Genomic DNA, 72,089 nt, shown 5'->3' with positions numbered 1-72,089 from the left:
TAACCAAGATGACTGCCAAATAGGAGGAGCTTGAGGTCCTTTTTGAAGGTTGATAGGCACATGGTTAGATGGAGTGATGGAGGAAGAGAGTTCCAGATTCTAGTGGCGCTGCCAGAGAAGGACTGGTTCATCTATCATTCTCACCTGAAGGTAGGCGGTTCCAGTAGCAGGGATTAGGCATTTCTGGAACCCCTAATTGCTCCAGGGAAATTCAGTTTCTCTTTTAGATAGGATTGTGAGGAGGGTTGCAGCGCTCTGTGGGTAATGCAAGCGATTTTGAATTGGGCCATTGCTTCAATGGGGAACCTCTGGTGGGTTAGCAGGGCAGGAAAAATGTAGTCAAATTTCTTAAGACCTAGGATGAAGCATGCTGCAGCATGTAGTGTTGCTCTCAGTGGGCCCAGGTGAACTTTGGGAATGCCTGAGAGAAGGGCATTTCCAAAGTCTGGTCTAGAGAGAACAAGAGAATACATCACTTTTTTGAGGTCTTGTTCCGAAATCTATTGCCTGATGCCCCAAAACAGCCTAAGTTGGTGTTGTGCACTGTTGGCCATGGCTGCTATGTGTCAGTGACCATTGAGAAGATTATCAAGAGAGATGCCGATTGATCTAGCTCTTGTGACAATGGCAGGGCAGCCTTCGAAGGTGGGAAAGTTGACCATACATTCTTGAACTGGTATTTTTAGTTGGCTTGAGTTTTTTAAATGGTGGTTGGACATCCAGATTTGAACCTTTAAGAGTGTATTTGAAAGCAGGGCAACATCCTCCAGGGGTGAGATTTTCAAGTATATTTGGGTATTGTCGGCATTGAGATGGAAGAGAATCCCAGAACTTCTGAGAATCACATATAGAGGTTCTAGGTAGAGGTTGAAGAGGGTTTGGGGAGAGAATTGAACCTTGAGGGACACCTTGGTGAACACTGACTGGTCTTGAGAAAGAGTTGCCTATTTTCACAATTTGGGAACGGTTGGATAGGTAAGAGGAAAACCAGATGAGGACAGTGCCTCGACATCCCATGCATAGTTAAAAAATATGAAGGAGGTCATGATGGTTGACTGTCGAATGCAGTGGTTAGATCCAGGAGGCCAGGAGGCAGGAGTTGCCAGAGTCAAGGATTCTCAGGGAAATCTTTTTGGAGAATATGCAGTTTCTGTACTGTGACTCTGGCGAAAACATGATTGGAGAGTGTCTAGGAGATTATTTGTTTGGATGTGTGAGGCTAGCTGAGACACTATGCAGCTTTTGATGACTTTGCACAAAAATGGGAGTGTGGAGACTGGGCGGTAGTTGTTCAGGTTCTCTGGATCAAGAGGTAATTTTTTTAAGATCAGAGAGACTAGACTCATTTTTAGTTATTTAGGGAAGAGGCCCTGGTGGAGATAGGAATTGACCATGGTGGTCCCTATGGGGAGTAGGTGTGTGGCAAGAGATTTGCTGATAGAGCCTGGAAGGGAGTCCTGATGATGGTTTGAAGGCTTAACTTTAGAGGTAGTTCATTGTAGGTCCTGCTAGGAGATCGAAGAGAAAGATTACCATGATTGTAGTGCTGTGCATGGTAGAGACTCAACCGTTTCAAGGGAGTTGTTGAAAGGAAGCGAAATATGGATGTTTTGTCATCAGCTATTTGGTCACCTACGACTTCGTCGAGGCATAAGTCCAGTCCATTCACAAATTAAATCTGAGTAATATTTATATATTGCTGTTCAGGATATTAATCTTGATACTAATCTTGCGTTCATGTAATTGGAGTAAAAATCTCACTCTGTACAGTGTTTCTACTGCTAAATGACCCAAATGAAAGTCTGGGAGGAAAGGGGCGTTAGAGGGGAGGTGGTGGCAGCTGGTGTCTACAACATGTTGGGGGCTGATTCCAGGAACAAACTTCTTAGAAAGAGTTCTCAAAGGTATTGTGTTTGGGGTTTGTCGAGGAGATATGTATAAGGATCCAACTTCTTACAGATTGATCCCAATTGGGGTTGTGTTTGGGGTTAGTTGAGGAGAGATGTCTGAGCAATAGGTCGCCAAGAGTGTAGTAGTAAGCATAGACTGGTGTGCCTGTGTGACTTCAATTCCCCGCACTATGGTCACCACCTTGCGAGGTGAAGCTGAACATTTCACAGGATGCTCATTTTCATACCAGGACCCTGCTGTGCAACGAAGACAAAATCCAGATTGAATTTACAATCCTGACAAAGTGTGAATCAGATATAGAATTACAGTCTATCATTCCGGCTCAGAGACCCTCTCAGGCTCATCTTTTTCCATCTTCAGGCGATGCCAGAAAGTATTAACATCTAATGGATGGATCATGTTTCAAGTAGACGGTAACAAACCCAGGGATAGCTGCCTCCTTAGTAGTTTCCAGATGAAGGTTTTCAGCATGGGGAGTCATCTTTTGGTTTCTGATTTAGTGAAGGACTGATTCATATGTCTATCTCTTTCTTTTTTTTTTTTTTTTTGTTCTTGGGCATCGTCATGTGGGGGAGGAAAGGTGGACCTCTTTCCAGTGTAGTAGGCAGTAGATAAGTATATTTTTTCTCTTTTTGCAGTCAACAGATCAACAAAACAAATGAAAGCCTAGCCAGGATGCTATCCACTTTCAGAAAGGAAAAGGTAATAATGGGAGACGATCAGGCCAAGATGGAGAGGGGGTGGGGTTATGTGCAGATGCAGGCCAAACAACACTAAACCCACCTCAACAAGTGGCATCAAAGTTCAAAGATATAGAATGGCATCTCTGAGCTTAATAGGGTAACTAATGTTCAAAAACCCAAGTTTATGGGAGTACTAACCATGTGGGCCCTAGACAAAGAACAGACGGAAAGGACCCAACACACTGTCTGGGAGTTACCTCAGGTGATCAGGGGCTTACCTTAGCAAAGTCTGGGTCGGAACAATGTCACAACCAGTTTCGGGCGCATTTTGTCCATCATTAGGTGAAAGGCTGTTCATGAGATGCATATTCGTTGGGCCCTAAAATGATGGGATATCTGCACAAGAGGAACTAGGGGAGGGATTTTCCTTTATAGCCTCCCCAGGTGAGGCAATGTGCCTATCAAAGAAAAGCCAGAGTTGGAGGTTTTGACTAGTATGGATTTACTATCTGATGGAGCTAACAAATCTTAATGAAATATTCTGACAAGGAAGGAAGAATCAAAATAATAAAGAAAGATTGTAGGTAGATAATAAAAGCATGAATATTCGGGAGCGAGACCTCTGTTTGAATATAAGGTAAAGTGATGCCCATTTTTCAACAAAAATGAAACTGAAAAATGATATGTGGTACTTACTTATGCATTAGGAGACACAGACAGATGAAAAGATATAGATGGGAAATTGTAATAGACAGAATATCTGAATATAATTAGGGTGTGCGAAAATTCATGTAATTTGCTTTCCCATAATTTCATGAAACCTCAGCAAATTACGTGAAATTACACCTAATTACACAAAATGCCAATAAGTCAATATGCACTATATTTCAGTTCAAAATGCATCCTTCACCTCATTTTTTGGCATGGTGATGCATTCAAACAAAGCACTACAAACAACAGCCACTCGTGTTGTTTGTGTGCTTTCGCTGTAAATTATTCTAGTGAACGGAACATTTTGCTGTAAATTTTTTAAATGTCACATAATTTCCTGAAGTGGCATTATGGTGTAATTTCACGACTTTTGCTTAACAGCATAACAGAAATTCCCCAAATTACACAAATTATGCAGGTTTAATTTAAATTGTACCCCAGACTAATGATAATTCCTCCATTTTCTGGGTGCAATGTGTGATTGTGATATATCTACACAACGGAATGAAGGTAAAATAGAACTGAGAGGATGGAGAATTGGGAACACCAGTAGCCAGTTGTCTATCAAGTCGAATTATGATGGTCACTTACATGGGTCTATCTGCCGGGACTTTAGCGTATACTCTGGAATATCATCGCGCCCAAAGCGAGTAATCCGGCGGCCAATCATGTACTTTGGCCCTGGGCTGAAAGATGGTCCCAGCACTAAAAAAGAAAACAAGGTGACTGTGAACAAGTTTCCAAAGTGGCAGAACAGACATTTTCCTTCTGATTTTCATTTTACATTTTTATCTGCATATTACTTTCATCAAAAAGCTGTACATGGACAACAAAGGAAGGTCAGATCACAAATATCATTATCAGGTGAATGGAAGGGATAGAACAGTTGCAGATTATAGAGAAAGGTGATGGGAGAGCGTGGCCTGGCTGAAAGATTTCAGCGGTTTAGTGGAAGTTTCAGTGGAGTGTGGACATTCTGCTGTTCAAGAACTTGAACTTGAAGATGGAATGGAAGGTTAATGATAGAGCAGATAAGGAATTAGAGAGGCAAGAGTGAACTAAGTGATGGGGAGCTTAAAAATGGGGAAGGCTTCAACTAAATCCTTCCAAAATGAAATGTCTTACTACCAAAAGCTCAACTGCTTTTTGGAATCCGAATATTTGGTCCCTCTCTATAAGAGAAAGTCCTGCCTCTCAGAAGCAATATGAAGTCTTTGGGGTCTTGTGAGTACCAAAGTCTCTTTGGTTTCATAACTTACTGCGATGGCCAAAGCCTGTTTTTGTAAATCCACGTTCTGAGACAGGTTTCTGGCTACTTGAAACATACACTAAAAAGTATGATGTTAACCATCTTCTTATCTCAGCAAGTCAAATAACATTGTCGCATATCTTAGAAACAGGATATATTCATGTGTGACCATAAGTATTTCTCAAGCTCCCTACACTCCCCCCACTCCCCTGACTCACACACTCCTTAGAGAAGAACCATGCTACTCTTCCCAGTAATATATGTTTGATAAAACAAGGTGTAAGAAAGGGGACAGCAACAAGAAAGGTAAAGAAATCTATCTGTGTAGGGAAGCGGTCAGTGAGCAGGTCTGCATGTGTGTCAGTCTTTTCCATTGAGGGGGTGGGTTTCTCAGGCCACTAGGGAACGATGCCTGAGGCGGGGAATCTGGGTCCATCAAACAATCTACCAGTGCCTCCCAGGCCCTGGCTACATTCAATGAACCTCACCCTCGCCTAGTCTCTCTAAGCAGCACCTCATAACAAGCTTAATAGGCAATGGCCACGGGACTGGAGGATCCCTTTCTGAGTAACGTCCGCTACAGTGGTCATGACTTCTTCCCAGAAGGTCTCTATCTGTGGGCAGTCCTAGGACATATGAAAAAATTCAGCTTCAACCATCACACATTGCCGGTATGTTGCCACGGATGTGTTAAAATACTTATTCATTCTTCCCAGGGTAAGGTACACCCTCTGGAGAACATAGTAATTAATTAACCTAAAGCAGGCATTCCTTGACACCTTGGGCACCTGGTCTAGCAAAGCCACCCAGACCCCCTCGGGTATCAGAAACCCCTGGAACTTCTCTCATCAAGTTCATAATGTTTCCAATGGTTGCAGCATGTTGTGCCTGATCTTCCTATACAGCTTTGAAGGTGCCCGAGGACGTGACTACATATTGGCAGGACCTATGGTGTGGTGATTGTGACAAGCCTGCCCCCTCTACCTTATTCTGATCGCTGGAGTTACTGCTCTGTGCAGCAGGATGTGCCCCTTTGGTAAGACAAACTCTGTGCGAAAAACCTATAAGGGAAGCAGTTCCTCAGCACAAAACAGGTCTCCTGCATCTGTCGCTCCCGCGGCCACCCAATCGTTCAGGCCCGCCACTCCCCCCATGTAGTAACACCTGCAGCATACCTAAAAGCATGTCTGATGAGTACGGGACCGGTGTGTTTGAGTTCTCTGTAGGCACCTGTGCCAATACTGTCTGAGCACAAGGAATTCGGTAGTATGCCCTACAGGGGACAAACCAAACCTCAGACGCACACAAAATAGTTGCAGGAGCGCACTGATAGATTGCCCCAACTCGTGCCCCAGGGACAGCCTATGCGCCAAGCACTGACTAAGCCATTGAAGTTGCTCTGCCAGGTGATAGACCTCGAAATCAGGGATTGCTAGGCCACTGTCACCCACACAGCGCTGCAGTGTCATTAATGCAACTTGTCCACGGCCTTTACCCGATAGGAAGGCCACCATGAGCGAATCTATTTCTCAAAATATGGCCTGAGAAATCCATACAGGTTAGGTCACAAAGAAATATAATAATAGAGAGAGTGTCTCCATCTTAAGGAAGGCAATATTGCCTGATACTGACAGGGGAAGCTTCGCCCAAAAGTCAGTTGTTGCTCTAAGTGCACAGACTTCTCCTCCAACATTCCCATCCAGTAAGTCGGATAAGTCATAAAAAATCTTAACTCCTAGATAATACAGGCCCTGGGGTTCCCTTTGTAGTAGAGTGAGGCAGTGCTTAATTTGTGCTCGTTGTTTCCTGTGCGGAGCATCAGCACTTATTTTTGAGGGGCGTGCTTATTCTTCTGCCTCAAACATTTGCTGCGACAAAAGACACATATAGGAAAGACGGAGGAAGAGAAAAACGAAAAAGCATCACAATGCGAGAAAGCAGAAAGCTGCAGGAGTGAGCTGAAAGGGCAGGGAGTGGCTGTAATTGGATTAAAGAGGCCCGAGATGGCTTCTGGATTACGCTGTCTCAATATTCCATGTTCCCACTTTTAATTGCAGCAGCCGCATGTTTAAGAGCAGGGCTTCGGGCACCAGCACGTTTTTACTTACAAATGAAGCACTGGAGTGAGGCCCTCGGACGGGGCACTGTCTGCTAGTGTTGGAAAGAGCTTGGACTTCCGCAATTGACCTTCAGTCCTGATAGTGATCCAAAAACCTTCAATATCCACCAGGCCCCCAAAAGTTCTGTGGCCATGTCAAAGAGGAATAGCAGGAGGTCACCGGCATACAAGGCAATAAATTGTAGCTGTCCCGGACCATCAAACCCTGGTAGTAGTCCCCTGACCTGACACTGCTAGCTAGCGGCTCCATTGTTAATGCAAAGAGCAGCCCTGTCTAGTTCCCCTGCCCACCGTATAACTCTTGGAAATGGCATGGACAGTTTTAACTCTGGTCATCGGGTCCACATAAAGCAGGCGATTCCAGGCTATGAAGTCACGTCCCAACCCCATTCATTCCACCACCCCATACAGAAAGTCCTACTCCAACCTATCAAAGGCTTTCTCTATGTCCACCACAAAGATTTCCAGCTCCTTCGGTAGAGGTGTCCATTTCTAATAGGGTTAACAGTCTCTTGATGTTAATCGCATTGTTCCAGCTAAGGATAAAACCTGCCTGATTGGGGTGTACTAATCGGATCATATATGGGAGTAGTCTGGTGGCTAATATCCTACTGAGGATTTTGTAGTCGATGTTTAGCATCAACAGTGGCCTGTAAACTGTATAATCATAGGCTGGTCTTCCAAGCTTTAATAATGGTATCACCATTGCCTCAAAGGTGGAAGGCGGGTGGTGGTCCACTTCTCTGCAAGCAACGTGTTATATATGTCCACTGGCTTAGGAGTCAGTATATCTGCAGAGGTGGCATAAAACTGAACAGGGAATCCATCTGTACCAGGTGTTTTCTTCCAGGCCATGCCCTTCAGGGCCCCCCATATCTCCTGAGACATAATATCTCCTCCTAGTCCCTCAGCCTCCTCAAGGGCAAGAGTCTGGAGAATTAAATGGGTCAAAAATCTAGTAATCGCCTCTCGCATGTGTGTGGATGCACTGGCATAGAGGCCAGTGTAGTAGTCACTTAAGTGTTGGTTGATGTCCGCCTGTCTATATAGCCTGGTCCGTGGTCTGTCTCGATCTCTACTATTACTGAGCCCCTTTGGCCAGGGTTGGCCACCCAGATCAAAAGCGTGTTAGTTCAGTGGCACTCTCCATCAGTTCTGATCATATATTCCTTGTAATCATAACACCTGAGTTCCTCAACCTGCCCCACCAGTCTCTCCTTAGTGTCCAGCGGTATTTGCTGTAGGTCCAGTTGACCCAGCCTATGTATCTACACATCTCTTAGCTCTGCTTCCGTAGCCACCACTTCAGCTTCCAGCATGCGCCTAGCTCCCATCGTCTCCGAAATGCATTTTTGTCTGGGCACAGCCTTAAAGGCATCCCACTCCATCAGCGGGGAGGACGCAGAGCCAGTGTTAGCCTGGTACCCACCGATGAACATCTGGAGTGCAGGCAAAAGCATCCAACCACACGTCATGGAGACCATAAAAGAAAGAGTAGTCCCTGAGTAGGGGGTGCATACATTTGCCAAGTATCCACCAGCCTGCACGAACCCTGCCAGTTCGCCAACAGACGTGCCAACCTGATGACTGGGGAATCGCTCAATGGAGGGTGGGATCGGTCTAGAGCGTGATCTGCCACACAATTGAAGGTTCCCCCCATAATAACTGAGTGTACAAAGTGGGGGGCTAAACCCCTAGAAAAGTCCTCTAGGAATGCTCCTTGAACCACATTCAGGGCATAGATGTTAATTATGGCCACGTCTTATCCCCCCAAGGCGACCCGTTACCACCACAAATATTCCTGCTGGGTCAACCATGGCTCCAGTGTGTGGAAAGGGGACTCCCAGGCATAGCAATATGAGTACGCCCCTAACATATGCTGGGTATGTGGAGTAATAGGCCTGTCCGAGCCACCTCTTCTGTAATTCCTTCCCTTCTTTAGCTGTAAGGTGGGTTTATGTAATAGTGCAACGTGGATTCCCCTATCTGTTAAGGTATGAAAACACCTTATATCTCTTGGCCATCGTTTGTATCCCCCTAATGTTCCAGTATGTGAATTTATAGATTATAGTGGTTGCATCTAGAAACAAGCTGTGACATCCACTATCAGACACCTGCCCTATCTCCTGATCTCCCCATCCAGTACTGTGAAAACAAAGAAAGGATCCAAGCTCATATCCAAACAGAAAACACTCGGAGGTGTATCTATGTGTGCTAACAGATAAGAATTGCAGTATCTGGGAAGCCCTGTGTCCGGCTTCCCATCACCCAGAGGTGTAGAGGTATAAAATGGACTTATTTGGCCAAGAGGGAGTAGGGTGCTTTCACAACAATCAAATGAAAATCTGGAGGTCAGCAGCCCTGCAATAGAAAAAAGTTTTACAGTACTAACAACACAGCTGATCTAAATAAGTTCATCAGCAGTTTCAGGGGTCACTTTGGGCAGGTCTCTCCCAAAGTCTCAGATGCAGTGGATCTGCGATCAAAGTCCAAATCATGTGTGCCTCCACCTCCGACTGTGGACGGCCGGCTCATGCTGCAGCTGCTTATTGTAGCCACCATGTCCACTGCCCTTAGTCATTCCTGCTAAGCCTCTGCCCTGGAGACAATCACTCTGCTTCTACTCTTGGCTCTGCATTTCGACCTGACTCTGACAGCCCCCAGTCGGGGCGATCTCCAGGGTGAGTTAGGGTGTGGGCAGTCCACTTCCAGACCTCCTGTAGGGTCTGGAAGAATTGCACTCCAATCAAATTGCACTCCATTTGGGGTTGACACCCTTTGGCGGGGAATATTATAGCAAAAGTGATCCCCAGTTGGCGGAGGTGGAATTTCACCTCCAAAAATGTGGCATTCTGTTTTTGGACTTCCCTAGTGAAGTCTGGGAAGACCATGACCTTACTGTTCCCCACTTTGAGGTCCCCTTTCGATCGAACCTGGTTCAGAATATAGTGCCTCTTCATACAGTGCAACAGTCTCACGACCTCCAAGTGCATTGGCGCTCCAGGATGAGAGTGCCATGCTGGCACTCAATGTGTTTTTTCTAATGCATAAAAGGGATCCCCCTTTTATAGTCCATCTGGTGCCACTTCTGATAACTAGCAATCAAAATAACTCGGGATATGATCCCTTTTAACCTGTTCCGGCAGACTGATCACCCTGATGTTATTGTGACGTGATCTGTTTTCTGTGTCCTCTGCTCTTCTAGAGTCTGAATTCTGGTTTCCATGGCTGAGATTTTCTCCTTCATGGTCGTCAAAGCTGGGGGTACCTCTGCCAAATTCTGTTACTCTGTTGTGACATGATCCACCTATGATCGTCTTTCAAGATCCCCATGTCAGCCACCAAGGTGTCAATTTTTGTTTCGAGGACCTCCAAAGAGGCCACGATGGCTTGTAGGATGCCTTGAAGAGCGAGGTTCCCCAAGGATGTTGACTGGGAGGAACCTGCTTGATCATTCCGGGGGCTCAGTGTATTCCCCCTGGCTTGGTCTCTCAGTTTCGACTTCTTTCTTCAGAGTGGCTTTCACCATAGAATCTAGGTGACAAAAATAAGTAAGGCAGTAATTATGACTTTCCTTTAGTACAGATGTTCGAAGCCAGGTGTTCAGTAAATCAAAGGTGTGAAGGGAGAGTTATCCACTATATAAGATGCCCACCAGCCACCATATGGCCCATGAGACTCGCTGTGCTGGTGATCGCAGCAACATTCTCTGGCATTCTCTTGAGTGGTCCAAGTCCTGAAACAGACAGAACTGCCTTGTGGAGCCAGCCCTTAAGTGAGAAGCAGAGCCTAACAGTTTTTGGTATAGTCCAGATGTAATGCCAATGTTCAGAACAATCTTGATCGAGCCTCGGGTGCCATGGAGAGTGCATGTATGGGGTGGGAGCCTATTGTGCCCTATTATCGTCAGTGGGAGCTCAGGGCCCATTTAAGATGAAGGCCGGTAGCCTTCCCCTATGGAGGGTCAATGACATTAACTTCCTGCTACAGTTTCCAGGGGTCCCAATGCTGAAAATGGGTGCGCCTGCATAGGGCTCCACACACAAGGACGGCCGGGCGGTCTCTTGCTAGGTGTCACCACTCCCCTGCCGTGCACGTCCCACAGCGCCACAGTCACGTTAGTCTCAGCGCAGGGGAAGCCCTCGCTGTGAAATGTACTTAGCTTGCAGGCTGCTCTGTGAGTGGCGCTCAGTTTCTACTCCACTCCAGCACACGCCCTGCTGAGGGGGGGAATTTCCTACCCTGCGTTGGGGGACAACGTTGCACGTTAGCCTATTCCATCAGGTCATGGCAGTGCAGCACTGTATATGGACCTCGGTTTGGCAAGTGTTAGGCCCACTACGCCATCTCTTGTCTTCTCGGGGGGGGGTTGCTAACATCCCTCCAAAAGAACCTTCACACAGGCCCCCCTCTCAGAGTAACAGCGGTCCCCCTCACCTCTTTTTGGGCTCCAGTGTGGGTTGCCCCTTGTGCACCAATAGTGTCAGGTTCACCACAGTGGCGGTCTCCGCTGTTAGTAGCGATTCTTTCGAGGGTGTGGCAAGGGGGGCAGTTAAATTATTCTAGGTCCTCGCTGCAGGTCCCCGCTGCCCACTGCATTTCAGCAAAACGGCAGTGCAGGCAGGAGGCCGCCTGAGATGGGGCTGGGTCCCAGGGCTCTTCCTACCTAGGAACAGCAACTCGTTTGTTCCACTAACGGGCACCAGCTGAGAGCGCCTCTCACCTCTGTGGGATGCCAGCGCCACAGTCACTTCCACAGTGTCTCTGTCGTCATCGGGGCCAGTGCATTGGAATCACTCCAGGCCTCTGGGCTCGCCTCACAGCTTCCCGTTGTCGGTGCAGGTTTGGTTGGGCATGCAAACTTAATTTCTGGGTCGCCTGCCAGCCTTCGACATCTGTCATCTTGGGAGCGGTTCCTCGGGGCCGGTCACTCTCTTCACTTTAGGCACTTATTCAGACTGCCACCTAGCAAACTGTCCCGCCAGGTACAGCCAGGAGTCGGGGAGGAGGGGTGCATAGATGCCCCTCAGCCACAGCTCTGGATCACAATAGCATTAGATGGGGTTCACCAGGTAGGAGCTCTGATGTGTGCTTCCTACGCCATTGGTGCTTGGCCATGCCCCCATGATGATAACAGTCTTTGTCTATTCCCTGTCTATATTTTTGCAATTCCAAATATGCAGGACTTTCATAGAACTCAGTCTGCAGTAATTCAGATCTCCAAGATGGGGGTCAATTGACCTTTGACCCTGTCACCAGGCAGGTCGTTCCCCCCATCTGCCACGCAGCCCCCTGTGGGTTGAACCTCTGTTGCCGCTTTTGCCACCTGACTACTCGCTCCCTTTTTTCTGTACCCCTGCGCTTGGCTTCTGTGCCACTTCGTTTTTTCATTCTGTGCCCCTGTGTTTTGCTTTCTGTACCCCTGTGCTCTGTTGTCCCTTTCCCGCCGTCTTTTCCCGCCGTTTTTTCCCCGGGTTTTCCCCCCGGGTTTTTCCCTTGCTGCTGAGCCCCTGCTGCCCCACCCCCTTCACTCCCATTGGCCGCCCCGCTCCCACCTGCTCCTCCCTCCCTCTGCCCTCATATGGACGCCGCGAAGTGGGCGTGCGCAGCGGATGCGCGCAGCGGCGCGCCTGGACCGCACCCAGCACCAGAACCCCTGGAACCCGCACCCCCCGCAACGCCAGACTGCACTACGACGCAAGCACCCTTCACGCACTCAACCCCAGACGAGACCACCCCTGCTACCGGGCCACTCCAAAACGCACCTAGGGGCCTTTCACCTGCCGGAACTGCAGATTCACCAGCATCCAACCCTCCACACCACCAGCCAGAGAACCCAACCACCTCCGCTGCATCCTCCTCAACACCCGCTCCGCTCGCAAGCACGGAATCGAACTTTGGGACCTCCTAGACTCCACCGCCCCCGACGTCACCTTCCGGACGGAGACCTGGCTGAACGCCACCTCAGCACCAGACATCGCCATAGCCATCCCACAGGGCTACAAGATCTCCCGCGGAGACCGCACCAACGGAGTGGGAGGAGGAATCGCCATCATCCACAAAGACTCCATCAAAATCTCAACAAACACCGATGACACCCTCACCACCGCCGAGCACATGCACTTCCAGATCCACACTGACCCCAACACCACCCTCAGAGGAACTCTCATCTACAGACCTCCCGGACCCCGCCCACAGTTCAGTGACACCATCGCCGACCTCATCAGCACCCACGCCATCGCTTCCACGGACTACATCCTCCTTGGGGACCTGAACTTCCACCTCGAGAACAACAACGACGCCAACTCCACCGCCCTGATCGACTACCTCGCCAACCTCGGACTCAAACAGCTCGTAACGACACCCACTCACGCCGCTGGACACACGCTCGACCCCTTCTTCTCCGCAAGCCCCCATGTCTCCTTCAACCACACCACCGAACCACACTGGACCGACCACAGATGCGTCCACTTCACCTTCAGAAAACCCACCACACGCCACCGCACCCAACAGTTACCACGCCGCTGCTGGGGCAAGGTCACCGAGGACCAACTGACTACCGCCCTCGCCCTGAGACCACCCACCGACCCCACCGACCCAGACACCGCCACGACCAACCTCACACAGTGGATCAACGACTGCGCCAACACCCTCGCCCCTCTCAAGACCTTTATAACCAACTACACCAACAAGAAAGCCGCCTGGTTCACCGAGGACCTCCGGATCTCCAAGCACACCTGTCGGAAGCTGGAGAAGAAATGGCTCCACGACCGAACACCAGACAACCACACAGCCCTCAAGAGCGCCACCCGCAGACATCACCAACTCATCAGGACCACCAAGAAGACCGCCTTCAAGGACCGCCTAGACAATAACGCACACAACACCAAAGAGCTCTTCAGCATCGTGAAAGAACTCTCCAACCCCAGCTCCATCACCAACGACATCCTGCCATCTCAAGACTTGTGTGACTCCCTGGCCACCTTCTTCCACCGCAAGATCACCGACATCCACGACAGCTTCAACCCCGACCCCCCCGCACCCACCACTGAGTCCACCACCCCTGCGACTACCACTCGCACCAGTCACCTGACCGTCTGGTCCAGCGTCAGCGATGAAGACACCATCAAAACCATGAACTCCATCCACTCCGGATCCCCATCGGACCCCTGCCCTCACCACGTCTTCAACAAAGCCAGCGCAGCCATCGCGCCACACCTCCGGAAAACAATCAACTGTTCCTTCGAGACAGCAACCTTCCCAGAAAGCTGGAAGCACGCCGAGATCAACGCCCTTCTGAAGAAGCCAAGGCAAACCCCAAGGACCTCAAGAACTTCCGGCCCATCTCCCTGCTCCCTTTCCCGGCAAAAGTGACCGAGAAGATTGTCAACAAACAGCTGACCCGCTACCTCGAAGTCAACAACATCCTGGACCCTTCCCAATCCGGTTTTCGCAGTAACCACAGCACCGAGACCACCCTCATCGCCGCCACTGACGACATCCGGACCCTGATGGACAAAGGAGAAACAGCCGCCCTCATCCTCCTGGACCTATCAGCAGCCTTTGACAAGGTCTGCCACCACACCCTATCAGCATGCCTCCATGACGCCGGTATCCAAGAGAAGGCCCTGGCCTGGACCACATCCTTCCTCTCCGGCAGAACCCAGAGCGTCCGCCTCCCACCCTCACGCTCCAAAACTACCAAGATCATCTGCGGCGTCCCACAGGGATCCTTCTTCAGACGACACTGTTCAATATCTAGAAAAACAAGGCTCCAAAATTGGAGAGGGTCCAAAGTGCTATTCTCCTGTGTAAATGCCTAATTCCAAAGATAGGGGACTCGACCAGAGGACAGGGACCCAAACGTCCTCTAAAATAGAATATACACCATCAAAGAGAGGTAAAGCCCCACTCGAGGTTCTTTAAGTAATCCATTACTTACTTAAAGAACCTCGAGTGGGGCTTTACCTCTCTTTGACTGTTCAATGTCTACATGGCCCCCCTCGCCCACGTTGCACGACAACACAACCTCAACATCATCTCCTACGCCGACGACACCCAGCTGATCATATCCCTCACCGAAGATCCCCACACCGCCAAAGCTAACCTCCACCGAGGAATGAAGGCCGTAGCCGACTCAATGAAGGACAGCAGACTGAAGCTGAACTCAGACAAGACGGAGGTCCTCATTCTCGGACCCACCCCATCAGCCTGGGACGACTCTCAGTGGCCCACGTCACTAGGCACAGCCCCGGAACCCACGGACCACGCACGCAACCTGGGGGTCATCCTCGACTCCACTCTCTCCATGACCAGGCAAGTCAACGCCGTCTCCGCGTCCTGCTTCAACACCCTCCATATGCTCCGCAGGATCTTCAAATGGATCCCCCTCAACACGAGAAAAACCATTACCTAGGCCCTCATCACCAACAGACTCGACTACGGGAACGCCCTCTACTCAGGAATTACAAACAAGCTCTTGAGACGACTCCAACGCATCCAGAACGCCTCGGCCCGACTTATCCTCGATGTCCCCCGCCGCAGCCACATCACACTCCACCTGAGAGGCCTGCACTGGCTCCCCGTCAACAAAAGGATCACCTTCAAGCTCCTGATCCACGCACACAAAGCACTGCACAACACCGGACCCACCTACCTCAACAACCGACTCAGCTTCCACACCCCCACCCGAAGCCTCCGCTCAGCCAACCTCGCCCTCGCCTCAGTCCCCCGCACCTGAAAAACCACCGCCGGCGGCAGATCCTTCTCCTACCTCGCCGCCAAGACCTGGAACACTCTCCCCACCATCCTACGACAGACCCAGGACCTGCTGGCCTTCAGAAGACTCCTCAAGACCTGGCTCTTCGACCAGTAGCACCCCCCCTCCCCAGCACCTTGAGACCCTCGCGGGTATGTAGCACGCTTTACAAATGCAGTGATTGATTGATTGATTGAAATTCGGGCTCCTACCTCACTCATCCTTTTTTCTCAGCCGAGAAATTCTATAAATGTATTCTGAATTTACAGCTGCATTCTGCCTCACGTCCTTTAAGAGATCCAGAGTGGGAAATAGAAGGTTACACTGTGAAACTCCCTATTTTGGCAATGTGTTGTATTACAAGCCTCCTGATTTTCAGCTGAAAACATGCATGGATATTCGTGCTTAACAAATAACAGAATATAACACAATACAGTATAGTCATATAGAAACAGTACAGAAAATTCAGAAAGCGAATGGGTGGGATGGGAATGCACAAATGAGATGTCAAGTTTTGTATGTTTGGGGAAAGGTCTAAGAGAATGGCGCAAATGAGAATGTATTGTTGTGGGTTAAGTTCGACATACAGTAGTAATGTGGAGCAGTAATTGAGCATTGAAAGTGTTACTGTTTGGTGGAAGAAAAAGAGATAAACAGAAACATTTGTATACATTGTACAAGGTAATCTTGAAAGTACAAGCCCTGGATTGACTCTGTGAAGGAATTTAGGACCATGGGCCGGACATACATCCCTTTTTCCTTGTCACAAATGGCCTGTTTCGCGGTATTGGGCCGTTTGTGACCAAAAAAATCATTTTCCAAAAGATCATAATCTGTTTACATGATTGCAATATGGGTTTGCGACTCACTATCCGGAAGGGCATCCCTTCCTAATAGTGACTCCCGTAGTATGTATGATTGTTTTGTGACTGTGAATGCAGTCGCAAAACAATCGCAGTTACCACCTATTTCAAATTGGTGGTAACCCATTCACAAATAGGAAGGGGTCCTGTCCCCTTTGTGAATGAATGTGAAAACATTCTGTTTAAGAGCAGGCAGTGGCCTAATTTTTTACATTTTAAATGCAGCCCTTTTTCCTTTGAGGAAAACGGGCTGCATTTAAAAAATAAAAAAAAGATTGTTTAATTTAAAGGCAATCACAGACATGGTGGTCTGCTGATCCCAGCAGGCCACCATCCCTGTGATTTTTGCAATTCCCAGTGGGCTGCAAATTGCGACCTACCTCACTAATATTAATAAGGTAGTTCTATTTGCGACTCACTGGAAATCGCAAAAGAAATTCAATACATTTTGTACATTTGAAAATTGTGATTTCCTAATTGCAATTCGCATGGAATCGCAATTCCAAACGTTCGTACATGTGGCTCCATATGTCCAAATAATTTTTGCAGTCAGAAAAAGCCCACGGACCACTGTCTACTCCTAATAAATGTAACTTAAAGGTTTCATTTTATTTTTTGAAATGCATCCCATTTTCCTTAAAAAAAAGGCTGCATTAAAAAAAATAGATTGCTTTATTAAAAAGCAATCACAGACATGGTGGTCTGCTGACCCCAGGCAGATCATCATCCCTCTGATTGCTGCACTTCCTAATAGGTCACAAATTGAAACCTACCTCATTAATATTTATGAGGTAGGTCAAATTATGAACCAATTAGGAATCGCTATTTTAGAAATCATCCGTTTGTACATTGAGAATTGCGAATTCCCAATTGCGATTCTGTAAAAATCGTAATTAGGAAACCGCAAAACCTAAATTCTGTTCATATGGCCCTTAAAGCGATGCGTTAAAGATGGCACCTAGGTTATAGACAGATAAAGAGAAGGAAATGAATGCAGGAAAAAAGCATAAGTCACAAGAGAGGGGGGCGAGGTGAGAAGTGCAGAAAATCACATGATTTTAATGGAGCTAAGCGTAAGTGTGTGTGCCCATAAGGCTTTGATAGTGGAGAGGAATTTGAAGAGAATGTAACGCAAGGACTGAATACAGGGAAGAAAATAAATATTGATTTGAGAATTATTCAGATAAAACCCACAGAATACCTCAATATCATAAATTATAGAAGACAGCAGTGTGGAGAAGACTGAAAATAAAATAGGCCCAAGAAAAGAGCCCTGGTGTGAACTAGAAAACAGAAGAAACTGACGTGGTTAAAAAACAGGAAAGACTACAAGGGTGGTACGAATATACAGGTCAAGAGGGGAGCAGAAACACCAAGAGAAAGGGGAGCAGGAAGTGATCACAGTGAATGAGCATGAAAGATTGTCCAGAGTATTGAGCAGAAAGGCGATAGCTGGTAATTGACAGAATAAAGGTCAACATAGGGTGCATAGGCAGACCCCCCACAGGGCATCACGGCCTCATTTGCCAAATTCTGCAGCATGAAAAACAAGAACATTGCAGCCAAAAAATTCCCAATTTGCAGCATTTTTGTAACAAGTGCTGTCACAAAATTACTTTGGCTCAGTCAGCAAACCAGAACTGCGCATCAAACGTGAGCCAGGGGCAGGGGCGGCTCCTTCGTTATGGCGAAGAAGCGTTGCCCCACTGGTTGAGCCAGAAGCAGAAAAATAAAATAATAGTTTACTATCATTTTATTTTTCTGCTTCTGGCATAGCCAGCAATGCAGGGAGGGGCGGGGCTAGGCCACAGGAGGTGGTGGTACGGGGAAGTGCACCCAAGTGCACGGCCAAACACACATGCACACTCTCCAGCTTGGCTGTGTTTAACAGATGGGCTGGAGAAACTGCACAGACCCCAGGTTGTGTCTGAGTGGCAGGAGGCTAGTGGCTAGGTTTAGCATGAAAGCAGCACCAGCATTGCTGGGGAGCCTGTGCACGTGTCCCAGCAGTGAATGCTGGGACACTAGAAGAAGAGGAGCAAGGCGGCAGGGATGGAGGCTAGGTAAGTGCGTTTTTTCATTTTTTTTTTTAATATTGACCTCGTCTCCATCCCTCCCACCCCTCCCCTTGAGTTATGGAGCAGCTGGCTGGGGAACAATATGTCCGATACCAGAGAGAGCGCAGAATCCTGTTAAAAAAGTGTGCTGTGTCTGGCACCAACCAGACACATCGTTTCCCAGCGTGACATACAAGCTGCTGGTGGAAGCTGTTAATGTGCCCCTCCTACCCCTGTCCCATCTTAATCTAATGTGGTAGGAGGGTTACTTTAACAGCGCCCTGTGGCAGCATGTATTTGACAGTACTATTTGGACAGGTTTGTCGACCCGGAGAAAAGCTGCCTATCTGCAATGGCTAGTTTCCAGCAGTCTTTTTCTTCATTTGTGCAGGCCTGGCACAGCTTGCTTTGTGGTTCTTGGAGGCAAGCTTTGCCTACAGGAAGTTGATAGTGGCATTTGGAGGCAGGCTCTGCCTGCAGAAAGTTGATAATGGCATTGTAGAGCAAGACAGAATTAATGAAAACAGCTCTCTCCTGCCCAACCTCCTTTTATTGACCCAGTGTGGCAGGGTAGGTTAAATAAAGGGATGGTCAAATAATCTTCCAAGTTTTTTTTAAAGATTTTGTGAGAGCTTTTGTAAAAATTGCGGGATTTTTTACGAATGTGCCAATTTTGTGATTTATTTGCAATCACAAAATAGGAAAATCTTGGGGGGGGGGGTCTGCATAGGGTTAATAAACAGGGTAACAGAAGAGAGTTAAGGTTAAGATCTGAGCCGCAATATTTTTATTCTAGATTCTATAGACATTTCCTCAGAATTCCATATTAATTGTGCCATTCTTGCAGGTAGAAAAAGTTAAGTTTTACTTCCAAAAGCAGAAGTTGCTAAACATGCTTGGATTTATGGTGAGGTATTTACGAAACAGGTCTGAAATTATAGACTTGGAAGTCATTCAGAAACAAGCTACAGATCTTGGGGCCGAGTGAACTTTTCCAACTGACTCCGCCGCCCTCTGCCATCCTGTGGGTGTTGAGTGCTCTTATATTAATTTCTTTTGATGGGTTTCAATTGATAATTTAGACCACCCCTTAGGTGGATATTCTATGCTGGAAGGAATTCTTTCATTAGAAAAAGCACTGATACTTTGTTAATTGCGCATAAGGTGTTTTCTCACAAGTGCCTTGAAATGTCCATTACATGTAGAGAGCCATATCCTGACAAGAAGGGCATCATATTGTATATTAAGCTCACAAGGGCACAAGAGGTTTCTCAAGATGTCCATCAATTACAGAAAAGCATTCCGTCATGGGAAGCACTACCTTCATGCAAGAAGACCTCCCCAACACCTCAAGCTCATTATTTAATGCTAGGATCTAGTCCTTTAAATAAATGGTTTGTAGAAAAAGAGTTGATATTCCCGACCAAAAGTGTCTTTGGAGTGGGCAAGTGCAATACTTATGAAATAAGATTCCATAGTTGCTTGTGAAATAAACATTTTGTTATATAGTCACAATATAATGGTGCTTCAACAGTTTCTGTGAATGTATACCTTATTAAGTAAATACACTACTTGATTAACTACATATAATGCCCAATGCCTTTCAGTGCCTTGCTGTTTGCCTCCCTCTTCCACATGAACAATGGAGCTCTCTGCAAATAAACCACATTTCAACACAAGTGTCTCCAACTGGATTGAAGGGCTGGCTCTAGAACTGCCTCGCCCTAAATACCCTGAAAGCCCCACAACAGCAACACACTTGTGAAAGTCTGAGTGACAATACACGTTATCACATCCAAACATGTTTCAAACAAACAAGTCAGTCAACAACGTGAGTCTCAGAACAAGGGGCGGGGTTTAGTTACATCTTTAACTTTTGAAAAACACTCACGTGAACTCAAAAGCTTCTCTCGCAAGCTGTACGCTGGTTCTCTGTACATGCTTAAAGTATGGTTTTCATATCCGACACACGGTGGTAGCATGTATCTGGCAGGTCCTGGGCCTGTAAAAGAGATGAGAAAGAAAAATTAGTGACTCTCGAACGTAATTACACCATCATAGCTTAGATTTAATATTTCAGCTTCAGGTGATCCAGGGCCAGATTTCTCTGTTAACCCACAGTCCCAACCTTTGTTTCTTCTGCTTCTTAGAAAATAATATGAAGTACATTTTCACTTACGATTCAAACAATAAATGGTTAACTGGTCTGGTCAACATCACACTCTATACTCATTACCTACAACCTGTAGTATAAGTTAATAAAAGTATGAAACAGTTCATAAAAACTGAATTAATTCATAAACAACCAGGTAGATTTATAGAAAGAAACCTAAGAAAATATGGTTGCGTCAAGTTGAAATGAGAATGCGACTAATCGAAAAATTTCAACATTTTTAGATCTATAGTTGTCTGAATCAAGGAATGTTTAGTTATAAGAGGAAAACATTTCACAGGATATTTTATAACCGACATTCAACGTTTGTATTGTTTTCTCTGATTCACTTTTAACACATATGAGCAAACAATTACATTGCACGCAAGATTGTACTCTAACCACGATCATATTTAGAGTTTGTGATTCTTAACACAGACCATCTTGATTAGGGTAAGAATTCAATAACCATTTTAGTAATTTATGTAGACAGTTTGTGGAGGACTCATGGCATAAATAGTGAAGCCATATGGTCTTTCATTAGTGTCATATGCAGATGACACTCCGTTGGTGGCCTCATTTTCAACTAAGCCCAGCTCTTACAATTCGTCACTCTCCCCCTGCCTGCGGGCTGTGTCAGAATGGATATCTGAATGTAGACTTAAGCTAAATGGAGATAAGACTGAAGTAATGATTCTTGGGCATTGCTTTCGGCCAGGTCTTAATTCCCCTATGTTGCAGTCTCTAGGGGATCTGCCCCCTCCCAAGGAACATATCAAGAGCCTAGGCGTTTGGCTTGATCCATGGCTCACCATGGATCATCATGTTAAGAAATTTTCTTCCACTTGCTTTGGTACATTCAGGCTTCTAAGGGAAGTGTGTAAAATACTTCCACCCATTGCGAAAAGACTTATCATCCAGGCGCTTATTATTTCTCATTTAGATTACGGTAATGCATTGTATCTTGGTGCCCCGAAATATGTGAAAAAGAAGCTACAGGTGATGCAGCACACCAATGCCTGTCTCCTTTTTGATACACCTAGGCATGAATCTGCCAAACCGGCCATTTCTTCTCTGCATTGGCTCTCAGTGGAACAACGGATAAAGTTTAAAACGTTGTGTTTCCACAGGGCACTATATAATAAAGACCCCCCCTCTTTTAAGGTCCCTTGCTTCTTTCCATAAGCCAGTCAGACAGCTCAGGTCCTCATCAGTCGCATTAGCCTCAATCCCCAGAGTAGAAAAATCCAAATGGGGTTGAAGGTCTATGTGGAAAACTGTGGAATTCTCTTCTGCTTGGTCTTAGACGAACTAGCCTTGAACTTACCTTCCAACGGTCAGTCAAAACTTGGCTGTTTTAAAGCTTTGCCTCAGTCTGTGTCTCTACTGTCTGTGACTAGCGCTGGGAGGCCTACTGGTAGCAATGCGTTTTACAAGATCCCATACCATAACATAACATAATTGAGCTGCTTCTAGGTGCTAGCCAAAGAGTAAGAGGTAAATTGGACTATATGGGATTAATGATTAGGATAGAAAGGTTATCAATTGATGTACGAATGCCAGAAAGTTGTTGAAGGTACACAAATGTTGACAAAGATTGTTCCACAGGTAAGTTTGACGCTAATTCTGCAAAACACATTGAGGCCCATTGAAAACAATGATGTGCCTCCTTTTTAGGCATGCTCTGTGCAGACATTAAAAATGCCACAAAAAATGATGCAAAGAAATCTTTTAGATGTTATTTCACCATTGTTTCTGCCCCCCCTAATGGGGGAATGCCCTCCTTGCAGGCATAATGTGTCGCACGGGATTACAAAGTGGCGTTGCTTTGTAAATATGGCATTTTTGCCATAATATCACCACATTTGCGTAAAAAAATGATGGTAATGTGGTGATATATGGCACTAGGCCTGCTTACATCTGGGCCTAGATCTTTATATAGAAAGGTTATGAGGGTAGCTGAAAAGTCATAGGAGGTAGCGACTATGGAGAAGTTACTTGATGCAGCCAAAAATAATGATCCTAAGCTTTTTTTGGCACCTAGTTTTACATAGAGGTAGGAGATGACATAATAATCCAGTGACATAAACCTTAGCAAGTGAGTGAGTGGCCCATTTTGGAGTTCTTTATTCAGCAGATAATTCTGATCTACTCCATATCCCCAATTCTGAGTTGCTTGTTACTCAAAACACCACTTACATTGAGCAAAACGTTGTCTTCTTTGTGGCTGATACTGTAGCAGCTCTTAAGGCCCGGAAGCCTGCAAAGGCTCCTGGCTTGGACAAGATTCCAATTGATCCCTATCACTCTAACCCTGACACATGGTTACCATACATTAATGGAGTCTTGCAGGGTGGCACAATCCCACAATCATTGAGGGGTGCAAAGATTGACCCTCTATTCAAAAGAGGGTCTTGGAATGAACAAGGCAGTTATCACCCAATTAGTTTAATTGACAGCCTTTTGCTAAAACACAGGGCATGTACCATAATTGCATTTTTAAAAGGTGTTATGACCTACCCAATTTCTCCAGCACTGGAGGTCTATAGAGCAGAGGCTGTCAGTATGGCAACTTATGGAGCTGAATTGAGGTACCATAGTGACTTTGAAGACCTTGTATACCTATGTTGAAATCTTGTTTCATAACTGTGTATTCCTTTCTTTCTAGGAGAAGCTGAACTCACATTTACATATGCAACATGTCCTTATTTTTGTTCTCATGAGCGATGTTTTCCTTTTTGTGATATCTGTATAATTTTAACTGATCTGCTACAGTTTATACAGCGCAGAACATTTCCAAATCAGTTAGAGACCTGCTTTAGCCCAAGTCAAGACAGCGTTGATGAGCAAAGTAGGGTGTCCTCTTTATAGGAGAACAGATTTTACTTAACTATTCCTTTGAGCCAACTATATATTAATTTGTCCTCTAGAATATATGATTTTAATTGACTTAAACTTCATATTTACCAAATGTATCCATATTGATCACTTATTGATACTCATTTGAAGATTTTGAATCAGTAAACATTTCAGTCTTTTAATTAACCTTTATGGTTTGAAAACTTAACTACTCTATGTCTTTCTCATGGAGCTTAATGTGTTGCATGTTATTTAAATGTATTGATTTGATTTGATGAATACCCCCAGTTGTGGATTTAGATTTATCAGATGGCACTTTATGGGCCCCTGAATTTGTACAAAGAAAAGCACTATAACTACGGGGATAAAACAAAGTGAACCATACTATGGGCCAGATGTAGCAAAATCTGTTTTTGCGACTTGCAAATTGCGAGTCTAAGTGACTCGCAATTTGCAAGTCGCAAAAACGGATGCAGAATGGTGTATCAGACACCTTCTGCGACTCGCTATGGGGTCGCAAAGACCCACCTCATCAATATTCATGAGGTGGGTCGCATTTTGCGACCCCATAGCGAGTCCCTGCACTCACAGGGATGGTGGCCTGCTGTAGTCAGCAGACCTCCATGTCTGTGACTGCTTTTTAAATAAAGCAGTTTTTTTTTTCATTTTGCAGCCCGTTTTCCTTAAAGGAAAACGAGTTGTAAAATGAAAGAAATACCGAAACCATTTGGTTTCGTTTTTTTCAGAGCAGGCAGTGGTCCATAGGACCACTGCCTGCTCTGAAAAAATGTTTTTGTCGGCATTCACAAAGGGGAAGGGGTCCCATGGGGACCCCGTCCCTTTTGCGAATGAGTTTCCACCAGTGTGACACTGGTGGTAACTGCAAGTTGGTTTGCGACCGCATTCGCGGTCACAAAGCAACTCTGAATTGCGATGCGAGTCGCAAATAGGAAGGGGACACCCCTTCCTATTTGCGAGTCGCATTCCCAAAATGTGAGTCGGTACCGACTCGCAATTTGGGAATGAGCATCACGTTAGGCTGTTTGCATGGCGCAAACTGCTACCTATATCTGGCCCTAAGGCACTACTAGTCATAGCAACCAACATGACTGCATTCCATCATTCAAGTTAAAAGTAGAGAAAGGACTCAACCCAGACAAAGTCAGAAAACAAGAGACCAATTCAACCGATACTCTCCAGAAACAACATTCACCTTAGGTACCCCACTAGCAACAAAGATACATGGAATAGAGAATGAGCATGAAATCTGAGCCCACATCCTGACAACCTAGTCCATATGCCCAAACTACCCTTTGTGTGACTTTAATCTCCCTGGCCACACAACTTCAAAAAACACAAGAGACACCTTCTTCAACGTCATTGATATACTCAACGTGGTACGGTACAGTATGCCACACAACCAACACACTGCAAAGGCCACATCCTCTACCTCATCTTCTCAACATCATCAACAATCCAATGCAAAACTCTAATTTCCTTGTCCAGGACCAACCAGTTTGCCACCCGTAGCTCCTTGCTTAGTATTCTACATACAAATAAGGCCAATACAAAAGAGAAGACCCAACATTCAGATCCTTCAAAGACTTCTCCATAGGCACTCTAATGCTTGAACTCATCTCTCACCCTGTCAACTCCACATCCGATTCCAACACCCTTCTAAACAACTTCAAAAATATTTTGGAAAGCTATCTGAACATCCATGCCCTAATTACAACATGCAAGTGCAAGTCAAAGGCTTTACCACCGTGGTACTCTACACATCTTGACCACAATAAACAATTCATCTGCAAACAGGAAAGACAATGAAAGAAAAACGGAACCCCTAAGGACCTCCTGATACTGAAGTACCTCAGCTCTAGATGCAGACAGCTCACCATATCAGCAAAAGCACAGTACTATACCAGCACCATCAATGAAGTTACAGGCAGAAGCCAACGCTGTTCAAGACAGTCAAGCACTACATCAACTTCCTGCTGGACCCACCTATTCCTTTACTGAAAGAAAAGTGCAATATCATCAATCACTTCTTCAGTGAAAAAATACAGAAGGTATAACAGCACATTGACAATACCAAGCCTGATTCAATTCTTACACCCACTCATCCCGTAAAATGTCACTATAGTCATCCTTCAAAGCCCTATCTCTTTTGAATCACACTGACATACTCAACTCTATCAAGGCCACTGTATTAACATGTTGTATGGCCACTCTTCATCAAAGCTCTGTCTGGAGATTCTCTCCTACCCCTAAGAACCACTGCCTCACTCCAGGCATATTCCCAGAAGCTCTCAAAGCAGGCCAGATTGTCCCACTCCTAAAGAAATGTAAACTTGACTCTGATCGCTTCAACTCTACTGGCCCATCACTCACCTACCATTCATTGGCGGAATCATTGATAAAGCAGTCTACATTCAACTACAGGACAATGGGGGCAAAGTCACACTCCAGAACAATATGGCCACCTCTCCTTCAGTCTCCAGGTGGCCGCAGTGAAGGTAAGGCAAGAAATCCTTCTACCCGACATTAAAGACACTGACAGGAGCCTGCCTTGCAATGGCCGGTTTCTAAGCCACGATGGTCGCTCAACTTAGAGGTTGGGTGCTGATGATCTGTGGCTCTGGAGCATGCTAATTCGCCTCCCCCACCCTGCTCTTCCTCAAGGCTATGAGACAAGCCCAGCGGGGCCTCAAAGGTTTGCAGCATTAATTCAAAGTTGTCTCCCGCACCCTTCAAAGGTGCACGGCCTGGATCCCTCGACTGCCATGATCTCTCAGCCAAGCATCCTTACAGCCCACACCTCCCACTTCAAGGCACTCCCCAGAGGAGACTGATCGCTTGTACGCTGGAGGCAGAGGCAATGTAGTGGTGGTCTTCCTAAGGTAATTTGTTCCTGAAGCACTGGCATATGTGAAACTGGGGGTACCCTCCTCCGTCCCCTCCCCACCAGGAGTCCATTCCATCTTCTTTCCCCTCCCATGGGGAGCCCTGTTTACTCTCTGTTGGCCATTAGACTTCATTCTGTGCTACCTGGTGTCTAACTCTCCTGGTTTTCAACATGACGCATCAACACCGACTTTCAACATGATGCACCAACATCTATCACTGCCTTGTATGTGCCTGCCATTGCTGACCAATGGACTTGTATGTTCTTGCCTATGCTGGAAGCTTTTAATTACTCATTTGCCTGGAACTCTGTTGCCTCTCCCTATACAGTCTGGCATCTGCACCCAGACATGCAGTCTCCTGGTCCACTTCTCCCATCTTCAACAACGATACCTTACCTAAGGACCTATATGAACTTTTTGAGCATTGAGTAGGAGGCAACATGCTCTTCACCTTTCCTGGATATTGTGGGGTCTCTTGTTCGTTCTTACCCTATACACAGTTCAACTCAAACTTCGGGCAGGGTACTCCACCGCTCCATGACCACAAGGCTGGGTGAAAGCCACAGCTGCATCTTTCACTGAGCAACAACCTCATCCATATTGACCCCTACTTTCTCTCATGACTGCCACTGTCCCGCTCATTGCTGCCTCCCTCCAGCAATATGGCATTGGCCAAATCCTCCCATCAGTTGCTCTTCACAGAGGTTGTGGGGAGTGGCAAGGCGACCCCTGCTTCAGCATCACAGAGTGCCCCCCTGCATGCCATCCTCAAAAAACGTACCTCCACAGAGGCCTGCCTGTCTGCCATGGGCTCAAAGATTATTGACCTCACTCAAGATGTGAAAACCATTACAGATATGGGATCAATAGTGGAAAACAAGGTATTTCAACCTCACCTGTATAGAGTTCCCTTGTCTAGCAGCAGCTGTTGTAGTAACTCTTTAATTTTCACTTTAGTTTGCATTCTGCTTGTTTGACCATTCACCTTTGTTTTTTTTTCCTTATTTGGTTCCCTTAGTCCTCTGGTCCCCTTAATCTTTGTTGCTGAATCTGGCTTTGTTACCCTCTTGTCAGCTTATCTCCTCCTCTCTCAGTGCATCCTGAATTTCTATCTTCGGCTCTTGCGCAGGCTGTAAGGTACTCCATTGACTAGTTACAGCATCTCCTCTCTTGCATCGCTTTAACCCTTGTTATCCTTATAAGTAATATTTATTCTATGTAGGTGTCCCTTTAGCAATTGTGTTCTCTCTTGTAGTGAGGCCTTTTGGGACCTAGGTTGGTTCCCCATTTTAGCTTTATTTTATTTACATATTTAGCTGTCATCACTTTTAGCAGTGTGATTTTACACACTTAGACTTGCATGATATTATTCTAAGAATGCATCATATGAGTAGCTTGTTTTAGTTAGCCTTTCTTGACATGTAATCTGTAGTTTCTGTTCAAGGCTCGGAACTCAGTACAAGATATCCTAATGCTTGCATTGCCCGTTTGGCGACAACCTCTAAAAACTAGACATATCATTGCATCAGAGCTGTGCCTCTAGCACAGTATAGCCTTGATTATAAACAATGCGTTGGCCCCGAGGGCACATGGGGGCAATCCATCCTGTTCGTCTTGGGACAGATGCTGTGTTCGACATGCAGCTCTGCTGGCACTAATCTTTTCAGTTTGCAAAAAGGACTGCCATTCACATTACAAGCCAATTCCTGATCCGTTTTTGTAGGTAGGGGGGCTAAGGCTATCCTATTAGATCGGGTGAAGACAGGAGGTACATTCATTATGCTCTCAGTATAGAGTTAGCGATTAGTAGGAATCTATAGAAATCATTTGCCATGGTTGGACTGTTTATTCTCTTCACCATGTTCATATTGCTGATAACATTGCTTTGTTTCATCTGCCTAATAATTGCAGCTCATTCTCTCTATGCAAGACTACAATTGTTTCAATAAATCTATTGAAAACTTATCTCATATTTCTCATGTTCTTCCTGAGCATGCATGAGTAAGACAATGAAAGGGTAAGATCTATATACACGATTCCCTTGGGGACCAGAGTGTTATGTTAAGGTTGGCATAATCACCCTCCACCCCACAAAGGTTTGAGGTTTGGGCGAGGCACTGTGAGCTAGCCAGGAATTGGGCAGACAATTCCTGATGGAGTTAATAGACTCAGTCCCCACATTCTGAAGTTCTTTCGACCTAATATGCAGTCCTATTATTCTAGCAAGAACTGCATAAGAGGTAAGGTGGTGGAGACATTAATAACTTCAACTTGAGACGCTGTGCCTCCAAAATCCACTCCGGGTTTTTAAAATACCAACCTGCAGGATTGTGTATCTCTGACTCCCTACTTTACTCCCTTTTCCTCTTGGGCTGTCTCCTTTACAATCCTTGGGTCAATACAAAGGATTATGCTGAACTCATACTGAGAATCTTGGAGCAGCCAAAAGGCACTGTAAGAAGCTTGAAAGGATAGGGAGGTCAATTTATTCTAAATCAGACAAACATACATCCATCATGGCCATAAAATCTTATGAAACTCTTTTAAAAAAAGCTTGCATTAATTACATCTTTGAATGCATCCAACAGACCTCCCCACTTGTCTAAAGAACTCTTCCAAACTATAGATTTCACTTGTCCCAAACCTTGCTTCAAAAAACACAAACGCTGCATGCTGATTTGACACTTCATACCAATTTTTGCCCTATATCACTTATTGATTTGCAAGCAATAGTGTCTGAAGCAGAGGCAAATAAATGGCTTTCAGTCTTCACTGAAGACTATTATAGTCTTGATCCTTCAGTCAAGATTTCACTCTTTTCATGGTATAGAGACTGCAGTAGTGGCTACTACGAATACACTTTGCCTTTCATTGATAGAGGAAAATCACTTTTATCCTGCTTGACTACAGTCTCTCATCTGCGTCTGTTTCTTTTCATGCTCCAGGGATCCTGGATGCTGGCCCTTCCCTCTTCAATTCCAAAATGGCAATCACTTGCCTGCAGGTTTGCTGCTGTCTTTTAATGCGACTCCACAGCTAGTCCACTTGAGACTTTCATTCTCTTTTCTTTTCCTTTTCCATCATGGTTGTTCTTTCCTTGTTTTTTTTCTGAGTTTCGCAATCCATTATGCCTTATATAATGTGAGGTTTGATGTTTCCTGTTTCCTTTTCCTGTTTTTTTTTAGTATTTAAATGTCTCACAACAAAACTGTGTTTCTTCGCCTGTTTCACTGCTCCCTCCATTTGCTGATCCTGACTCTTCGCTCTTGGAACTTCTTCACCTCGATATCTGACTCCTGGTTTTCCCAAGCCCTGAGAAGACTTCATCAGCAAGGATATTTTTTACATTGTTGGCTTTTTCCTCCTGAGAAGGTAGCAGCTTCTCCAGGGATCTTGCCTCCATCACGGCTTCCGGAAACAGTCACGCTTACCTCAGACAGCAGAAACAAGTAAGTGTCCAGCTGTTGAACAGACTGATATGCCAAACACTGTTTCTGGCATGCATTCTGTTGTTGACCAGGTCACTGCCCTCCAGCAATAAAGTCCCTCACATCAAAGCATTCTTCAGATTCTACTGGGTTGATTGAGTTTTTGGGTGGTCTGGTGGTTTATTTTGTCTTTCGATCTGGACAATTGTCCTCTGACCAATTCAAAGTGGGATATTTGATTGAATCTTTGACTGGTGCAGCTCTGGTGTCAACTACTCCACTGGTTGTCGTTGAATAATCAGGTTATTGTTTTGGAAAAGTTCAAGAAGATCTTTGAGAGACCAGATTTTGACGCTTCTGCCGAAGACATCCTGTGTGAAATCTCTCAGGGAAATTCCAATGTGCTCACCTATGACACTGTTTTACGAGCTTTCTGCTGAGACAGCCTGGGTGGAACCCATTAAGATGACTTTATTGGAAGAAGATTGAATCACAAGTTAAAGGATGAGCTGCCAAGAGTTCTACAAGCTTCCTTGTTTTCCTGAACTTCTGGACCAAGTTCTCCTAATTGAATACTGACTTAAGAAAAGGAGAATGGAAAAACCGAGAATCGATAGGATCACTTTTACCCCTCCCCAACTTTGTAAGCAGGCTGAGCTTATTACTAAAGCAGTTGTTCATTCTTCTGAGATGCCTGATGAGATAATGCAGCTTGGGTTTCTTTGGTTTCCTCCTGACTCTCCCAATCCTTTATGTTTTACGTCATGTGGTGTCTGATGTCATATCATTTTCCTGTTCTTTTACTATTAAAAATCCTCTGTCTGATTGTAGGGTGTATCACAACAAAAATGTGTTCCTTCACTTGTTTCCTCATTTTCTTCACTTGCTGATTGTAACTCTTAGCTCTTGGATCTTCCACACCTGGATTACTGATTCTTGGTTTTCTCAAACTGTGTGAAGACTTCATAAGCTAGGAGTTTTTTTTACCTATATGCTTTTCCTCCTGAGAAGGTGGCAGCTTCTTGATACACTTGCCTCCCACATATTCCACTTTGTGGTGATAATTTGGCTTCTAGAAGCAGTCGCCCTTACCTCGGACAGCAGAAGACCTGGATGTGGATTACAGGTAAGTGTCCTGCTGTGGACAGCTGGTAATTGTAACTTTACTTCTACTAGATTTACATATTTAATAACTGCAGAAGGCTATTTGAATGTATTGTACGTTGTACCCTCAAACTCTCGAACCCAGGGGCTAACAAGTTTAATATGACCTTGCATGCACTAAGCATGTCTCTTTCCCATGCTTTGAGGCCCTGTTTCTGTATAGTAGTTTGAAGGCGATGAATGAGTTCTCTTTGAACCATTTATCACTGAGATGTGTACCTATGTGCAAAGCATGTGTTGATGCTGATTCTTAATGTGGGATAGTCCTCATTAAGGATGTAAGAGTGTTGAGCGTTTTGATTTGTGTCAGTGCTTTTGCTTCACAATCTGAGGGGATTACTTTTGCTCAATTGACAATGAGGTGACGGTAAAGGCCTTTGCTTACGTGCTTGGTAATAACATTTTTTGTTGAATAAGCATCAAGTGAGAGCTTCTCTTATTTTTGTAATATTGTGTGTGAGATGCTGTCTTCTCAGAATTAAGATTGGTGTTACCGCTTCTCAGCTAGTTGTGAATTGTGTCCCTGATGGTTGGGATGCATTGTACTTAAACAACGCTGTTTGTAGTTTGAGGTGACATTACTGCTGTGCTAGACATTGTGTTGTAATTTATTTACATGTATGTATCTGCATCTTTAAGATCAGAATTTCTTTACAAAAGGCATTCCAAGTGTATGGTCATCTGTAGTGGTGTTCAATTCACTGGCAGTTGCTTGCTGACCAGCGGAGGAAGCACCACCTATGAGAGTCACTGGCTTAACTACTAAAGGCATTCTGATGTTAAAGCCACAGATAAATACATGTAAATACATTTGAAACTAAGCACTTTGAGTGATTCCTCTCAGTTCTAAGATCGCATGATTCGACACCTCATCGGGGATAGTAAGCGCGATATAAATACTATTACAATGAGGCCTATGCGGTAATGGGCATTGAACAATGTGTCTTGTACATACCCAGGTCAAACAGGATTACTTTAGAAGCCATCCCAGAGTCATTGGTTGATCATCCAACTACTTTAGACGTCATTTTCTCATCATCAGACGTCATCAAGCTCTCAAAGTCATCAGCAGAGATTAGAAACCTGAGCCTGATGACTTGAGGATGACTTGAAAATGACTCTCTGATTACCTTACCGAGTGGGATGGTTTCTGATGACAGAGGGATGATTTTAAAATTACTTCCTGAATACTTAACAAAATGAGATAGTCCCTGATGATCTGAGGATGGTTTGAGGATGATTATCTGATTTCTTTAGTAGCACCACCATTTTCAACCAACTTAAACTATTCTTAATGATAAGAAAATGAAGTGTAGATTACTTCTAGTGCATGTCGACTACGTGGTTATCATTTTCGCTTCAAATGTTTAACCTTTTTGGTGATTTCAAAAGTAGCAACTTCTTACTGCTTAAAGAACACCATTTAGATATTACACAAGTTTGGTATTGTATGCAAATAAGCATACAATGTATTTCAGATGACTGTGTGTAAGTTAAATTAATGGCCAATGGTTTTCCTTCTTTTTTTTTTTTATTTTTATTATTAACGAATAAAAAGAATGCACATGGTCCATTTCCCTGTAATTCACGGTCTCCGTTAATAAATTAATTTACAGACTCAACCGAAAGCTGAATTCTGATGGTTTCTTCAACAGAGGCTCTCTACTTTGAGGTGCTTCACCAGGCATTCCAAGAACAACACAAAAGGGTTCACGAAGACCCTGATTTTTTTCGCCTTTAGAGGAGTTGAATCCTGAATGATATATAAGCCTATCAGTGCATCTGTAGGTTCAAATTGAGCTCGGGTCCAGCTCTATTGTAGAGGAGGTAAGTCCTGAATGATACACGAGCCTACCAGTGCATCCGTAGACTAATTCTGAGTGCAGGTCCAGCTCTATGTCTACCACCTCCAAGCCCTCCATTGCTAGGTGAGTGAGTATCATGCCTGAATTTCATTTAGGAAACCAACTATAGGGAATACTGAGAAATGTTTCCCAGTTTGCAAAGAGTCCAGGTTCTGCTTAATATATTAGGGGAACTGTCATGTTTTAGCATGTTGTTCTATGCACTCTGTACAGAGGCAACTGATTAGATGACCATGTGTCCTGAGCACCTATGAACTGCCAACAGGCACTAAGAGAAACTCTTACTAGCTTCAACTCCAGAGCTCTCAATGGTTCCCCGTCATGCACACCCACCCACAACCAGAACTTACATAGACACCTACAGGAAACTAATTTAATAAAATGTAACATACGGGTGTCACATGTTGCATTGAAAAAAATTAAGAAATACATCTGCAAAAGCATATACTCTTAAGGCATGCAAGACAAAGTAAAACCTGAAATGTAAACTAATGCATAATTGCACAGTGGGTATGTAATAAAGCTTTTGGAATGCAATAGAAAATTGCAACCATTAATAGGATTTTCTAGAATGTGGACTTGCAATATTTGTTTGGAGGGAAGCTGGTGAATTTATGGGGGTGAAGGAAAATTTAAAAACTGTTCATCCTAATTTAAATTGACTTTTTTTCAATGTCCACCTTATTTAATCAGTCGATAAATGTTATTACATCTCTTTAATTTTCATTGGTTTCAATGAATGTGACATTTGAAACTGTGTCTCCAAGTCGTTTAAGGGTGTGTACATTTATACTCTATTAAATATTGCACAGATTTCTAATGCAAGATGTTTGAAGATATGTTGATGTACAACTTTAAAGATGATTGAAAATATTTTAGGCTTCTGAAGTACTATTTGTTTTATTGCAGACCAATATTTTTTCTGTTCTAATCTGCCACTTATTAAGTACATTTTTGGTATATGATTGCAGTAATGCTGTTTCAATTGAATTCGAAATTGAGTTTTGACCCAGTTCCGGACCAAAGATGTACCTAAAGGCAGAGCAGTGCACATATTTTTTTTTTAATGCTTTTCAGATGTTGTTGACAGGTTTGTACTTCTATTTAAAAAAGTGCATATGCAGAAAATGCTATTGAGGCCTCTGTGCTTTGCAGCTTCAAAAACTAGTAGGCAAGGCAGCAATTATTTCACTCTGCACTTTTCTTGTGCTTTTTTCCCTACGGATTTTTATGTTGAGAGTTCATAACAATACAACTACATGTCCCAGAATGCAATGCGTGGATAAGAAATAATGCCTTTGTAAGCTGCATTAAGGCAAACATCTAATTTGCTGCACCAATCAGACATTCAGATGCTGGACATTTTCCCATGTATTTTCTTTGTCATGGACCCCTTTGTTTTCAATTTTCCTGCATCTTTTCGACTAAAAAACGTGAATGCTGGTGGGCAAGCATGACTCTGACGCACTTCCAGTAGCTGCGGAAGTTACGTCATCTGCAAGGTCTTTGTTAGATGTAGGCTGCGAGAGTGAGGTGATGGAGAGTCGTTGTGGGCAAATAAAATGTGTGGGTGTGGCGTTTCTCGTGCTATTTTTGTTTTCTGCAAGGAGACAGACCTTGAGTGTGTGATCGTTAAAACATTTTGTAAGCCAGGTACACGGAGATCAGATGAGATCGCAGTCTCATCTCTGCCACTAGGACGATTCGGGTAATAAGTGCTTTCTGTTTTGGAGGGAGATGTATTGTTTTCTGCAGTCCGATTAAAGGATATGATTTTCAAGTAATCCATAGAACACAAACAAGCAAAGCAGAAAATTAAAAGTGACGCTTAATGGCATAATCTGTATTTTTTATGAAAATGTAAAATAGTCGTATTTTCGAATTATCTAATTTCTCGCTGGACGAATTAGTAGTCACTGGTGTATGGTGCGACTACAATTTTGTAGGAGTACAATCCCTTGCACATGTAACTTTATCTTCATTTATTTTCTTTTACGTGGCTCTAAGCAGAGGTTGGTGATATATTCCAAGCCACCAGCGGATGTGTGATGCCTAATACAGGTAAAATAAACATTTCCTTTCTGACAAGGAAATCAAGCCTTTTAAAAAGCAAAATAAAGTTAGGCTTTTGTCAGTGGGTTTAAAAGAGGGGACTTCGTTCCTGCGATGTTTTAGACAGTTTAGCTGCAGGGAAAATGATAAGAGTAAACCAGTTCCGAGCAGACTGCCTTCCACGCCCTTTTACTGAACACTATTGATTTTATTTTTAATGAGCATAGACGTGTGTGAGTACCCCTCACAGCACCGCAAACAACAGTGCATTTTTAAAAGGTAGTAGTAGGTGGGGAAAACCCACTTAGGCCCGATTTAATACTGGATTTCGTTTTTTTAAAAGTGGCCGAGGCTTGCTGCTAGTACCTGGACAAAACCTATAAATCACATGGTTGTGATCTGGCTAGTCCACTCACTGTGTTTGCCTCCCAATTATCTGCAGTGCTACGAGTCTACTCCTGGGGCAGAATGTGCTAAATACAAAACTGTCTGTCAGTACAATTGCATATCTTACCAGACCTCAAAACATATGTTTAATCTGGACTTTGTGCCCAACCGGTTTATGTGCATGCTAGTACACAATTAAATTAATAATAAGCACCAGCAAAGATTGTGGAGTTGTCTACAATAAGAGTAAAGTGTGTGTGCATGCTAGGGTGATGCTTGGCAGCTCCTATAGTAAGGAGACCATGTTTGTGTGCCTGATTATCTGAGTATGCATGTTTACAAAAACGTTAGCACACATTTGTGCACATACTTTTGTTACAGTTTGTGTGTCTTGGTACATACTTGCAAAGAAATGCACGTGTCAAGCGTCTTGTGAGTGCTGTATGTCGGTGTACATGTCCATCAGAGTGCATATGTGTGTTTGGGGGTATATTTTATTGTTTATGACACACACTTCAAACTAGCGTGCATCTCGGCGCTATGGGCACTTTGATGCTTGAATTTGGAGCCTGTGAAGGTGTTGGAGCGAGAGCACTAGATACTAAGAATGGATATGTTTCACCTCCAGAGTTCTGATGTAAGTTTCCACCTTTTGAATGCCTTGTTAGTGTGAGTGTCCTGATGTTGTAGGTCTCTATCGGTTATGATCCTTGTGATGCAGTGAATTGTTCTTTTTCAGTATTCTGAGGGCTGTGAACGTTTGAAGTTGTGAAGTGTTCTGATGTGGTAAGTGTTGTGAATGACTGGTCTTGTATGCACCTACAGTTTGTTTATTCTGATGTTGTGAGAATTTGAACGTTTTTGAGTGGTGAGTTTTGTCCAGATGCTGCAAGTACTCTTGGGTGTCCTGATGGTGAAAGCCCACTCCCCCTGTGTTCAGAGCTGCGTTTTGAATTTGCAGGTGTTGATATTTTGTGTGTTTATGGACTAATGGTGTAACATTTTTGATGTTCTTTTATGAATCTGACAAGATAGCTTTTACGTAAACTAAGAATCACACTCAGCCTCTCTAGTTTCCAAGGTTGAAATACTGAGTACCATGAACATGACATCAGTAAGAATAAACTCTGTCCTTGAAACTCATGCCCTGTTCTCCTCTGCTGTACCTATTGTAAACTCCCCACAGTTCTCCAGTGTTAGTGCTGTATAAGTCACATACATACATAGGGCTTATCATCAGCACTTAGACTATATGCATTGTGAAGGGAGAGCTTCACAACTGTGCCAGCAGGTATGTTGGATCCTGCATCTTGTGTTGTCATGCTGTAAGTATATCAAAGCGGCCTTCTATTTTGATTTCTATCCTCTATGGTGAATTTATGTTGACACTCTCCAAGGTGTTTTTCTCCTATCAAAAGTAATGCTTTGTTTTTGCTTGTTGCTGCACGTCATCGAGCGTGGATGATGGTGAGAAAAAACACTATTTTGGCAGTTTTATATAGAGCAAAGTAAACCTTTTCCGATGACATAAGAGCACATCAGAACACACACACACTACTCTTTTTCAGCACAGGGACACAAGGCCAGATTCACATGTTGTTGAGTCTAATCCAGGATTCAAACCAATTTGCCAGGGGTATAGGTAGCTTCCATTGGTACTGTGGCACATAGGCTTGAGTGACCCATTGAATACAGATTATTAAAGAAATTTGCAATTCAAACAGTGCTGGGGGAGCACTTCCTTCCTTGCACCTGGACCCATGACACCCTGGCTATGCCACTGCTGGTTCCCCATGTTCCCCACCACTAGCCACAAAACCTCATCATTTCCTGTGAAAGCTCTGGGTTCGGCCAGCACAGGCCACAAAGCTCAAAATCGCTCACTCACAATGATGCTACTACTTTGCAATGGTCGCAGCAAGGCCAGAAAGTGCCAGGTTAGGTAGATTCTCATGTGGTCTTGCAGTGATACAATTCTTTCGAAATTTACAGAAATCCTTGGGGAGACCTGCCATTGCTGCCCAACTCAGCCTTAATTCTGTGACCTGCTGATGGTGTTTCTACTCCCACCCTTGTTTTGGTCTACATATATGTACTTTTTCTGAGTAAATTGTGTGTTCCAGACCGGGTTTACTGACAAATTGTCAGGTTCCAAAACAACTAAAATGTTTTCTGTTGATATAATTTGAAATTATGGCTTTGTCCATACAGTAAAGCACAGGAAACTAACATAAAATGAGATTGAAGTAAAAAATTATAGTGTGGCTTCTGATCTAGGAGTTAATTTACAAATTTTCTATTTGCAAAAAGTGGTCACAAAAAGCGCAACAACATTTTGCAAATGGAAATTAAGGCTTTGATTTAAGAGGGCCTAGTGCCTCGTTGCATCACATTAGCGTCATTTATTTTTATGCTAATGTTGGGAGTGAAAAATGGCACAAAGAAATCTAGCAGGCGTTAAAAGGGGGCACACCATTGGTTACAATGGGCCCCTGTGTATTGGTCAGGGTTAGCGACAAAATTTTGGCGCTAACCCTGAACAGTACATCAATAGCGTAAAAAATTCTGATGCTTTTTCCCCCCTATCCTGTGCCATGGTGCACCGTATTTTAAATATGGGTCACAATTTAACCCACCTCATTAATATGCATGAGGCAGGTTGCTGTTTGACCCACTACAATTGGCTAGAGTCAAAGGCATGGTGGCCTGCTGGGTGCAGGAGACCACCATGTCTGTGATTGCTTTTAATGTTAATGCCTCCTGTTTTTCTAAAAGAAAAACAAGACACATGTAAAAAAGAAAAAAGGTAAACCTTTTTAGGAGTAGGCAATGGTACCAGTGAACCACTGCCTACTCCTAACAAATTGTTTTTTGTCAACATTCTCAAAAGGGAAGGAGTTCCCTGGAGACCACTTTCAGTTTGCAAATGACTTAACACTAATTTGAATTTGGTGAAAACATATTCATGTTTTGCAGCGTGAAATCATTAATTCTACTTTTGAAGGTTCTGGATTTGGAAGGGGTGCCCTTAAAACATCCCTTCCAAATAGCAGTTTCTTAATGGTTACTTAACTCATTCAACAATTCGGAAAAGCTTTCAGATTATTACTTGGCTATAGTAAATTACAAAAAGTCTTTAAACAAATACAGACCCTCTGATTTCCCAAGTTTGAGGGCTTGGAAATGTTCAACCATTTTGTAAATCAGGCCACAGAAAACACTGTGATTTAAGTATCATAATTGAGTAATATTTGTTTACTGTCGGTGATGAGGAGGGGGAGAGTTAGTTGGACGAAAGTGACTGAAGACTTAAGGTGGTGATGGAGAAGCAGGCAGTAACTTTTTTTTCATACAGTTCTTTTTTGTTTTAGAAGCTATAAATGGCAGTTGTTACTGTTAAACTCTCACCATACTTCATTTACCAATCTCAGAAGGATGGAAGATCGAGCTTGTGTTGGAGGGATTTGAATTAATTGCCTTCAGATTACTAGGAATCAATATGAGTATTTTCCACACCTGGTCATTTTCCTGATGTTAGAAAAGAAGCCGGAGTGACAGCAGGGAGTGTGACATTGCGACAGAACAGACAGTGGGAATTATGACACAAGAAGACATGTATGGATTGTTTGAGTATATGGCTCCTGGAAGAGGCTGTGATTGGGGGATTTTGGATTGGGACCCACCAAAAATCAGCTCACGAACCACAGTTTGGTAAACGCTGTCTTAGAGTAATAAATCCCAATCTTGATATCATCATTCAGTGATACATCCAGATTCCATCTTGGGGTAATACATCTCCATCATTGTGTGATCATCGACTAATAATCTTCTAAGTCTATTCCAAAGGTATTTTGTGGTCATTCTTCAGTAATATACCCTCATTCTGATGTCAACACAAGATTATTCTGTAATAAAACAGCCTCATCCTGAAATACTCCTAGGATCATCCTGGAGTAATATAGCTTAATCCTGAAATCATCATGAAATTATCCTCCAGTAGTAAAAGATTCAGATGTTTTCCACTGAAGTAATCAGAAACCCATCCTACAGTAATCCAGCCTAATCCTGAAATCATCCTGGGATCATCCTGCAGCAGTAAAAGATCATCACATGTTTTCCACTGAAGTAATCAGGAACTAATCCTGGAGTAGTTTCTGTGATGACTCTAGAGTCATCTCATTTAAATATTTTGCCCTATACACATACTTCAGGATGGTTTCAGATGACTCCAGCAGATAATTACAGGAATAGCCCAGTCAGAGTCATCAGATGACTTCAGAATGACTCCAGGAAGATCTTCCTTTTTGACTTGGGTAAGAGATTGAGCTCCAATACAAAAACAGCTCTGCCCACTGATGAAGGCAGTGATGCTTCTGGTAAATAGTAAAGCTTTTATGGGGAGAGATTAAGCATCGAAATTAGTCTCAACTCAGGGTGGTATTTAAAAGGCCAGGATAGACTCATTAATGCCTTGAACAGGGGACGTCGGTATGTTGTTCCTCCCAGACGTGTGAAAATTTCAGGTTCCTTTCTACTGGGAATGACGATATTTTCTGGGGCGAGAAGAATCAATTGAACAATTTTATCATCATATGCAATAAAACCATCAAAAGCCTGTTCTATTTTTGGCTTTATTTGCTCCTTCCACCACTGCTATTGTAATACTAATACCATAATAACCATGGTGATGGAATGGGGCAGAACTTATTGGCATGGGTCACACCCAATGTAAACAAAATCAGCTTGGGCGGAAGTCAGCCTGCCCAAGTGCATTGCTTGCACAGTTTACATCCATAAGAATACTTCTCTGGGTACTGCTAATTATTCCATGATGGGGAGAAGCATACTGCTGGCCGATAACTGGAATTACCACCCAGTGGTCTGACACAATTTTGTCTACTGGAAGTCATCATGTTATGCTGGTTATGAGATCTGTTTTATAAACTTTATTTTGTTACTGGGTTTCATGAGAACGTGAACCAAACCACATTTTTTACATTAATCGACATATTTAAATAAAAACCCAGTCTTTAGCATTGGAAGAGACTTCTCATTAACTCCCATGAGATCAGTTCGCCTGCAATGATTTGTTGCCTAGAAAGGATGGGGCATTGTGTATGAAACAAGCCCTCAATGCCTTAGCGTGTCAAATCTCGTCCAACCTAAACATTATTTACGAGAAAAGCATAACAGTTAGGTGTTCCACAGACCACCACCTCCCGAGCCCTGGCCTTCGGTAAGAGCAGCAAAGAGACACCTTTGGAAATGATGAGAGCACTGGTCACGTCCTTCCGTTTCTTTCCTGCCATTTTCAGAGGGTATGTGCTGCGCCTTCGGGTCTCTATCAAGCAGTGACTTCGGGCTCCTGTTTGATGCTGGTCACCTTCAAACCCTTGTTTGGCCCAGTAATTAAACGCTCCACCACAATCCCTCGAAGACCTCCGTATTCGCCACCCAGGATGTATGAGAATCTAAGTCAACCAATCACTGAGTAGACACCCGAAGAGGCTACAGAGGCCCCCTCGGTCTGGCCAGAAACGAGCATTTTAACTTTATATCTTCAGGAAACAAAGGATAATCAAAGTACTGGTCTTTCGGCGAAACTCTCATCGGAAGTGCGCAGTGTGGCTTAGACTGGTATCTGGGACACAGCAACAATGGTCTTCGGAATAAGTTCTGTGGTTGCTAGGGTGAAAAATAAAGCCGGAGTCTTGTGGCCGTTGCTATGATACCAGTAGGATGTTATGGAAAAGGATGCTCCCAGGAATGAATAGAGGAGGGGGAGCGTGCTTCAAATATCGGTGAAGGCAGTCAGTATCCTCTCATATAATAAGATTACCATTTATTAGCGCTTGCCACGGGGATCGCCTGACCAGTCAGGCTCTCACTTGAATATTAATGATTATCTAGACCCACAACTCTGGGAGCATAAATACTGCCAGGGGCTGCGAGCTTGGATGAATATCTCATCACATGCTTCAGTTCTGAGATGAATCTGCTAACATTTGGACAATATTTGAAAACGTTATTTCTCATCTGCTTATAACACTTACTGCTACAGATCTTTTTTCGGTAACTGTACATTATATCATTGTTAGACTTTTCATCTTTGGCGTGGCCTCCCTTAACTTTTTGCCTCTGTTTCCCAGATTGTTGATGTGTGTTGGACTCTGTTTTTGCTGTTTTTGTTACTCTGGACACTTTACCACTGCTAACCAGTGCTAAAGTGCAAGTGCTTCTTTACAAAATGTGTATGTAAATGGTTCATCCATGATTGGCATATTTGATTTACTAGTAAGTCCCTAGTACAGTCCACTAGATGTGCCAAAGGGCCTGTAAACCAAATGCTACTAGTGGGCCTGCAGCACTGATTGTGCCCCCAAATAAGTAGTTCTGTAATCATGTCTCAGACCTGCCACTGCAGTGTCTGTGTGTGCAGTTTTAAACTGTAAATTCGACTTGGCAAGTGTACCCACTTGCCAGGCCTAAACCTTCCCTTTTCTTACATGTAAGGCACCCCAAAGGAAGGCCCTAGTTAGCCCAAAGGGCAGGGTGCAGTGTATGGTTAAGGTAGGACATATAGGGGGTCATTCCGACCCTGGCGGTCCAAGACCGCCAGGGCCGGGGCCCACGGAAGCATCGCCAACAGGCTGGCGGTGCTTCAATGCCCATTCTGACCGCGGCTTTCAGAAAAGGGAATCCGGCGGTTTCCCGCCGGATTTCCCCTGCTTGGGCTGAATCTCCATGGCAGCGCTGCAAGCAGCGCCGCCATGGAGATTCCGACCCCCTTCCCGCCATCTTGTTCCTGGCGGTTTTTACCGCCAGGAACAGGATGGCGGGAACGGGTGTCGTGGGGCCCCTGGGGGCCCCTGCACTGCCCATGCCACTGGCATGGGCAGTGCAGGGGCCCCCTAACAGGGCCCCATAAAGATTTTCACTGTCTGCACTGCAGACAGTGAAAATCGCGACGGGTGCAACTGCACCCGTCGCACCCCTGCAACTCCGCCGGCTCCATTCGGAGCCGGCTTCATTGTTGCAGGGCCTTTCCCGCTGGGCCGGCGGGCACTCCTTTGGCGGGCGCCCGCCGGCCCAGCGTGAAAGCCAGAATGGCCTCCGCAGAGCGGCCAAATGGCGGTTTCCGCTTGGCGGGCGGCGCCCGCCGCCCGCCGATGTCGGAATGAGGGCCATAGTAATGTGTTTTATATGTCCTGACAGTGAAATATTGCTAAATTCGTTTTTCACTGTTGCAAGGCCTGTCCCCCTCATCGGTTAACATGGGGGCTACCTTTAAATATGATTAAAGTCTAGATGCCCTTTGGGAGCAGATAGACATGTGGCGTTTGGAGTCTCTGAGCTCACAATTTTAAAATACATCTTTTAGTAAAGTTTAATTAAAGATTGTGTTTTTGAAAATGCCACTTTTAGAAAGTAAGCATTTTCTTGCTTATACCATTTCTGTGGTATGTGGATTCCCTGTCTGCAGCAGTTTGACAGTTGGGCTAGTTGCACCTCACACTAGACAGAGACACAAAGGGAGCTGGGGTGTAGTCTGTATTTCCTGATGAGCCATCTGTACTAGGAGGGAGGGGAGGAGTGGCCACTCACACCTGAAAGGGCTGTGCCTGCCCTCACACAATGCAATCTCCGACCCCCTGGTGAGTGTCTGGGGCCTGACCTGGGAAAGGCAGGATTTCACAATCAAGAGAGACGTTTCTTTGAAGTAGGCCTACTTCAAAGGAGAAAATGGGTATAAGAAGGGCACCCAAAACCACAGACTTTAGAACACTCTGGAAACCAAGAGGATCCTCTGCCTGGAGAAGAGCTGAAGAGCTAAGGAAGAAGAGTTGCCCTGCCTGTGACTGTTTTTTGTGAAGCCCTACTGCAGTTGCTGTTTCTGCCTATGCTAGAGGACAAAGACTGGACTTTGTGTTGCCTTCCTTCTCGTGAAGAACTCTCCAAGGGCTTGATTTAGAGCTTGCCTTCTGTTGTTTTAAGTCTCAGGGACAGCAAAGACTTCTCTCTGCCATGATGGATATATGTTTGTCTGAAAAGATCAACGCAACTCCGATCTGTGGCTGAAAATCGCACTCGCCTGCAAAGCGACCGGAAGACCGATGCACGGAGCTGGGGAAACAACTCGCAGCATCGCTGATGGAGGCTGGTGAGATCGCAACCCGCACTGTGTGGTTTTCGGATCATCGCGCGGCTGAATTTCCGATGCAGACACCGCTAGGTGTGTAAAAACGACGCAAGGCCTGCCTGGACCCGAGAGTGCTGATCAGATCAATGCATTGCTCTCCCGCGGAGAGAAGAAACGATGCCTGCCGACCCGACAAAAGGAGAAAAGATGCAAGGTCTCGCTCGTGAGTGAAATCAACACATCGCATGCCCTTTTTGACGCACACTCGCCCGAGCGGGGTTATTTTTGACACGACCAAGGTACATTTTCACACTAAAAGTGTTAGTGTGTGTTTAAAATTACATGAAGACTCTTTTTGCATTTTTAGTGATAACTTGTCTTGTGTTTTGTGGATTTTGTCGCTTTGGTCCTGTTTTGTTTAGATAAATATTTTCTATTTTTCTAAACCTGTGTTGTGTCATTTTGTAGTGTTTTCATTAAGTTACTGTGTGTGTTGGTACAAATACTTTACACCTAGCACTCTGAAGTTAAGCCTACTGCTCGTGCCAAGCTACTAAGGGGGTAAGCAGGGGTTAGCTGAGGGTGATTCTCTTTTACCCTGAGTAGAGTGAGGGTCCTTGCTTGGACAGGGGGTACCCTGACTGCCAACCAAAGACCCCAATTCTAACAATCATCATTTACTGATTCGCTTCCATTTATTGTATTTTTTACTGCCACTGGACTAAGCTGCAGTACATGTGCTTTTTTGTACAGGCTACGTAACATTTTTGAAGCAAAATAAATAGATGTAATATGTTGAAGTGACCTCCTCATTCTGCAAGTTATGTCTCACATGAAATACCAAGATAATCGGCTGCTTCCCATGGAATATATTACAGAGGCTCAATTTCCCTTGCCACTCTAATTAAAGTTGACACAATGCTCCATACGAAAAGCTGTCAATTGCATTGTTGATCACCCCCTATACCCTTCAAACAATATGCACCAAACTGTTCACTTTAATACTTCTAAATCTGGTACGCAAAGGACATCAAAGTTATATGGGTGGGTTGCACAAAAGCAATTTTCATTAATACAGTGCAAATGGGAAACTTTTATTAAACAGGAAACCAGTAGCAGCCTGTACTTATAGCAGGGAGGAGGGCAGTCGGGGGCACAAACTCACGCATAAACATTCACTTACACTCATGCACACATCCATTCACAACTTTTACTCACAAATATTCATGCACGCATGCACCAAACATTAAAAATAAAATCATACTTACCTGCTTGGACAGCACTCTGACTCGGAGTTTCTAGGAGGCTGGGACTGCTGCCTTCCCTCATTGGCTGACATAAGCCGCCGCTCACTTGTCAAAGTGGGATGAGGATCAGTGAGACTGCTGACCCAGCCCATCTCTGTGATGGGTTGTCAATGATTGACACTCGGCCCGGGGCACTTTGGGTACTTCAGGGCTTAGAATTGAAGCACCAATGGCTGAGGCAATTAGTGACACTTCCCTTCATAATGAGGGGCAGGGCCTCGAGGTGCTTTGACAGGCTGAAGAGGTCACACATATAGGAGCTGTGACTTCTTCAGCCTGCCAAAGTTCAGCTCAGACAGCCAGGAGCCTGCACATTTAACTGACTGTCCTGAAAATAAGGAGTGTCTGTTAGGCTGACCTTTGCTCAGCCTGACAGACACCCTTTATGGTGGCTAAAAGGTGAGGGGGTGTGGCCCCTCAGCCCATTATGATGGACCATGGCTGCAGGAAACTCAAAAACAGATAGGTATATATCGTATTTGGAAGGCACATAGGGCTGTACCCATTTCTAACTTTATAAAACAATAAGGGGCATATTTACTAAAGGGTCACATAACGGGGGTCAGCAAGCAAAGTTGCTGTGCTGTGTTGTGAGAAACAGAGGGAGCAGAAATATGCCATAACTACTAAGATATGGCACACGTCTGCTCCCTCCAAGCACTGGGTGCTGCGGAGGGCTAATGCAGGCACCTTTGTGCCATGCTGCAAGAGTGCATGCATTATGGACAGGATTATTTGTGTGCAGGAAGAGATCTCTCCCTGTACAAAAACAATCCAAAGAGGCATTCTGCATCAAACACAGAAAGAGGAAATAATTAGGAAAAGTCAAGAGTTTGCTCTTCATTACTCTGCCCTCTGGGAGGTGTACCAATTTGATGCAATCCCAGGTTACAAATTCTGAATTTGCATCAAATCAATGGGTGAATGCATAGGAACACTGATACTCTGCCCACGGAATGCCTATCAGCTCAAAATGTATCATAACAAAGTGAAAGCTACTGTTTTGCATTACATTTCACAAAGCCAAGCAAGGCGACACAAATCATCCCTTGTTACACTGTAAATCTGAATTAAGGAATTGCATCACCTTGCATCACCTTGCTTCAATCAATCAGGAATTTGTAAAGCGCACTACTCACCCGTGAGGGTCTCAAGGCGCTGAGGAGAGGACGGGAGAGTAGAGAGGGGAGGGGCTGCTACTGCTCGAACAGCCAGGTCTTGAGAAGTTTCTTGAAGGTAAGAAGGTCTTTGGTCTGGTGCAGGTGGGTGGGAACAGTGTTTCACATTTTGGCGGCGAGGTGCGAGAATGATCTACCACCAGTTGTAGTTCTGTGGACGCGTGGGACAGATGCGACGGTGAGGTTGGCGGAGCAGAGATGCAGGGTCGAGGTGTAGAAGGAGAGTCGTCTGTTGAGGTATTCTGGTCCGTTGTTGTGCACTGCTTTGTAAGTGTGGGTGAGGAGTTTGAAGGTGATTCTCTTGTTGACTGCGAGCCAGAGCAGGTTTTTCAGCTGGTCTGTGATGTGGCAGTGGCTGGGGATGTCCAGGATGAGGCGTGTGGAGGAGTTCTGGATGCGTTGCAGTCTCTTCTGGAGCTTGGTCGTGGTTCATGCAAAGAGGGCATTGCTGTAGACCAGCTTGCTGCTTACGAGGGCTTGGGTGACTGTTCTTCTGGTTTTGGTGGGTATCCATTTGTAGATCTTTCGGAGCATGTGGAGGGTGTTGAAGCAGGAGGAGGAGATGGCGTTGACTTGCTGTGTCATGGATAGTGAGGGGCCCAAGATGAATCCTAGGTTGCGTGCATGGTCGGTGGGAGTCGGAGTGGTTTCGAGAGTGGCAGGCCACCAGGAGTCATCCCATGCGGAGGGGTGGAGCCGAAGATGAGGACTTCCGTATTGTCAGAATTGAGTTTGAGGCAGCTTCTCTTCATCCATTCGGCGATGGCCTTCATTCCTTTGTGGAGGTAGGTCCTGGCAGAGCCCTTGGTGAGGGAGAGGATCAGCTGGGTGTCATCTGCGTATGAGATGATGTTGAGGTTGTGGGATCAGGCGATGTTAGCGAGCGGGACATTTAGACGTTGAAGAGGGTCAGGCTGAGGGACGAACCCTGGGGTACGCCGCAGATGATTTCAGTGGCCTCCGTGCGGAATTGGGGAGGCGGACTCTCTGGGTACTGCCGGTGAGAAAGGAGGTGCCCCAGTCCAGGGCTCTGTCGCAGATTCCACCATTGCTGAGGCGAGAGTGTACGGTGTGGTGGCAGACGGTGTCAAACGCGGCCGAGAGGTCCATGAGGATGAGGGCCTCGGTTTCGCTGCTGTCCAGTATGGTTCTGATGTTGTCGGTGGCAGCGATGAGGGCAGTTTTGGTGTTGTAGTTGCTGCGGAATCCAGACTGGGAAGAGTCCAGGGTGCGGTTCTCCTCCAGGAAGCGGGTTAGTTGTCTGTTGACAGCCTTCTCTATGACTTTTGCCAGGAAGGGGAGAAGGGAGATAGGCCGGAAGTTCTTGAAGTCCTTTGGGTCTGCCTTGGGTTTTTTGAGGAGGGCGTTGATCTTGGCATGTTTCCAGCTCTGCGGGAAGGTGGTGGACTCAAAGGAGCTGTTGATGATCTTCTGTAGTTGAGGTGCGATGACGGAGCTTGCTTTGTTGAGGATGTGGTGAGGGCAGGGGTCAGATGGAGAGCCAGAGTGGATGGTGTTCATGATTTCAAAGGTGTCATCGTTGACTGGGGTCCAGCAGAGCAAGAGGTTGGCCGGAGGTGAATCTGTGGTGCTGGTGGTTGCCCGGGGTTCTGGGTGCCGAAGCTGTCATGGATGTCTGCAATCTTGTGGTGGAAGTAGGAGGCTAGGAAGTTGCAGAGGTCTTGTGATGGCGGGATGTCTTTGGCATTGAAGCTGGGGTTGCAGAGTTCCTTCACGACGTTGAAGAGCTTCTTGTGGCTGTGTGCGTTGTTGATTTGGTCTTTGAAGGCTGTTCTTTTGGCAGGTCGGATGAGTTGGTGGTGTCTGCGGATGGCATTTTTGAAGGCTGTGAGGTTGTCCAGAGACTGATCTTGGCGCCACTTTCTTTTGAGTCTTTGGCAGCTTTGCTTAGATTCGTGGAGGTCGGCTGTAAACCAGAAGGCCTTTCTGTCGGTTGCTTGATGCAAGGACAATGTAATTCCTTTATAAATCTTTCCCTAATTGTTGGGCACAATGTTTTGCTCAAACATCCGGGGCTAGTGCTACTGAATGTCAGCATGCTGAATACCAAGCATGTGTAGTCTTGATTCAATCTCATTCAGGCCTCTGTCATAGACCACTTGGCATTCCGTGTCCATTTATTTCACTCCTGCAGGTTTTTTTTCAGCCCTGCTTTCTCCCTTTGTCACTGTTTTTGCATCTTTCTCTTATTACTTCTTTCCAGGTTTTGTGTTTTTCTCTCTCTTGCTATGGTCCAAGGTCAGATGAAGACAAAAAGAGCTGGTCCTCAAAAGTGAGGACCAGGGCCAGAAATTCCGCACTGCTTGACCTCATTTTGTGGCTTTTCCAGATAAAAGAATTTTGGTCCAGAAACTGTAGAAAAAAACAAAAATCTAGCAGTTGAAAACACATGCACGAGCTATTGATATATCAGTTAGTCTCCAGTTAGTCTGTTTCAACACATAGGAAGAATTTTAAAAATGTTTTAAATGCAACTAAGCCTTCTGTTGCAGTTCTCAAACCATAATGCAGATCTGGAATCACTGCCACTTTAAGGTAACGGGTGCACTTGCCAACACCATGTCAATGTGATTACAAACTGTGAGAAATTGGGTTGTTGGTTCAGTGGGGGTGTTTACCCTGCTCAAGGAACAGCCACAGTCCCTGTCAGAATGAACCAAAAAGGTCACTAAAGTAATCTGTGCTTAATCCTCTTGTAGCTTGGCACAAAAGCAGCCATCACTAAATTAACCTGTGCTTAACCCTCTGATAGCTTGGCACAAAAGCAGTCAGGCTCAACTTAGAGGCAATGTGTAAATTATTTATGCATCACACAAACAGCAATAAAGTGAAAACACAACACAAGACAAATCTCACATCAATTCAGAAAAAAGATAGTATATTTTAATAAATTATTTGGCACCACCAATCAAAGTGCCAACTGTGGAGCAGTTTTCATCCAAAACTTTTCTAAGATCCAGGTTAGGGAGTTTGGCTATCTGGGCACCTTTAGCACCACCACCAAGGGTCCAGGACTGGAGGTTAAGACTCACTCAAGCTGGGATCATGTACGGATTCAAGGTGCTTGGAGCCTTTTCTGTCTCTGAGGCACTAATCAGGGTGCCATCCAACTGGCCCTTGGAGTTAATCTGATAGAACTGGGTTGGGCAGTAGAACAGGACTCATGCAGAAGGGCAGGTCTTTGAGGGCTCAAGACAGGCTTCAGGCAGCAGAGCAGTCCTTCCAGGTCCAGCACAGCAGTCTTCTGAAGTAAAAGCAGGCCACAGCAGCAGGCAGTCCTCTGAGAGTCCTTCTGCAGGTCCAGACATTGATCGGAAAAGTGGATCAGAGGGTCCTATTTTAATACCTGCTTCCTTCTTTGAAGTAGAAGGTTCTAGAGAATTCACTCTGAAGTTCTGGAAGTTTCGGGCTTTTTCGTGTTCTGGATCCAGGCTGACTACATGATAATGCAGGGGTGAAAAGTCCTTCATATTCAGTTGCAAGCCCATCAAGCCCATCAAGGCACACCTGTGTGGCTGTCTAGGAGAAATAAACAAAGTCCAACTGCCAACTACACTCAGTCACATGACCCAGGGACAGACTGCAAGCACCAAATATGACAGGAAAATGCTAGCTTTCTAAAAGTCGCATTTTCAAAATTGTAACGTAAAATGTAATGTTAACATTAAAGATGGTTTTAAATTACAATTTCTCAGATACCAAACATGAAATGTTCATCTGTTCTTAATCAAAAGTTAGCACTTATTAAATTAAATAAGGCATCCCAATGTTATACTATGAGAGAGGTAGACCTTGCAGTAGTGAAAAATTACTTTAGGTGTTTTTCACTAACGGGACATGTAAAACTTAAAAGCACATGTCAAGCCTTTTACTTTCAATACACCCTGCCCTGTGGACTACCCAGGGTCTGCCTTAGGGGTGGTGTTTATGCAATAAAAGGGGAGTTTAAGGCTTGGCAAGGGGGTTATATTGTCAAATCGAATTGGCACTTTAAAACTGCATTCAGGCTGCAGTGGCAGTCCCAGGGCACGCTTTAAGGAGATACTTAAGTAGGTAGATCAATAAGTGCTTTGGGCCTGCTAGTAGCATTCAAATTATAGGCCCTGGGTATACGGTATAACACTGGGGACTTATAAATAATTAGATATGCGTATTAGATTGTTGGAAAATGGGTTATTGGTAAGGGCAGGTAAGTACCTACACTTAGCAATAGGCCACTAACCTCCACTTAGGTTCAGTTAGGTCTCATTAAATTAAACCTAGCTCAATCCTTGGTAGCTTGGCAAAGAGCAACAAAGCTTAACTTAGGAGACAGAGTGTAAAGCATTAAAAAATCACAAAACAGTAATTAAATAAAACACAGGAAACAGTTTAAAAATCCAAAATCAATTTATAAAAATAGATTGTATTTTTATCTTTAAAATTACACCAAAACAAATAAAATCGGATAAGGGGAACCGGAGATATGAATTTTTAAAGAATTAATGGTTTCTAGCGCATAGAAGCAACTAGCGCTCAAACGGTTAAAAAAGGTCACACTGGAAAGGAGCAAAGTCCAGAGTTCAGGCCACCCACGAGGTAACACTGTCACACTTACTTTCAGAAGTGTTTGATTCAGGAAAGTGGTCCACAGCACCAGCCAAGGGATCAGAGGCTCTGGTGTGCCTCTTGGAGTCTGGGACTACAACTCCCACAATGCACCTCTTCAACTTATGGAGTTGCTCCAAACGTTTCCAAACTTCTGGATCTTCTTCCAGAGGTCCTTTTTTTGTCCTTGAAGTGTCCACAACTTGATCCAAGGTTCCAGAAGCTCCGAGTTGCTCCTTGGGAGTTAGGACTACAATTCCCAGAATGCACCTGGTCAGAACCACAAAGGCCACCGCACGCTGGTCAGCTGGGCTCTGCTTGCAGGACTTGACGCAGGGGACTCTGGGCAGCTCCTTTGTACCTGTAGCAAACAGGGAGTTCCTTCTTGAAGCAGTACAAGACAGGTAAAGTCCTTTTAGTGGTGAAGCCCAAGTGTACAGCTGGTGCAGTCCTCCAGAGTGCAGTGTCCAGGTGCAGGTCGGGGGTCCAGCAGGGCAGTCCTTCTTCTCCTGTAGTTCTTCCTTGTTAGAATCTGATAGGGATCTGAGGTGTGGGTGCAGGTCTGCCAGTTTTATCCTTGCTCCTGGGTGAAAAACAGGGGGTCCTGGTTCTCCAATCAGGGGTAGGGTCCTTCCCCCTGTGATGACCACTTCCTGGGAAGTGTGGCAAAAATCAATCCCAGGGAGCAACATTCCTCAAAAATCCATCACGTCTGAAAGTGATTTTTCGACGTTACATCTGGCTGAGCCCACCCACTGGTGTGGCTAAAAATCCTAAACACACCCCTCTCCTGCCCTCTCCTAATCTAATCAAGTGGGCACCTAATTGTCTGGGTTTGCAGGATGTGAGGGTGTTGCTGGGTTGCTCCAAAGGTCCTTCTCTGCCTTTGAAGACCAGTTTGGCAGCCCTCCCCCTTCCTGCTTCACCATCTGCAGAGGGGAGACCTCCTCCCCCAGGCACACCTCTTTGTGCGGAGCCAGGGCACTTCACACCTCATCAAGGCAGCCTGGCCAGGCTGCCAGAGGCTGGCCAATCAGAGCACAGCAGCAAAAATACTGCAGGGCTGAAGTTGGCTACTTTTCAGGTAAAGTTTAAAACTCTTTACCTGAATAAGTTATATTAAATCCCACAACTGGAAGTTGTGAAATTTATTATAACAATTAATTTGATACCAAACTTCCTGTATCTGTTACTTAAGGGGACTTTAAAAATTAAAATAAAGTCTCCCCATTGTAGCCTATGGAGGCCATTCACTACAATGAGGGAAAAACGAATTTGGCTGTTTTACCTCACCAGGGCTTATAAACCTATTTTATAAGATCCCTGCTTATAGTTACATGGCACCCAGCCCTAGGGGCACATAGGGCACACCTTAGGGGTGACTTATATGTAAACAAAAAGGTAGTTTAAGACTTTGGAACTACTTTTAATTCCAAAGTCAAATTTGCATATAACTTTAATTTAAAAGCAGCCAGCAAGACAGGCCTGCCTTTAAAATGGCACTGGGCACCTCAGCAGTGCACCTATGGGTGCACTACCTATGCTGGGGTCTCTAAACCTACATGCCCTACCATATACTAGGGACTTATAGGTAGGTTGACTTAACCAATAATAATTAGCCTAATTTGCATACTGATTTTGCACAGAGCATAGGCCCTGGGACTGGTTAGCAGTACCCAGGGCACCATCAGAGTCAGGAAGACACCAGCAAAAAGTGGGAAATGGGGGCAAAAAGTTAGGGGGCTTCTGCAATCAGTCCTGTTCTCTCACATAGATGTAAACCTATTTTACCATGTTTTAGGGAGCGAACAGAAGCACTTTAGATTGGCAGTGTCCTAAGGCCAAAAGCTAATTCAGCAAAATAGGAGGGGGGAGGCAAAATGTTTTTTTATGGGAATACCACCCTAAGGCTGACCGTTCTCACACTAAAACATTAACATGGCTGGTATTTCTCGAAAAACAGTGTGATTTGAGAACTTAATTTGCCAATAATTTTTTTTTTTAATGTAAAAATTACTGCCCAAATGTGACAACAAGAGGTCAGTGCAGGGAATTGCAGATTTCCACAGCATGTGCCCACTGACCGTTGACAGCCAAAGGCCATGTGCACTGCCTTTGGGGGCTCAAGTGCTACTTGCTGTCCACATGGAAACAAAGACTGGTGTCAGGGCAGAGTCTCCTGCTACAACCTGCACCCAGTGGCCACTGAGCACTGCGAAATGCCATTGGTAGTATTTGAGGGCACTAGACTGAGCATAAATTGCGACCATAAATATACCCTGCTCCTTGTGACAACTGTACATGGCCATAGGTGAGTGTGGTCTGTTTGGGGAAACTAAGAAAGAAACACATGGAAGAGCCTTTGCCCACATCCTGTCATCAACAACCACGACCATGACCAAAGGCCAGTCGAAGTGTTTGAGAAGGCATTATTTCAAACCATGGGCCAGATGTAGCAAAGTATTTGCACGTCGCAAACAGCGAAAATCGCCGTTTGCGAGGTGCAAATGCCTCTTTGCTATGCAGAAATGCATATTGCGAGTCGGTACCGACTCGCAATATGCATTTCCGACTCGCAAATAGGAAGGGGTGTTCCCTTCCTATTTGCGAGTCTGAATGGTATGCAATACCATTTGCGACCGCGTACGCGGTCGCAAATGGCATCGCAGTTACCATCCACTTCAAGTGGATGGTAACCCACTCGCAAATTGGAAGGGGTCCCCATGGGACCCCTTCCAGTTTGTGACTGGACCCACAAATATTTTTTCAGGGCAGGGAGTGGTCCAAAGGACCACTCCCTGCCCTGAAAAAATACCGAAACTAAAGGTTTCGTTTTTTTTTTAAGTGCAGCTCGTTTTCCTGTAAGGAAAACGGGCTACACTTAAAAAAAAAAAACTGCTTTATTTAAAAAGCAGTAACGAACATGGAGGTCTGCTGACGACAGCAGGCCTCCATGTTTGCGAGTGCCTATACTCGCTATGGGGCCGCAATTTGCGACCCACCTCATGAATATTCATGAGGTGGGTCATTGCGACCCCATAGCGAGTTGCAGTCGGTGTCTGAGACACCGTACTGCATACCAATTTGCGAGGTGCAAAGTGCGAGTCGCATGGACTCGCACTTTGCACCTCGCAAATTTTTAATTTGCTACATCTGGCCCTAGATCCTTTATTTATTGACTGCTGTCTTAGCATATGCCAGGGTCATGGGCTAAGGGAAATAAGGGTTTACTAGAGGACAGATTCTTCTCACAGAACTCACTGCACACAACTGAATGCTGTTTCCAGTGTGATTTCAGGAACTTGGTTTTCTGACTACATTTTAAATCTTTTCAGTAATACATGGTGTGAATGGGATTTGAGGGATTTAGGGTTCTGACTATATTTTAAGTATTTTTAGTATTACAGTATCTGGAATATCAATGAAAGAAAGTCCCAAATCAACTGAAAATACTTTCATTAAGGTTTACTGAAGTGTAGCAGGGAACAATAGTGTCTGCTGCACTAAACCTAAAATGCCTAGAAATTCAGCAATTGAGGTATTAATGTCAACTTAACTCTGATCCTGGCTTTGAAGTGTGTATTAGGTTTGGTTTTGTATAGAATTGTCCCACTTATCTACCATCTTACAGTGTGAGTGCATAATGTGGCAATATTAATAATATCAGTGCCTGCGCTTTTCGGTATTTAAAGAGCTGATTGATGGATCGGGGCTATGTGTGGGACTAATTCAGATGAGAGCCCTACAGTTAACAAATAATTTACCCAGAGGGCAAAGACAATTCACTCAAGAAATCCACAAGCGACAGGATTCTAACTGCAAGCGATGACGGTTTATGAAAGATTAGGAATCAATACAGAAGGCAAAAGCTTTTGGATAGTCAAATCATACCATAGTGCTCAAAATGCAAAAATGTAAAACATCTTTGCAAGTGGAAACTTAGGCCCTCATTACAACCCTGGCGGTCGGTTATAAAGTGGGGGTAATACCTCCAACAGGCCGGCAGTAGCTAAAATAGAATTATGACCACAGCGGAAACCGCTCAGGCAGACAGCCACTTTAATACACTGACCGCCACGGGATATCAACAAGCACCACAGCGGTAACCGCCAACAGCCAGACGGAAGACAATGTACCGCCCACACTATTACGACCAGCCTATCCGCCACCTTTTCCGGGGTGGTACCAACAACATCAAAAGCATGGCAGAAACACTGTACAGAAGTCAAAGGACTCCCCTGTGGAGACTCAGGGAACAACCACGACAACATGGAGCCCAAGCTGCACATATGTCCGATGCTCGTCTACCTTCTGCTGCATTATGAACATCAACACCGGCAAAGACGACCACAGTGAGTACTGCCGCCTAGTACACAAGGGAGGGGGGAGGAAAAAGAGAGTGACACCCCGACGCAACACACTCCCCAACACCATACACACAACCAGATGCAGTAACATTACATATTCACCCCGTACCCTTCAGGAATAATGCAAGGACAAAATGATTTGAAGAAAGTGACTGTAATACGATAAAATACTATGAATAAGTGCATCAAAATACAAACATATATACGTATTTACAAATTCAGGGACACTGCCCAGTCCTCAATGTCTGTGGGCCACAGGGCCACAACACATAGGCCAAGGCCCCTCCTCACTCCTGCAACAACACGGACAGAAAACTGCAGGGCATCAGGTCGAAAATACACAGGCACCTCAGGGGGGTGGGGAATGGGGGGGGGCACCTCAGCCGGAAGATGATACAACACCACTGGTGATGGAGGGGGCTACATGCCCTGTGCGTAGTCCTGGGGAGTGCAAGGCCACAGTCTCTCAAGTGGGTGCTTTGCACACTGCTTGGTCCTGGGGAGTGCAAGGCCACAGTCTCTCAAGTGGGTGCTTTGCCCACTGACTTGTCCTGGGGAGTGCAAGGCTACAGTCTCTCAAGTGGATGGCTTCTCCACTGGTTCTGGAGAGTGCCTTGTGCCCAGTGTGCGTCATCCGGGGAAGGATGGGGTGAGTGGATGGCTTCTTCCACTGGTACTGGAGGGGGCTTTGTGCCCAGTGTGCTTCATCCTGGGAAGGATAGGGTGAGTGGATGGCTTCTTCAACTGGTTCTGGAGAGGGCCTTGTGCCCAGTGTGCTTCATCCTGGGAAGGATGGGGTGAGTGGATGGCTTCTCCACTGGTTGTGGAGGGGGCACTGTGCGCTGTGATCCTGGAAAGTGCAAGGTCGCAGTCTCTCACCTGGGTGTCAGACCAACAGGATTTGCAGGGGCCAGGACGCACAACAGTCCATGGAAGTAGGACTACACACTGTTCGCCGGCGGTGATGGCTGCTCAGTGGTGGCAGTGGCGGGGTTGGTGTCGGTGCTGGTAGTGGTGGGGGGAGGCACCAGCCCTTCCCTTGCATCCTCAGACGGCTGCCTACTGGGGCTGCTGCTGCTGACAGTGGTGCTGGTGGCGGTGCTGGCAGTGGTGGGGGAAGGCTCCAGCCCATCACCTACAGCCTCTGACGGCTGCCCACTAGGGCTGCTGCTGCTGGCAGTGGTGCTGGTGGCATTGCTGGCAGTGGTGGGGGGGCTCCAGCCCATCCCCTGCAGCCTCGGACGGCTGCCCACTGGGGCTCCTGCTGCTGGCCGTGGTGCTGGTTGAGATGCTGGCAGTGGTGGGGGGAGGCTCCAGCCCTTCCCTTGCAGCCTCGGACGGCTGAACCACCATGGTTGGTGGTGGGGGCTCCGAATGAGTCCCAGCACCAGCCCGCCTGTCCTTCCTGCGTGCTGGTGCAGGCCCCTTGCCCTTCCTGTCAGCAGCCGGGGATTACCCAGTGCCCTTCCCTCCTGCAGTTGGTGGTGCTTCCTTGCCCTTCTGTGTCACAGCCAGGGATTGCCCCTTACCCTTCCCTCCTGCAGCTGGTGGTGCCTCCTTGCCCTTCCCTGTCGCAGTTGGTGGTGCCTCCTTGGCCTTCCTTGATGCACCTGGTGCAGGCACCCTTTCAGTGTTGCTGCCTGGTGCCCAGAATCCTCTCCCACCTGCAGTAGCTGTTGACACTACTGTGGCCGTGGACTGGGTGGCTGTGGTGCTCGCCTGGGTTCTGGCCACCCTGGCCCAACGTGAAGGACGGGGGGAGGGAGGAGAGTGGTAGGGAAGAGGTCAACGGTGGAGAGGAAAAGCTTCTTAGGGACATTGGAGCGGGAAGAGGGTGAAGGTTTGGGAGTGGAGGAAGAGGAAGTGGTTGTAGGAGGTGTCTGTCTGCTGTGTTTGGGTGCAGGTGCATGGGCTGGATGCTGTTGTGAGGTGGATGGCTGTTGGGTGTCTCAGTGCTTGCGTTTGTGTAGTTTGGGAGGAGGGGGCACAGACAAAGTGGGAGAGGGCACAGGGGACGTGTGCATGGATGTGGGGGTGGTGACTGCCAGTGAGGGGTGTGTAGCGATATGTGTGACGGTGATGGGGGTAGTGGATGAGGATGTAGTGCATGCAGGTGTGAGTGGAGATGCTACGGGGAGGGTGGTGGACGAGGGGGAGGAGGGTGACACAGTGGAGGCAGTGGATGTTGGTGTGTCTGCATCTGGATGGTGTTTGTGTGAGTGCCTGTGGGATGATGTGTGGTGCTTGTGTTTGCCTGAGCCACTCCTGTGTGTTGTCTTGGGTGCATGCTGGTCTGAATGTGTGCTTGGGATAGGTTGGGGCTGAGGGGAATGGGATTGGGTAGAGGAAGTTGGAGGGGGGAGGCTAGAGACAGGGACAATGGCTGTCATCAGGGAGGAGGCCAGAGCCTGGATTGATCTCTGTTGGGCCACCATGCCAGAGTGAATGCCCTCCAGGAATGCATCTGTTTGTTGCAAATGGACTGCCAGCACCTGGATGGCATTCACTACGGTTGACTGCCCAACACAGATGGATTACAGGAGGTGAATAGCCTCCTCACTCAGGGCAGCAGGGCTGACTGGGGTAGGGCCTGAGGTGCCTGGGGCGAAGGAGATGCCCACCTTCCTGGGTGAGCGGGCACGGGAAACACACTGAGGGGCTGCTGGGAGGGCGGTGCTGGTAGGGGGGTGGTGGCTGTACCTGTAGTTGGGGTGGGCACAGAGGTGTCTACCACCAGCAGGGAGCTTCCATCGGAGGAGGTATCAGTGACAGAACTGTCCTCTCCTGTTTCCGTCGTGGTGCTCCCCTCGCCCTCCGTCCCACTGGTGCCCTCGCCGTCGGTGCATTCGGCCTCATTGGCCATGTGGAAAGCAGCTCCCTCCGTCGCCGGTGCCACTGCTCCTCTGCCAGATGATGCTAATGCCCATAAGGACAGGGTGACAAAACAAAAAAGGGGGGGGGAGAGACAAAGGATACACTTGCTCAATGGCTGCCCCAACAACACAGTTGCCGTACACAGCACCCTCACACAGGGAACAGGCCTACGCACTATGCAATCCACTACCAGTCACAATGCTAGTCACCAGCCCAAGGACAGGAATGCCTAACGCCAACAGCAGTATACCTGACACCCACAGACCCCTGCCCAGTAGTGGATGCCTAATAGCTTTGTTGGAGGTGGTGTTCATCAGCCCCTGCCCAACATGGGACCTACCCTTCAATGTCCGGCCTGGCCTAGGGGCACCCGCAGGCCCACATCTCCCACCCGTGGCCCACCCCACCACGTGCAAGTAGTAGATTTGGAAACTGTACTCACCCCCTTGTGGCTGCTGTGATGCCCTCAAGCACCCATCCAGCTCCGGATAGGCCACCGCCAGTATGCGGAACATCAGGATGGTCAGGGTTCAACAGGTATCCCTTCCTCGTTGGGAGGCCATCCCCAGCTGGGCCTCGGCCGTCTTCAATGCCCAGCGTCTCCGGTCCTCCCACCCTTTGCGACAATGTGTGCTCCACCTGCCGTAGACCCCCCAGGGTCCACACGCCCTTGGCAATAGCACACCATAAACCCTTTTTCTGATGGGCGCTGACCTGCAGAAAAATACACACAGAAAAAGGTATCAGCCATACCATCTGGCCTGTTACACTCATGTCCCACCATAGCCCTCCCATCCGATTACGCACAGACATTGCCCACCATACATGCAGCACACTGCCCAGGACCCTCCCACCAAACCCCCCCTTACACAAGGCCCTCACATACAGCACTACATTCATTCATGCCCCATGCATTGTGCTCACAATGTACTCACCTGTTGGTCTGGAGCCCCATACAGCATTCGGTACTGGGGTACGACCCCATCCACCAGTCTCTCCAACTCCATAGCGGTGAAGGCAGGGGCCCTTTCCCCAGTGACTCGAGCCATGGTCGGTTCCAGACACAGGTCAGAGCAGCACTTGCAGTGTAGGTCCTCTCCTGTTGAATGTCAGGTAGCAAGTGAGAGAACAGATAGAAAATGGCGGTCACGTCCGCGACGGTGCGTACCTTCACAGCTGGCGTACTTCATCATTGGCCACTGTAACCCATAGGGCCCAATGATAACCAATGAGGAGTTGCACAGCGGTACTCAACCGCCTCCCGCAACAGTGCACAACGTCAGCTGCATTACCTCATTTCCACATGACCATCCACACAGGACAGGCGGGTGTCATTTTGGAGGAAGAGGGGGGGGCAGGCCATGGCACCTAACCGCGTCACAGTAGACATAGGCACCATTTGGGCCTATCCAAAAACATACTGTTACTGTCACAATATGTACTACAGTGTACAGTTTGGAAATGTGGAATACTGACCAGCTGCTCACTCTTTTGCCCCCTAGAGTACAACCGCTGCGGAGGAATAGGAGATGGAGACATCCCCCTGTGTACAGACCCCTGAAGGACTTGGCAACAATGGAGGACAGGCACATTATCCTCACCTATAGGCTGGACAGGGCCACAATCACTGAGCTGTGTACCCAATTGGAGCCAGACCTGATATCTGTCACCCCACTGGGATCCCCCCTCTTGTGCAAGTCCTATCTTTGCTCCATTTCTTGGCAACTGGTTCTTTCCAAGTGACAGTGGGCTTGGCAGCAGGAATGTCTCAGCCAATATTCTCAATGGAGCTGACCAGAGTGTTGTCTGCCCTGATTAAACACATGCACAGCAACATTATTTTACCCGAGGTGGAGAATTTGGCCACAGTGAAAGCTGATTTGTATGTAATGGGATATATCCCCAACATTATTGGGGCTATTGATGGTACACATATTGCATTTGTCCCCCCGACGGAGAAATGACCAGGTGTTCAGAAATCAAAAGAGATTTCACTCCATTAATGTACAGATAGTGTGTCTGGCGAACCGGTACATCTCCCATGTCAATGCTATGTATCCTGGGTCTGTGCATGATGCCTTTATTCTGAGGAATAGCAGCATCCCATATGTGATGGCTCAACTCCAGAGACACCGGGTGTGGCTAATAGGTAAAACCATGGTTATAACCCAGTAAATGTTGGTGTATGGGTATGGTGTTGGCCCTAAGGGTTAGTGTTTGGCTAACAGGTATTGATTGATATTTGCAGGTGACTCTGGTTACCCCAACCTCTCATGGCTACTGACCCCCAGTGACGAATCTCAGGACAAAGGCAGAGGAACGTTACAATGAGGCACATGGGCGAACAAAAAGAATGATTGAGAGGATATTCAGCCTCCTGAAGGCCAGGTTTTGTTGCCTCCATCTAATAGGTGGTTCCCTGTGCTACTCACACAAGAAGGTGTGCCAGATCATCGTGGCATGCTGCATGTTGCATAACCTTGCCTTGAGACCCCAGGTGCCTTTTTTGCAGGAGGATGAGGCTGGAGATGGGTGTGTGGCAGCAGTGAACCCTGTGGACAGTGACAAAGAGGAGGCAGAGGATGAGGATGAGGACAAAGAACATCAATCATACAACAGTACTTCCAGTGACACACAGGTAAGACACTGTAACTTCACCTTCCATTGACAGTTTTGTGTTGGACATTGTACATGGCAGGCTGATTTTCCCACTACTATGGCCACTTACTGTACCCTTTGGCATCTCTATTTTCAGATATCTGTGCCCCACTCTGGCTCCTGGTGTGGCCACCTACAGGTCATACCAATGTATACATTACTGTACAGTTGAATTGCAATGTCTACAGCTTGTTAAAGATATACACATTTCAATCAATTGACAGTCTCCATACTTGTATTTGTTCCAAGGGTATTTATTTAGGTGCTAATAAGTGGAGGGGGTATTGCAATGGGCTGGGTTGCTGATGGAGAAAAGACGAGGGTAGAGTCCAGTCTATTGGTATCACAGGTGCATTGTCCAAGGGGGCATAGGAAGTGGAGCAATGGCAGTTCAAGGTGGACAGGGTGACTGAGTGGGGCACAAGGGTAACATTCAGGAGAGTCTTATTTCCTGGCAGGCGTCTTGGCAATGTTCTCTGGCTTCTGCCGGGATTGCAGGGATGGTTTGCGGGGTGGTTCTCCTTCTGCAGCGGGAGGGGTGCTGGTGGCCTGTTATTCCTGTGGCGGGCCTCCTGTCCACTTGCGGCAGTGGAGGTGGAAGGCTGTTCATCGTTTTGGCTAGTGTCAGGGGCCCGTTGGTGTGCCACTGCCTCCCTTATGGTGTTGGCCATGTCTGCCAGCAACCCTGCAATGGTGACCAGGGTGGTGTGGATGCCCTTCAAGTCCTCCCTGATCCCCAGGTACTGTCCCTCCTGCAGCCACTGGGTCTCCTGCAACTTGTCCATTATCTGGCCCATCATCTCCTGGGAATGGTGGTATGCTCCCAGGATGTTGGTGAGTGCCTCCTGGAGAGTCGGTTCCCTGGGCCTGTCCTCCCCGTGTTGCACAGCAGTCCTCCCAGCTTCCCTGTTGTCCTGTGCCTCTGTCCCCTGAACCGTGTGCCCACTGCCACTGACTCTAGGTCCCTGATCGTCCTGTGTTTGTGGGGTGGCTGGGGTCCCTGTAGTGGTGAACACACTGCTGATTGACGTGTCTTGGGTACAGTGGTATGGGCTTGCTAGGTGGGTGCTGTGGTGGTGTTTCCTGAGGGGGGAGGCTCTGTGGTGGTATGGGACTGTGCCTGGGGTACCGACTGGCCGGAGGTCCCTGATGGGCCAGGTTGATCATCCAGATCCAGGCGTCCAGAGCTGCTGTCATCACTGTGTGCCTCTTCTGGAGGGGGACTGGATGTTCCTGGTACTTCATGGTCTGCTGCACCTGTGATCCGAATAGTTGTGGCTCTACCCGGATGATTTCCTCCACCATGACGTCTTTCTGGTGCCATGGGTGTAGTGTGTGTGTGAGGGTGTGTGGGTGATGTGTTGGGGTGTGTACTGTAAGGTGCGTGAATGGTGTATGGGTGATGGGGTTTTGTGGCTCTGGTTCTGTGGGTGCTCTTGGTCTTGGTTGGCGTAAGGGGTTGTGGGTGTGGTGTGTGTGTGTGTGTGTCAGGTGTGTGTAGTTTGAATTGTCCAATGTGGTGTTGTTTTGTTAGGTTGTGTGTATTTTGAGCGCAGCGGTATGTACCACCAATGGTTTACCGCCATTGAATGTCCGTCGTGGTGATTCGTGGGTCATAATGTGGTGGCCGTAGTTCTGTTGGCGTAATGGTGTGGGTTTTGGTACCACCAATTTATCACTGACCTTTAGGCTGGCGGACTTGTCTGTGTGTCTGTATAGTGACGGATTGGTATGTGTGTGTCATAATATGGATATCGGTAATCCGCTGCGGCGCCGGTATGTTGGCGGCGGTAGGCATGACGGTAAGCGGGACTTGCCGCCAATGTCATAATGAGGGCCACAGTGTTGTAAGAGGGCGTCCTGAAGTAATAAGAAGTTGAATCAACACCTGCCTGCCGTTTGTCTTACTGAGAAGTTAAACTATGACATTCAGTTTATTACTCATCAGAATTATTTGTCATTCATAGAGTTTGTATCATTTAATGTACTGCTGTTAAGAAATGTGCCTTGTTTCCCACTAACTGTGAGGTTTATTATGTTGGGGAACAATTTGCTTGGTGATCCTAGCATTCTGGACTGTGCCATGTACGTATTATTTGTGATGCATGTGTCGGGTTGGTATGTTTACATGTAAGTTGACTTCTGTTGTTTAAGAATTGCAGTTTATGTAAATGGTGGTGGTGTGCTGAATGCTTGGTACTGCAAGACAAGTTTAAATTATTCACATGTAGGTTGTTTTGGAAGTTCTCTATGAGTATGTATTTTTTATTCCATGTGACGTCTAGTTGGCAATTTGGGGAAGAGAGTGTAGTACCCATCCTCATGTTATGTAGATAATGTGCTAGTTGTGTGTTTTCAAATGTTGTGGATGTGGAGAAAAGTAGTACCCTGTTGCAAGAGATACAAGTGTAGAACACATGTGTTTAGCTATAAACTGGGGGGAAAGCAGTACCCTGTCACTAGAGGTTATATAGGGAACACATTATGGTATGCAAAGTTGGTGAAGTCTAGCGCCCTTTTATGAAAAGTGGTATTGGAGTGTATTAAGATGGAGGAAAAATACTACCCTGTCGTGAAAATCTGCCTGAGAGAGAATCCCTGGGTGCGATGTGGTAGATGAGAAGTACCATGGGGGTTATTCCAACTTTGGAGGAGGTGTTAATCCGTCCCAAAAGTGACGGAAAAGTGACGGATTTACCACCAGCCGTATTACGAGTCCATTATATCCTATGGAACTCGTAATACGGCTGGTGGTATATCCGTCACTTTACCGTCACTTTTGGGAAGGATTAACACTCCTCCAAAATTGGAATAACCCCCCATGTCTCGAGACATTGCAAGGAGAAGCACCCCACTGAGTACAAATGTGGAGAACCTGCAATCCCATGGTTATGTAGAATAGCATGGTACTGTAGAATACCATGGTACTGTAGGTGATAGCCACAAGTGAAGCCTAAGTGATGTGAGTGATAACCACACGTTTCCCTGAGTCAGCATTCTGTACAAATGGAAACATCTGACAGATGTGTGATACAGGAGGCAGAGTAAGTTTGTGGTTGTTTTGCTGTTCATTTTATTCAGTTTGCCTATAATGGAGCTAGTCAGTGTTGTGTTCGATGTAGCTCTAGAATACTGTAGCTGAGTACTCTTTATCTGCTGACACTGTTTGGTGTAAATGGTAGTTCTAATGATGGACTACTCTAGTGTTTTTTGCATTATGTCTTTAATTTTTCAGTATGTGTCTCTTGGAGGCTTTGACTGTTGCACTTGGAATACATCCTGACTTTTTCTGGTGCAGTTTTCAAAGAACAAGATATTGGGTGTAGATTAAGTTCTTATTTCAGCCTGGCACTTGGCCGTGTTGTTTTGGCCACTATTGTGAATTGGTGTGTGCATTCTGGAGTGCTGGGCTGCACATTTGTGTGTGGTGCAGTCTGTTGTCACTGAAGGTGTGTGTGTATTACTTGTAGAATATGGAGAATATGTGAGAGTTTGTTGTGCTATATAGTTTAGTATAGTGAGGTGGATGTCTAGTAACTTTGTGCCTGAGTGCTCTTGTGATGACAGGTCTTGTGTTGGATTCTGAACAATGGAGTTTTGAGTTACTGTGATGTATGGTTAAACTTTCCATTTTTTGTCTGAGCTTTGAATGTGTAAACTTACGGATGATGGGGAAACCCTTTGGCAAAAAGGAAACTGGTGGGTTCTGTGCTTATGACTGAGCATCCATGACTACATGTCCTGTGTGCATAAATATTGTATGGTGTCATTATGAGTAAATAAACTGTGGTGGAAGGGCCTCATGTCCAAAAAGGTCACAAGACATGCATGTTTTGGACCGTTGTGAAATGGCAATTATTCGACTTAGCATCCTTCGCATGAACTCCCCTAACTTTTTGCCTCTGCTTCCCAGGCTGATTTTGTGTACTGGACTCTGTTTTTGCTGTTTTGTTTGCTCTGGACATTTTACCACTGCTGACCAGTGCTAAAGTGTAAGTGTTCCCTGTGTAAATTACAGGTGTAATTGGCTTTCCATGGTTGGCATTTTTGATTTACTAGTACGCCCCTAATAAAGTGCACTAGAGGTGCATAGTGTCAATCAAATGCTACTAGTGAGCCTGCAGCACTGGTTGTGCCACCGACGAGTAGCCCTGTAAACATTGCTCAGACCTGCCACTGCAGTGTGTTTGTGTGCAAGTTTAAACTGCCAATTTGACCAGGCAAGTGTACCCACCTGCCAGGCCTAAACCTTCCCTTTTTCTCCATGTGCAGCACCCCTAAGGTAGGCCCTAGGTAGCCTCATGGACAGGGTGCAGTGTATGTTAATGGTGGGACATGTACTGACAGTGACATACTGCTAAATTCAGTTTTCACTGTTGCAAGGCCTATCACTCCATAAGTTAACAATGGGGCTGCCTTTCAATATTATTAAAGTGCAAATTCCCTTTAGGAGCCGTTAGAAATATGGAGTTTGGGGTCTCTGAATTCCCAATTTAAAAATACATCTTTTGGTGAAGGTGGTTTTTAGATTGTTAGTTTGTATTGAAAATGCCACTTTTAGAAAGTGGGCATTTTCTTGCTTTAACCATTCTGTTACTCTGCCTGTTTGTGGATTGCCTGTCTGGGTCAGACTGACAGTTGGGCTGTTTGTGAATCTCCTCTAGACAGTGACACAAAGGGAGCTGGGGTGTAGCCTGCATATCCTGATGAGCCATCTGTGCTGGAGAGTAAGGGAAGAGTGGTCCCTTACAACTGAATGGGCTGTGGCTGCCCTCACACAATGCAGACTCCAACCCCGTGGTGTGAGTTGGAGCCTGCCCTGGGCAAGGCAGGATCTTGCAAACAAGTGAGACCTCCCTTTGAAGTTTGCCAAATTCAAAGGCAGAACGGGGTATAAGTATTGGACCCAAAACCCCTGAAAATCAGATTACTTCTGGAACCAGGGATGTGGAATTCCTATAGCCCGACGCCCGGGACATCTTGTTTGGGGTCAAGGGCAACAAGTTTTTATGTTTACTTTGTCCTTGGGACAAGTAGGCCCAACCCCCTGCAGCACAAACCCTTTGGTTGCTTGTTTACAGAGAGTGGAATTCTCTGCAGTTGAGGTAATGTGTTTCCAAAAGATAATGCTGTTCGAACTTGTATATATGGTTCATTATTTGAAAGCCTTCATTATTAGGGTGAGTGCTGTAAATAAATGTTTTAAGGTCACACTTCACTACTGACGTTGGTTCCAGTACAAAAAAAAATAAAACGTGTACACACATGTTTGAAAAGTTTAGGCTAAGAGGCTAAGTATAATGCTCCCAGAATGCTCTCTGATTATATGCAAATGAAGTGTCATTTAGTAAAATGTGTTGATGCATGCTAGTATTTCCCAAAAATATTTCTAATGGAAAATCAGTGTAACCATTTTCAACACGATTATGGGAAGCATGAAAATAAACAAACACTGACAAAGCCAACTGATCTGACATATTTTTATAAGTCTTTTAGTTTCATCAATGCGTGTCTTGTTTTGACATGGCTTTTGTAACACTTTATTCTTGTGGGAGCTACCAGGCACTCAACATTGTAACAAACATTGGCAAAACCCCCCCAAAAAGTTTTTGAACTCTTAAAGCACACGTTGCCACCAGCGGCATAACAAAGGCCCCGCAGCCGCCCTCCAGGGGGCCCCTCCAGCACAGCACCTGCCCTGAGTGAGTCTGGAGAGGGGGCTCCTCCATGTTCTTTACAAAGGGGCACCCTCCAGTTTTGTTACATCACTGATTGCCACTGTAGTTCCTGACACTGAACAAAACTACTTTGTGTGGCAATATGCTCCTTGTGGAAGAGCAGAATGCGATCGCTCACAGTTAAGCCAGCCGAAAGAGAGAGAAATAGAAGTTTAATAAAAACAAAATGTCTTTGTTAACACCAGACCTAATTAGGGACCAAGACCCACACGTAGGTAGCTTTTTGCATGTCGCAAACAGCGACTTTCGCTGTTTGCGACATGCAAAAAGCACATTGCGATACACAAACCCAGTTTTGCGATTCAGTAACCTGGTTACCGAATCACAAAACGGGTTTGCGACTCGCAATTGGTAAGGGGTATTCCCTTCCTAATTGCAACTCGCAGTGCAATGTAGGATTGTTTTGTGACCGCGAACGCGGGCGCAAACCAATCGCAGTTTGCACCCATTTCAAATGGGTGCTAACACTTTCGCAAAAGGGAAGGGATCCCCATGGGACCCCTTCCCCATTGTGAATGTCACTGTAAACATTTTTTCAGAGCAGGCAGTGGTCCTGCGGACCACTGCCTGCTCTGAAAAAATGAAACGAAAACGTTTCATTTTTCGTTTTTGTTATGCATCTCGTTTTCCTTTAAGGAAAACGGGCTGCATTACAAAAACAAACAAAAAAAACTGCTTTATTGAAAAGCAGTCACAGACATGGTGGTCTGCTGTCTCCAGCAGGCCACCATTCGCGAGGAGGTCACAAATTGCGACCCACCTCATGATTATTCATGAGGTGGGCATTTGCGAAGCCCTTGCGAATCACAGATGGTGTCAAGGACACCATCCTACATTCGGATTTGCGACTCGCAATTTGCAGGTCACAAATCTGAACCTACCTACATGTGGCCCCAAATTCTTAAAGAAAGTCACAAAAGTGCACCCATGGTATATGTCGTACCCCTATAAAATATTTGTGAACTGTATTTTAGCATGGGTAAATACGATGTGTAGATTTGCTCATGTGAAAATCTATTGAGCATTTGCAAGTTCATTTTCCCTCCAGCCACTTTCTTCCCAACCCTGGAAGAAGTTCTAATTCTGCCATTGTCAGGAGTAAATGTCCAACCTTTCTTATTATGGGAAAATATTAGAGAGAAGCTGGTAAAAATCTTTAAAACATGCAGGTTAGTAGGTTTGCAGACTCAAAGGCATTCCAGCCCTGAAACTATTGCTTACTGCTTCCTCCAGCCCCAGTATGCAGATCTGCAGAAAGGTGGCAAAATAAGGAAATTGCTACAGTAGCGATTGAAACTCCAAGTATTCAAGCCCTACTATGGTAGTAGCCCTGGCATAATCAGAGAGGCTATTAATTGCTGCCATAATTTGTCGCCACACTACATGGCACCAAAGGGACAAGTAGATCTTTTTACAGGACAAGTAGATTTGAGAAGCAACCTGTCCCCTGGACAAGTAGATATTTTAATAAATTCCACACCCCTGTGGAACCAAGAGGAACCTCGGCCTTTGCCTGGGACTGTGTCACGATCTGCACGTCTATTACCACCGTTGGCTGAAGAATTTGAAGGAACACCCGGTCTTCTACTGGTTCTGAACTGTCCAAGATAGAGGCAACCCTTTCTAGTAGCCACGGTGCTGTTGACTGGAAAAGACGCCAAGACACCCTCCAGAAGGAGTCCCAGACGAAAAACCCCAAAAGTTGGGAAAAAACCTCTATCACAGGAACTCCTGAAAAAGAGGAAAAAGAAACAATAAAAAAAAGAAAAAATAGAATAAATCTTGCAGAAAAAAACAGGAATGAGGAAAACACGGAAAAAACAGGAGCGAGGGTCACAACCAAGCAGAAGTGTTGCAACACAAGGAAGAAAAAAACTGAGGTGCTTATATACCAGAAAGGAAGTGACACAACAGGAAGAAAGTGTGACACAATCTTGGATTGGGAAAGACCATATAGAAAAGAATAGGAAAAAAGACCAAGTAGAAAAGGAAAATTTCATGCTGGGAAGAAGAATACCAAGGAGGAAGACAACATGGACACCAAGAAAAAAGAAGAAATGAAGATGGAGGAAAAAAGAAGAAACAGGAGGAAAGAAAAAGGAAAAAACACAAGGAAGTAAGTATAGGTGAATTCAGGGAGGGTGGCAGTGGCTGTGGCGCGACCCAGAGCACGAAATGTGCCTCCTGCGTCGCACCGCGAAAGGTAGGCAAAACAACGGGCAATGGAGGTGCTGGCATCCCGAAACTAGGACTGCCGGCCGACCGCGCCTCGAGAAAGAGTCACTGCGGTAGTGCGCGGTGACACAGACTGTGCTCTGCTGGGCTGGCCTGCAGGAGCTGTTTCTGCCTTAGAGAGCACAAACACTGACCTTTGTATTACTTACCACTGGTGAAGAATCTCCAAGGGCTTGAACTGAGCTTGCATCCCGTTGTTGAAGTCTCAGGGACATCAAAGACTTCTCTGTGCCAGCACCTGCACTCTCTGCCAAGACTTTTGCCCTACCAAGTGGTGCCCTAACCTGTCTCTGGGCCCTTGAAAGGTGAAGCTGGTAGAAAAGGACAGAAATCCATGCACAGACAGCACTGCAGGGAAATTTTCAACATACCATCCTCAACATGGCTGATAACGGACACACTGCAGGCCTCGCGGCTAAAATCAATGCTCTGCCTGCATCAACCGCGGTACCATTGCCGGTACACACCGCTGTGCTCAAAATACACACACACTTACAAAACAACACCACATTGGACAATTCAAACTACACACACCTGACAAACATACACACACCACACACTCACACCACTATAAAACACACACCCACACTATCCACAACCCCTTACAACCAAAAAAAAGAAACCAAGCACAGAGAGACAAGCAAAGAGCACACACCCAATAAGAGGCACACAACACCATCACTCATACACCATCCACGCACATCACAGTATACATCCCAACACATCACCTCACACATATCACTCACATCACATCCATCGCACCTAAAAGACACCCCAGGTTTTCTGAGGAGGAGCTAAGGGTCATGGTGGAGGAAATCATCCGGGTAGAGCCACAGCTATTCGGATCACAGGTGCAGCAGACGTCCATTGCAAGGAAGATGGAGGTATGGCGGAGAATTGTCGACAGGGTCAACGCCGTGGGACAGCATCCAAGAACAGGGATGACATCAGGAAGAGGTGGAACGACCTACGGGGGAAGGTGCGTTCCGTGGTTTCAAGGCACCAGATTGCTGTAAAGAGGACTGGCGGTGGATCCCCACCTCCTCCCCCACAACTAACAACATGGGAGGAGCAAGCCTTGGCGATCATGCATCCTGAGGGCCTCGCAGGAACAGCAGGAGGACTGGACTCTGGTAAGTCAACATTTTTAACTACTTTATCTCCCCCTACCTGCATGGCATCACATACCCCCACCCGTACCCTCACTCCCATCACTCCATCACCTCACATCTACCCCACCATCACAACCCACACATCCCAATACCAAGCCCTGCATGCAACACCAATGCATGGACACCCATCACCGCAGCATGCCGAGTAGAGAGACTCACCCAGCCCACACAATCAGCAATCACACAAGGCCAATGCGACAGGGAAACCACAATTAAATAAGGGAAACACACCCATTGCACAAAATGGCACACACAGATACAATAAAAATGCATTTGCACCCTAACAGGATCCCTACCCAACGTCACAGGGGAGGAGGTGCCAGCTACATCCAGTCCTCCCCCAGAAGAGGCCCACAGTGATGATAGCAGCTCTGCACGCCTGGATCATGATGACCAACCTGGCCCATCAGGGACCTCTGGACAGTCGGTTCCCCTGCCACAGTCCCAACCCATCACAGAGCCTCCCCCCTCAGGAAACACCACCACAGCACCCACCCAGCGGGCCCATGCCACTGTCCCCAGGACATGTCAATCAGCAGTGTGTCCACCACCACAGGGACTCCAGGCAAACCCACAAACACAAGATGATCAGGGACCTGGGGTCAGTGGCAGTGGGCACACGGTTCAGGGGACAGAGGCACAGGACAACAGAGAAGCTGGGAGGACTGCTGTGCGACAGGGGGAGGACAGGCCTAGGGAACCGACCCTCCACGAGGAACTCTCAAACATCATGGGAGCATACCACCATTCCCAGGAGACCATGGGCACGGTACTGGGCAAGTTACAGGAGACCCAGCGGCTGCAGGAGAGACAGTACCTAGGGATCAGGGAGGACCTCACAAAAATCTACACCATCCTGGTCACCATAGCAGGGGTGCTGGCTGACATGGGCAAGACCAGGAGGGAGGCAGTGGCACAAAAAAGGGCCCCTGACACTAGCCAAACCGATGAACAGCCGACCACCTCTGCCGGCGCTAATGGACAGGAGGCCCCACCACAGGACCAACAGGCCACCAGCACCCCACCCCCTGCAGAAGGAGAACCACCCTGCAAAAGGTCCCTGCAATCCAGGCAGAAGACAGAGAACATTGCCAAGACCCCCGCCAGGAAATAAGACTCTCCTGAATGTCACCCTTCTGTCCCACTCTGTTACCCTGTCCAACTTGAACTGCCATTACTCGCCCTCCCATGCCCCATTGGACAATGCACCTGTGATACCAAAAGACCGGACTCTACCATGGACCTTCCTCCACCATCACCCAAGCACTTTGCATGTACCCCCATAATATTTACCACAAAAAATAAACACCATTGATATATAAACCATACTGGAGTCAGTGTAATGATTGGAAAGATGTATTCTTATTACATTCACAAAGCATTGCAACGTCTATGTTCATTGAGTTATACCAATGTATGACAGTTGGTGGGCAGCAGTACACATAGCAGAAGCCAGAATGGGGCACACAGAGCTGAAAAAAGGAAACCCAAAGGGAACAGTCAGTGGCCATACACAGAGGGTAAGAGGCTGCCATGTACAAAGTCCTAAAGTATACTGAAATGTTAATTGAAGTTACAGTCTCTTACCTGTGTGTAACTGGAAGTACTGCTGTATAATGTTTGTTATGTTGTCCACATCTTCTTCATCTGCCACCTCTTCCTCACTGTCCACATGCTCCACCGCTGCCACAAGACCATCACTAGGCACATCCTCCTGCAGAAAAGGCATCTGGCGTCTCAATGCCAGGCTGTGCAACATACAGCATGCCACGATGATCTGGCACACCTTCTTGGGTGAATAGTACAGGGATCGACCAGTCAGATGGAGGCACAGGAACCTGGCCTTCAGGTCCTCTCAATAATCCTCCTTGCTCGCCCATGTGCCTCATTGTAACATTCCTCTGCCTTTGTCCTGGGATTCCTCACTGGGGTCAGTAGCCATGACAGGTTGGGGTAACCAGAGTCACCTGCAAATATCGAGGGACAATTGTGAGACACACACCAACCCTTAGGTCCAACCCCATACCCAGACACCTACATATACTGTGTGGGGACCTTGAGCTCACCTAGTAGCCACACCCGGTGCCTCTGTAGTTGGGCCATTACATAAGGGATGCTGCTATTTCTCAAGATATAGGCGTCATGCACAGAGCCAGGATACTTGGCATTTACATGGGAGATGTACTGGTCCGCCAAACACACCATTTGCACATTAATCGAATGATAGCATTTTCTATTCCTGTACACCTGTTACTTTCTGCGGGGGGGTACAAATGACACATGCATACCATCAATGGCACCAATGATGTTGGGGATGTGTCCCAGGGCACAGAAGTCAGCTTTCACTGTGGCCAAATCCTCCACCTGGGGGAACACAATGTAGCTGCGCATTGGTTTCAGCAGGGCAGATAACACTCTGGTCAACACGTAGGAGAACATTGGCTGAGACATCCCTGATGCCATGGCCACTGTAGTTTGAAAGGAGCCACCTGCCAGGAAATGGAGCACTGACAGAACCTGCACTAGAGGGGGTATTCCTGTGGGCTGGCGGATAGCTGACATCAGTCTGGCTCCAATTGGGCACACAGTTTTTGGATTGTGGCACGATCAAGTCTGTATGTGATTATAATGTGTCTGTCCTCCATTGT

This window comes from Pleurodeles waltl, chromosome 3_1, assembly GCF_031143425.1.
Source record: "Pleurodeles waltl isolate 20211129_DDA chromosome 3_1, aPleWal1.hap1.20221129, whole genome shotgun sequence".
NCBI classification, from domain to species: Eukaryota; Metazoa; Chordata; class Amphibia; order Caudata; family Salamandridae; genus Pleurodeles; species Pleurodeles waltl.
The sequence above is the reverse complement of the archived record's forward strand: the minus strand, read 5'-3'. Positions refer to the sequence as shown.